Raw genomic sequence first — 71,384 nt, 5'->3', positions numbered from 1 at the left:
TAGCTGAAAACGGCTTTGGCGCTGAAGTGGTTTCTGAATGTGGAGTTGGTGGCATGTGAAACCCGCCTGTGGAGCCTTCGTTTGTGTGGGATGCTCACCAAGCTGCATTTCAGGACAATGCACTCAAACGGCATTAAGCATAGTGTGTGTACTCGTAGTTTGCTTGAGAGCTGCTGTCAGCCTGATGGTGTGTGAAGTCAGTGAGCCAAATGGAGTTGTGTTGCCACAAGAACCACTCGGCTGATTCTTCTTCAATATGCAATTCAGCAACATGCAGTGTTGCTTGATGGAATTAGCTCTTACAGCAACATTTGCGTCTAGCGCCTTTGTATTTAGGGCTAGCTGAAAACGGCTTTGGCACTGAAGTGGTTTCTGAATGTGGAGTTGGTGGCATGTGAAACCCGCCTGTGGAGCCTTCGTTTGTGTGGAATGCTCACCAAGCTGCATTTCAGGACAATGCACTCAAACGGCATTAAGCATAGTGTGTGAACTCGTAGTTTGCTTGAGAGCTGCCTGTCAGCCTGATGGTGTGTGAAGTCAGTGAGCCAAATGGAGTTAGTTGTGCTGCCACAAGAACCACTCGGCTGATTCTTCTTCAATATGCAATTCAGCAACATGCAGTGTTGCTTGATGGAATTAGCTCTTACAGCAATATTTGTGTCTAGGGCCTTTGTATTTAGGGCTAGCTGAAAACGGCTTTGGCGCTGAAGTGGTTTCTGAATGTGGAGTTGGTGGCATGTGAAACCCGGCTGTGGAGCCTTCGTTTGTGTGGGATGCTCACCAAGCTGCATTTCAGGACAATGCACTCAAACGGCATTAAGCATACTTTGCGAAATCTGAGTTTGCTTGAGAGCTGCTGTCAGCCTAATAGTGTGTGAAGTCAGTGAGCCAAATGGAGTTGTGCTGCCACAAGAACCACTCGGCTGATTCTTCTTCAATATGCAATTCAGCAACATGCAGTGTTGCATGATGGAATTAGCTCTTACAGCAACATTTGCGTCTAGGGCCTTTGTATTTAGGGCTAGCTGAAAACGGTTTTGGCGCTGAAGTGGATTCTGAATGTGGAGTTTTTGGCATGTGAAACCCGCCTGTGGAGCCTTCATTTGTGTGGGATGCTCACCAAGCTGCATTTCAGGACAATGCACTCAAACGGCATTAAGCATACTTTGCGAAATCTGAGTTTGCTTGAGAGCTGCCTGTCAGCCTGATGGTGTGTGAAGTCAGTGAGCCAAATGGAGTTGTGCTGCCACAAGAACCACTCAGCTGATTCTTCTTCAATATGCAATTCAGCAACGTGCAGTGTTGCTTGATGGAATTAGCACTTACAGCAATATTTGTGTCTAGGGCCTTTGTATTTAGGGCTAGCTGAAAACGGCTTTGGCGCTGAAGTGGTTTCTGAATGTGGAGTTGGTGGCATGTGAAACCCGGCTGTGGAGCCTTCGTTTGTGTGGGATGCTCACCAAGCTGCATTTCAGGACAATGCACTCAAACGGCATTAAGCATAGTGTGTGAACTCGTAGTTTGCTTGAGAGCTGCCTGTCAGCCTGATGGTGTGTGAAGTCAGTGAGCCAAATGGAGTTGTGCTGCCACAAGAACCACTTGGCTGATTCTTCTTAAATATGCAATTCAGCAACATGCAGTGTTGCTTGATGGAATTAGCTCTTACAGCAACATTTGCGTCTAGGGCCTTTGTATTTAGGGCTACCTGAAAACAGCTTTGGCGCTGAAGTGGTTTCTGAATGTGGAGTTGGTGGCATGTGAAACCCGGCTGTGGAGCCTTCGTTTGTGTGGGATGCTCACCAAGCTGCATTTCAGGACAATGCTCTCAAACGGCATTAAGCATAGTGTGTGTACTCGTAGTTTGCTTGAGAGCTGCCTGTCAGCCTGATGGTGTGTGAAGTCAGTGAGCCAAATGGAGTTGTGCTGCCACAAGAACCACTCGGCTGATTCTTCTTCAATATGCAATTCAGCAACATGCAGTGTTGCTTGATGGAATTAGCTCTTACAGCAACATTTGCGTCTAGCGCCTTTGTATTTAGGGCTAGCTGAAAACGGCTTTGGCGCTGAAGTGGTTTCTGAATGTGGAGTTGGTGGCATGTGAAACCCGCCTGTGGAGCCTTCGTTTGTGTGGGATGCTCACCAAGCTGCATTTCAGGACAATGCACTCAAACGGCATTAAGCATACTTTGCGAAATCTGAGTTTGCTTGAGAGCTGCTGTCAGCCTGATGGTGTGTGAAGTCAGTGAGCCAAATGGAGTTGTACTGCCACAAGAACCACTCGGCTGATTCTTCTTCAATATGCAATTCAGCAACATGCAGTGTTGCTTGATGGAATTAGCTCTTACAGCAACATTTGCGTCCAGCGCCTTTGTATTTAGGGCTAGCTGAAAACGGCTTTGGCGCTGAAGTGGTTTATGAATGTGCAATTCTTGGCATGTGAAACCCGGCAGTGGAGCCTTCGTTTGTGTGGGATGCTCACCAAGCTGCATTTCAGGACAATGCACTCAAACGGCATTAAGCATAGTGTGTGAACTCGTAGTTTGCTTGAGAGCTGCCTGTCAGCCTGATGGTGTGTGAAGTCAGTGAGCCAAATGGAGTTGTGCTGCCACAAGAACCACTCGGCTGATTCTTCTTCAATATGCAATTCAGCAACATGCAGTGTTGCTTGGTGGAATTAGCTCTTACAGCAACATTTGTGTCTAGCGCCTTTGTATTTATGGCTAGCTAAAAACGGCTTTGGCGCTGAAGTGGTTTCTGAATGTGGAGTTGGTAGCATGTGAAACCCGCCTGTGGAGCCTTCGTTTGTTTGGGAAGCTCACCAAGCTGCATTTCAGGACAATGCACTCAAACGGCATTAAGCATAGTGTGTGAACTCGTAGTTTGCTTGAGAGCTGCCTGTCAGCCTGATGGTGTGTGAAGTCAGTGAGCCAAATGGAGTTGTGCTGCCACAAGAACCACTTGGCTGATTCTTCTTCAATATGCAATTCAGCAACATGCAGTGTTGCTTGATGGAATTAGCTCTTACAGCAACATTTGCGTCTAACGCCTTTGTATTTAGGGCTACCTGAAAACAGCTTTGGCGCTGAAGTGGTTTCTGAATGTGGAGTTGGTGGCATGTGAAACCCGCCTGTGGAGCCTTCGTTTGTGTGGGATGCTCACCAAGCTGCATTTCAGGACAATGCACTCAAACGGCATTAAGCATAGTGTGTGTACTCGTAGTTTGCTTGAGAACTGCCTGTCAGCCTGATGGTGTGTGAAGTCAGTGAGCCAAATGGAGTTGTGCTGAAACAAGAACCACTCGGCTGATTCTTCTTCAATATGCAATTCAGCAACATGCAGTGTTGCTTGATGGAATTAGCTCTTACAGCAACATTTGCGTCTAGAGCCTTTGTATTTAGGGCTAGCTGAAAACGGCTTTGGTGCTGAAGTGGTTTCTGAATGTGGAGTTGGTGGCATGTGAAACCCGGCTGTGGAGCCTTCGTTTGTGTGGGATGCTCACCAAGCTGCATTTCAGGACAATGCACTCAAACGGCATTAAGCATAGTGTGTGAACTCGTAGTTTGCTTGAGAGCTGCCTGTCAGCCTGATGGTGTGTGAAGTCAGTGAGCCAAATGGAGTTGTGCTGCCACAAGAACCACTCGGCGGATTCTTCTTCAATATGCAATTCAGCAACATGCAGTGTTGCTTGATGGAATTAGCTCTTACAGCAACATTTGCGTCTAGCGCCTTTGTATTTAGGGCTAGCTGAAAACGGCTTTGGCGCTGAAGTGGTTTCTGAATGTGGAGTTCTTGGCATGTGAAACCCGGCTGTGGAGCCTTCGTTTGTGTGGGATGCTCACCAAGCTGCATTTCAGGACAATGCACTCAAACGGCATTAAGCATAGTGTGTGAACTCGTAGTTTGCTTGAGAGCTGCCTGTCAGCCTGATGGTGTGTGAAGTCAGTGATCCAAATGGAGTTGTGCTGCCACAAGAACCACTCGGCTGATTCTTCTTCAATATGCAATTCAGCAACATGCAGTGTTGCTTGGTGGAATTAGCTCTTACAGCAACATTTGTGTCTAGCGCCTTTGTATTTATGGCTAGCTAAAAACGGCTTTGGCGCTGAAGTGGTTTCTGAATGTGGAGTTGGTAGCATGTGAAACCCGCCTGTGGAGCCTTCGTTTGTTTGGGAAGCTCACCAAGCTGCATTTCAGGACAATGCACTCAAACGGCATTAAGCATAGTGTGTGAACTCGTAGTTTGCTTGAGAGCTGCTGTCAGCCTACTGGGGTGTGAAGTCATTGAGGCAAATGGAGTTGTGCTGCCACAAGAACCACTCAGCTGATTCTTCTTCAATATGCAATTCAGCAACATGCAGTGTTGCTTGGTGGAATTAGCTCTTACAGCAACATTTGTGTCTAGCGCCTTTGTATTTAGGGCTAGCTGAAAACGGCTTTGGCACTGAAGTGGTTTCTGATTGTGGAGTTGGTGGCATGTGAAACCCGGCTGTGGAGCCTTCGTTTGTGTGGGATGCTCACCAAGCTGCATTTCAGGACAATGCACTCAAACGGCATTAAGCATAGTGTGTGTACTCGTAGTTTGCTTGAGAGCTGCCTGTCAGCCTGATGGTGTGTGAAGTCAGTGAGCCAAATGGAGTTGTGCTGCCACAAGAACCACTCGGCTGATTCTTCTTCAATATGCAATTCAGCAACATGCAGTGTTGCTTGATGGAATTAGCTCTTACAGCAACATTTGCGTCTAGCGCCTTTGTATTTAGGGCTAGCTGAAAACGGCTTTGGCGCTGAAGTGGTTTCTGAATGTGGAGTTGGTGGCATGTGAAACCCGCCTGTGGAGCCTTCGTTTGTGTGGGATGCTCACCAAGCTGCATTTCAGGACAATGCACTCAAACGGCATTAAGCATAGTGTGTGAACTCGTAGTTTGCTTGAGAGCTGCCTGTCAGCCTGATGGTGTGTGAAGTCAGTGAGCCAAATGGAGTTGTGCTGCCACAAGAACCACTTGGCTGATTCTTCTTCAATATGCAATTCAGCAACATGCAGTGTTGCTTGATGGAATTAGCTCTTACAGCAACATTTGCGTCTAGAGCCTTTGTATTTAGGGCTAGCTGAAAACGGCTTTGGCGCTGAAGTGGTTTCTGAATGTGGAGTTGGTGGCATGTGAAACCCGGCTGTGGAGCCTTCGTTTGTGTGGGATGCTCACCAAGCTGCATTTCAGGACAATGCACTCAAACGGCATTAAGCATAGTGTGTGTACTCGTAGTTTGCTTGAGAGCTGCCTGTCAGCCTCATGGTTTGTGAAGTCAGTGAGCCAAATGGAGTTGTGCTGCCACAAGAACCACTCGGCTGATTCTTCTTCAATATGCAATTCAGCAACATGCAGTGTTGCTTGATGGAATTAGCTCTTACAGCAACATTTGCGTCTAGGGCCTTTGTATTTATGGCTAGCTGAAAACGGCTTTGGCGCTGAAGTGGTTTCTGAATGTGGAGTTGGTGACATGTGAAACCCGCCTGTGGAGCCTTCGTTTGTGTGGGATGCTCACCAAGCTGCATTTCAGGACAATGCACTCAAACGGCATTAAGCATAGTGTGTGAACTCGTAGTTTGCTTGAGAGCTGCCTGTCAGCCTGATGGTGTGTGAAGCCAGTGAGCCAAATGGAGTTGTGCTGCTACAAGAACCACTCGGCTGATTCTTCTTCAATATGCAATTCAGCAACATGCAGTGTTGCTTGATGGAATTAGCTCTTACAGCAACATTTGCGTCTAGCGCCTTTGTATTTAGGGCTAGCTGAAAACGGCTTTGGCGCTGAAGTGGTTTCTGAATGTGGAGTTGTTGGCATGTGAAACCCGCCTGTGGAGCCTTCGTTTGTGTGGGATGCTCACCAAGCTGCATTTCAGGACAATGCACTCAAACGGCATTAAGCATAGTGTGTGAACTCGTAGTTTGCTTGAGAGCTGCCTGTCAGCCTGATGGTGTGTGAAGTCAGTGAGCCAAATGGAGTTGTGCTGCCACAAGAACCACTCGGCTGATTCTTCTTCAATATGCAATTCAGCAACATGCAGTGTTGCTTGATGGAATTAGCTCTTACAGCAACATTTGCGTCTAGCGCCTTTGTATTTAGGGCTAGCTGAAAACGGCTTTGGCGCTGAAGTGGTTTCTGAATGTGGAGTTGGTGGCATGTGAAACCTGCCTGTGGAGCCTTCGTTTGTGTGGCATGCTCACCAAGCTGCATTTCAGGACAATGCACTCAAACGGCATTAAGCATAGTGTGTGAACTCGTAGTTTGCTTGAGAGCTGCCTGTCAGCCTGATGGTGTGTGAAGTCAGTGAGCCAAATGGAGTTGTGCTGCCACAAGAACCACTCGGCTGATTCTTCTTCAATATGCAATTCAGCAACATGCAGTGTTGCTTGATGCAATTAGCTCTTACAGCAACATTTGCGTCTAGGGCCTTTGTATTTAGGGCTAGCTGAAAACGGCTTTCTCGCTGAAGTGGTTTCTGAATGTGGAGTTGGTGGCATGTGAAACCCGGCTGTGGAGCCTTCGTTTGTGTGGGATGCTCACCAAGCTGCATTTCAGGACAATGCACTCAAACGGCATTAAGCATAGTGTGTGTACTCGTAGTTTGCTTGAGAACTGCCTGTCAGCCTGATGGTGTGTGAAGTCAGTGAGCCAAATGGAGTTGTGCTGCCACAAGAACCTTTCGGCTGATTCTTCTTCAATATGCAATTCAGCAACATGCAGTGTTGCTTGATGGAATTAGCTCTTACAGCAACATTTGCGTCTAGCGCCTTTGTATTTATGGCTAGCTGAAAACGGCTTTGGCACTGAAGTGGTTTCTGAATGTGGAGTTGGTGGCATGTGAAACCCGCCTGTGGAGCCTTCGTTTGTGTGGGATGCTCACCAAGCTGCATTTCAGGACAATGCACTCAAATGGCATTAAGCATAGTGTGTGAACTCATAGTTTGCTTGAGAGCTGCCTGTCAGCCTGATGGTGTGTGAAGTCAGTGAGCCAAATGGAGTTGTGCTGCCACAAGAACCACTCTGCTGATTCTTCTTCAATATGCAATTCAGCAACATGCACTGTTGCTTGATGGAATTAGCTCTTACAGCAACATTTGCGTCTAGCGCCTTTGTATTTAGGGCTAGCTGAAAACGGCTTTGGCACTGAAGTGGTTTCTGAATGTGGAGTTGGTGGCATGTGAAACCCGGCTGTGGAGCCTTCGTTTGTGTGGGATGCTCACCAAGCTGCATTTCAGGACAATGCACTCAAACGGCATTAAGCATAGTGTGTGAACTCGTAGTTTGCTTGAGAGCTGCCTGTCAGCCTGATGGTGTGTGAAGTCAGTGAGCCAAATGGAGTTGTGCTGCCACAAGAACCACTCGGCTGATTCTTCTTCAATATGCAATTCAGCAACATGCAGTGTTGCTTGGTGGAATTAGCTCTTACAGCAACATTTGCGTCTAGCGCCTTTGTATTTATGGCTAGCTAAAAACGGCTTTGGCGCTGAAGTGGTTTCTGAATGTGGAGTTGGTGGCATGTGAAACCCGGCTGTGGAGGCTTCGTTTGTGTGGGATGCTCACCAAGCTGCATTTCAGGACAATGCACTCAAACGGCATTAAGCATAGTGTGTGTACTCGTAGTTTGCTTGAGAGCTGCCTGTCAGCCTGATGGTGTGTGAAGTCAGTGAGCCAAATGGAGTTGTGCTGCCACAAGAACCACTCGGCTGATTCTTCTTCAATATGCAATTCAGCAACATGCAGTGTTGCTTGATGGAATTAGCTCTTACAGCAACATTTGCGTCTAGGGCCTTTGTATTTAGGGCTAGCTAAAAACGGCTTTGGCGCTGAAGTGGTTTCTGAATGTGGAGTTGGTGACATGTGAAACCCGCCTGTGGAGCCTTCGTTTGTGTGGGATGCTCACCAAGCTGCAATTCAGGACAATGCACTCAAACGGCATTAAGCATAGTGTGTGAACTCGTAGTTTGCTTGAGAGCTGCCTGTCAGCCTGATGGTGTGTGAAGCCAGTGAGCCAAAAGGAGTTGTGCTGCTACAAGAACCACTCGGCTGATTCTTCTTCAATATGCAATTCATCAACATGCAGTGTTGCTTGATGGAATTAGCTCTTACAGCAACATTTGCGTCTAGCGCCTTTGTATTTAGGGCTAGCTGAAAACGGCTTTGGCGCTGAAGTGGTTTCTGAATGTGGAGTTGGTGGCATGTGAAACCCGCCTGTGGAGCCCTTCGTTTGTGTGGGATGCTCACCAAGCTGCATTTCAGGACAATGCACTCAAACGGCATTAAGCATAGTGTGTGAACTCGTAGTTTGCTTGAGAGCTGCTGTCAGCCTGATGGTGTGTGAAGTCAGTGAGCCAAATGGAGTTGTGCTGCCACAAGAACCACTCGGCTGATTCTTCTTCAATATGCAATTCAGCAACATGCAGTGTTGCATGATGGAATTAGCTCTTACAGCAATATTTGTGTCAAGGGCCTTTGTATTTATGGCTAGCTGAAAACGGCTTTGGCGCTGAAGTGGTTTCTGAATGTGGAGTTGGTGGCATGTGAAACCCGCCTGTGGAGCCTTCGTTTGTGTGGGATGCTCACCAACCTGCATTTCAGGACAATGCACTCAAACGGCATTAAGCATACTTTGCGAAATCTGAGTTTGCTTGAGAGCTGCCTGTCAGCCTGATGGTGTGTGAAGTCAGTGAGCCAAATGGAGTTGTGCTGCCACAAGAACCACTCGGCTGATTCTTCTTCAATATGCAATTCAGCAACATGCAGTGTTGCTTGATGGAATTAGCTCTTACAGCAACATTTGCGTCTAGGGCCTTTGTATTTAGGGCTAGCTGAAAACGGCTTTGGCGCTGAAGTGGTTTCTGAATGTGGAGTTCTTGGCATGTGAAACCCGGCTGTGGAGCCTTCGTTTGTGTGGGATGCTCACCAAGCTGCATTTCAGGACAATGCACTCAAATGGCATTAAGCATAGTGTGTGAACTCGTAGTTTGCTTGAGAGCTGCCTGTCAGCCTGATGGTGTGTGAAGTCAGTGAGCCAAATGGAGTTGTGCTGCCACAAGAACCACTCGGCTGATTCTTCTTCAATATGCAATTCAGCAACATGCAGTGTTGCTTGATGGAATTAGCTCTTACAGCAACATTTGTGTCTAGCGCCTTTGTATTTAGGGCTAGCTAAAAACGGCTTTGGCGCTGAAGTGGTTTCTGGATGTGGAGTTGGTAGCATGTGAAACCCGCCTGTGGAGCCTTCGTTTGTTTGGGAAGCTCACCAAGCTCCATTTCAGGACAATGCACTCAAACGGCATTAAGCATAGTGTGTGAACTCGTAGTTTGCTTGAGAGCTGCCTGTCAGCCTACTGGTGTGTGAAGTCATTGAGCCAAATGGAGTTGTGCTGCCACAAGAACCACTCGGCTGATTCTTCTTCAATATGCAATTCAGCAACATGCAGTGTTGCTTGGTGGAATTAGCTCTTACAGCAACATTTGTGTCTAGCGCTTTTGTATTTATGGCTAGCTGAAAACGGCTTTGGCGCTGAAGTGGTTTCTGAATGTGGAGTTGGTGGCATGTGAAACCGGCTTGTGGAGCCTTCGTTTGTGTGGGATGCTCACCAAGCTGCATTTCAGGACAATGCACTCAAACGGCATTAAGCATAGTGTGTGAACTCGTTGTTTGCTTGAGAGCTGCTGTCAGCCTGATGGTGTGTGAAGTCAGTGAGCCAAATGGAGTTGTGCTGCCACAAGAACCACTCGGCTGATTCTTCTTCAATATGCAATTCAGCAACATGCAGTGTTGCTTGATGGAATTAGCTCTTACAGCAACATTTGCGTCTAGGGCCTTTGTATTTATGGCTAGCTGAAAACGGCTTTGGCGCTGAAGTGGTTTCTGAATGTGCAGTTGGTGACATGTGAAACCCGCCTGTGGAGCCTTCGTTTGTGTGGGATGCTCACCAAGCTGCATTTCAGGACAATGCACTCAAACGGCATTAAGCATAGTGTGTGAACTCGTAGTTTGCTTGAGAGCTGCCTGTCAGCCTGATGGTGTGTGAAGTCAGTGAGCCAAATGGAGTTGTGCTGCTATAAGAACCACTCGGCTGATTCTTCTTCAATATGCAATTCAGCAACATGCAGTGTTGCTTGATGGAATTAGCTCTTACAGCAACATTTGCGTCTAGAGCCTTTGTATTTAGGGCTAGCTGAAAACGGCTTTGGCGCTGAAGTGGTTTCTGAATGTGGAGTTGGTGGCATGTGAAACCTGCCTGTGGAGCCTTCGTTTGTTTGGGAAGCTCACCAAGCTGCATTTCAGGACAATGCACTCAAACGGCATTAAGCATAGTGTGTGAACTCGTAGTTTGCTTGAGAGCTGCCTGTCAGCCTGATGGTGTGTGAAGTCAGTGAGCCAAATGGAGTTGTGCTGCCACATGAACCACTCGGCTGATTCTTCTTCAATATGCAATTCAGCAACATGCAGTGTTGCTTGATGCAATTAGCTCTTACAGCAACATTTGCGTCTAGCGCCTTTGTATTTAGGGCTAGCTGAAAACGGCTTTGGCGCTGAAGTGGTTTCTGAATGTGCAGTTGGTGTCATGTGAAACCCGCCTGTGGAGCCTTCGTTTGTGTGGGATGCTCACCAAGCTGCATTTCAGGACAATGCTCTCAAACGGCATTAAGCATAGTGTGTGAACTCGTAGTTTGCTTGAGAGCTGCCTGTCAGCCTGATGGTGTGTGAAGTCAGTGAGCCAAATGGAGTTGTGCTGCCACAAGAACCACTCGGCTGATTCTTCTTCAATATGCAATTCAGCAACATGCAGTGTTGCTTGATGGAATTAGCTCTTACAGCAACCTTTGCGTCTAGGGCCTTTGTATTTAGGGCTAGCTGAAAACGGCTTTGGCGCTGAAGTGGTTTCTGAATGTGGAGTTGGTGGCATGTGAAACCTGCCTGTGGAGCCTTCGTTTGTGTGGCATGCTCACCAAGCTGCATTTCAGGACAATGCACTCAAACGGCATTAAGCATAGTGTGTGAACTCGTAGTTTGCTTGAGAGCTGCCTGTCAGCCTGATGGTGTGTGAAGTCAGTGAGCCAAATGGAGTTGTGCTGCCACAAGAACCGTTCGGCTGATTCTTCTTCAATATGCAATTCATCAACATGCAGTGTTGCTTGATGGAATTAGCTCTTACAGCAACATTTGCGTCTAGCGCCTTTGTATTTAGGGCTAGCTGAAAACGGCTTTGGCGCTGAAGTGGTTTCTGAATGTGGAGTTGGTGACATGTGAAACCCGCCTGTGGAGGCTTCGTTTGTGTGGGATGCTCACCAAGCTGCATTTCAGGACAATGCACTCAAACGGCATTAAGCATAGTGTGTGAACTCGTAGTTTGCTTGAGAGCTGCCTGTCAGCCTAATGGTGTGTGAAGTCAGTGAGCCAAATGGAGTTGTGCTGCCACAAGAACCACTCGGCTGATTCTTCTTCAATATGCAATTCAGCAACATGCAGTGTTGCTTGATGGAATTAGCTCTTACAGCAACATTTGCGTCTAGAGCCTTTGTATGTAGGGCTAGCTGAAAACGGCTTTGGCGCTGAAGTGGTTTCTGAGTGTGGAGTTGTTGGCATGTGAAACCCGCCTGTGGAGCCTTCGTTTGTGTGGGATGCTCACCAAGCTGCATTTCAGGACAATGCACTCAAACGGCATTAAGCATAGTGTGTGAACTCGTAGTTTGGTTGAGAGCTGCCTGTCAGCCTGATGGTGTGTGAAGTCAGTGAGCCAAATGGAGTTGTGCTGCCACAAGAACCACTCGGCTGATTCTTCTTCAATATGCAATTCAGCAACATGCAGTGTTGCTTGATGGAATTAGTTCTTACAGCAACATTTGCGTCTAGGGCCTTTGTATTTAGGGCTAGCTGAAAACGGCTTTGGCGCTGAAGTGGCTTCTGAATGTGGAGTTGTTGGCATGTGAAACCCGCCTGTTTAGACTTCGTTTGTTTGAGATGCTCACCAAGCTGCATTTCAGGACAATGCACTCAAACGGCATTAAGCATACTTTGCGAAATCTGAGTTTGCTTGAGAGCTGCTGTCAGCCTGATGGTGTGTGAAGTCAGTGAGCCAAATGGAGTTGTGCTGCCACAAGAACCACTCGGCTGATTCTTCTTCAATATGCAATTCAGCAACATGCAGTGTTGCTTGATGGAATTAGCTCTTACAGCAACATTTGCATCTAGCGCCTTTGTATTTAGGGCTAGCTGAAAACGGCTTTGGCGCTGAAGTGGTTTCTGAATGTGGAGCTGGTGGCATGTGAAACCCGGCTGTGGAGCCTTCATTTGTTTGAGATGCTCACCAAGCTGCATTTCAGGACAATGCACTCAAACGGCATTAAGCATAGTGTGTGTACTCGTAGTTTGCTTGAGAGCTGCCTGTCAGCCTGATGGTGTGTGAAGTCAGTGAGCCAAATGGAGTTGTGCTGCCACAAGAACCACTCGGCTGATTCTTCTTCAATATGCAATTCAGCAAATGCAGTGTTGCTTGATGGAATTAGCTCTTACAGCAACATTTGCATCTAGCGCCTTTGTATTTAGGGCTAGCTGAAAACGGCTTTGGCGCTGAAGTGGTTTCTGAATGTGGATTTGGTGGCATGTGAAACCCGGCTGTGGAGCCTTCGTTTGTTTGAGATGCTCACCAAGCTGCATTTCAGGACAATGCACTCAAACGGCATTAAGCATAGTGTGTGAACTCGTAGTTTGCTTGAGAGCTGCCTCTCAGCCTGATGGTGTGTGAAGTCAGTGAGCCAAATGGAGTTGTGCTGCCACAAGAACCACTCGGCTGATTCTTCTTCAATATGCAATTCAGCAACATACAGTGTTGCTTGATGGAATTAGCTCTTACAGCAACCTTTGCATCTAGCGCCTTTGTATTTAGGGCTAGCTGAAAACGGCTTTGGCGCTGAAGTGGTTTCTGAATGTGGAGTTGGTGACATGTGAAACCCGCCTGTGGAGCCTTCGTTTGTGTGGGATGCTCACTAAGCTGCATTTCAGGACAATGCACTCAAACGGCATTAAGCATAGTGTGTGAACTCGTAGTTTGCTTGAGAGCTGCCTGTCAGCCTGATGGTGTGTGAAGTCAGTGAGCCAAATGGAGTTGTGCTGCCACAAGAACCACTCGGCTGATTCTTCTTCAATATGCAATTCATCAACATGCAGTGTTGCTTGATGGAATTAGCTCTTACAGCAACATTTGCGTCTAGAGCCTTTGTATGTAGGGCTAGCTGAAAACGGCTTTGGCGCTGAAGTGGTTTCTGAATGTGGAGTTGGTGGCATGTGAAACCTGGCTGTTGAGCCTTCGTTTGTGTGGAATGCTCACCAAGCTGCATTTCAGGACAATGCACTCAAACGGCATTAAGCATAGTGTGTGAACTCGTAGTTTGCTTGAGAGCTGCCTGTCAGCCTGATGGTGTGTGAAGTCAGTGAGCCAAATGGAGTTGTGCTGCCACAAGAACCACTCGGCTGATTCTTCTTCAATATGCAATTCAGCAACATGCAGTGTTGCTTGATGGAATTAGCTCTTACAGCAACCTTTGTGTCTAGGGCCTTTGTATTTAGGGCTAGCTGAAAACGGCTTTGGCGCTGAAGTGGTTTCTGAATGTGGATTTGGTGGCATGTGAAACCCGGCTGTGGAGCCTTCGTTTGTTTGAGATGCTCACCAAGCTGCATTTCAGGACAATGCACTCAAACGGCATTAAGCATAGTGTGTGAACTCGTAGTTTGCTTGAGAGCTGCCTGTCAGCCTGATGGTGTGTGAAGTCAGTGAGCCAAATGGAGTTGTGCTGCCACAAGAACCACTCGGCTGATTCTTCTTCAATATGCAATTCAGCAACATGCAGTGTTGCTTGATGGAATTAGCTCTTACAGCAACATTTGCATCTAGCGCCTTTGTATTTAGGGCTAGCTGAAAACGGCTTTGGCGCTGAAGTGGTTTCTGAATGTGGAGCTGGTGGCATGTGAAACACGCCTGTGGAGCCTTCATTTGTTTGAGATGCTCACCAAGATGCATTTCAGGACAATGCACTCAAACGGCATTAAGCATAGTGTGTGTACTCATAGTTTGCTTGAGAGCTGCCTGTCAGCCTGATGGTGTGTGAAGTCAGTGAGCCAAATGGAGTTGTGCTGCCACAAGAACCACTTGGCTGATTCTTCTTCAATATGCAATTCAGCAACATGCAGTGTTGCTTGATGGAATTAGCTCTTACAGCAACAGTTGCGTCTAGGGCCTTTGTATTTAGGGCTAGCTGAAAACGGCTTTGGCGTTGAAGTGGTTTCTGAATGTGGAGTTGTTGGCATGTGAAACCCGGCTGTGGAGCCTTCGTTTGAGATGCTCACCAAGCTGCATTTCAGGACAATGCACTCAAACGGCATTAAGCATAGTGTGTGAACTCGTAGTTTGCTTGAGAGCTGCCTGTCAGCCTGATGGTGTGTGAAGTCAGTGAGCCAAATGGAGTTGTGCTGCCACAAGAACCACTCGGCTGATTCTTCTTCAATATGCAATTCAGCAACATGCAGTGTTGCTTGATGGAATTAGCTCTTACAGCAACATTTGCGTCTAGGGCCTTTGTATTTAGGGCTAGCTGAAAACGGCTTTGGCGCTGAAGTGGTTTCTGAATGTGGAGCTGGTGGCATGTGAAACCCGCCTGTGGAGTCTTCATTTGTTTGAGATGCTCACCAAGCTGCATTTCAGGACAATGCACTCAAACGGCATTAAGCATAGTGTGTGAACAGGTAGTTTGCTTGAGAGCTGCCTGTCAGCCTGATGGTGTGTGAAGTCAGTGAGCCAAATGGAGTTGTGCTGCCACAAGAACCACTCGGCTGATTCTTCTTCAATATGCAATTCAGCAACATGCAGTGTTGCTTGATGGAATTAGTTCTTACAGCAACATTTGCGTCTAGGTCCTTTGTATTTATGGCTAGCTGAAAACGGCTTTGGCGCTGAAGTGGTTTCTGAATGTGGAGTTGTTGGCATGTGAAACCCGCCTGTGTATACTTCGTTTGTTTGAGATGCTCACCAAGCTGCATTTCAGGACAATGCACTCAAACGGCATTAAGCATACTTTGCGAAATCTGAGTTTGCTTGCGAGCTGCCTGTCAGCCTGATGGTGTGTGAAGTCAGTGAGCCAAATGGAGTTGTGCTGCCACAAGAACCACTCGGCTGATTCTTCTTCAATATGCAATTCAGCAACATGCAGTGTTGCTTGATGGAATTAGCTCTTACAGCAACATTTGCATCTAGCGCCTTTGTATTTAGGGCTAGCTGAAAACGGCTTTGGCGCTGAAGTGGTTTCTGAATGTGGAGCTGGTGGCATGTGAAACACGCCTGTGGAGCCTTCATTTGTTTGAGATGCTCACCAAGCTGCATTTCAGGACAATGCACTCAAACGGCATTAAGCATAGTGTGTGTACTCGTAGTTTGCTTGAGAGCTGCCTGTCAGCCTGATGGTGTGTGAAGTCAGTGAGCCAAATGGAGTTGTGCTGCCACAAGAACCACTTGGCTGATTCTTCTTCAATATGCAATTCAGCAACATGCAGTGTTGCTTGATGGAATTAGCTCTTACAGCAACAGTTGCGTCTAGGGCCTTTGTATTTATGGCTAGCTGAAAACGGCTTTGGCACTGAAGTGGTTTCTGAATGTGGAGTTGTTGGCATGTGAAACCCGCCTGTGGAGCCTTCGTTTGAGATGCTCACCAAGCTGCATTTCAGGACAATGCACTCAAACGGCATTAAGCATAGTGTGTGAACAGGTAGTTTGCTTGAGAGCTGCTGTCAGCCTGATGGTGTGTGAAGTCAGTGAGCCAAATGGAGTTGTGCTGCCACAAGAACCACTTGGCTGATTCTTCTTCAATATGCAATTCAGCAACATGCAGTGTTGCTTGATGGAATTAGCTCTTACAGCAACCTTTGTGTCTAGGGCCTTTGTATTTAGGGCTAGCTGAAAACGGCTTTGGCGCTGAAGTGGTTTCTGAATGTGGATTTGGTGGCATGTGAAACCCGGCTGTGGAGCCTTCGTTTGTTTGAGATGCTCACCAAGCTGCATTTCAGGACAATGCACTCAAACGGCATTAAGCATGGTGTGTGAACTCGTAGTTTGCTTGAGAGCTGCCTGTCAGCCTGATGGTGTGTGAAGTCAGTGAGCCAAATGGAGTTGTGCTGCCACAAGAACCACTCGGCTGATTCTTCTTCAATATGCAATTCAGCAACATGCAGTGTTGCTTGATGGAATTAGCTCTTACAGCAACCTTTGTGTCTAGCGCCTTTGTATTTAGGGCTAGCTGAAAACGGCTTTGGCGCTGAAGTGGTTTCTGAATGTGGAGTTAGTGGCATGTGAAACCCGCCTGTGGAGCCTTCGTTTGTTTGAGATGCTCACCAAGCTGCATTTCAGGACAATGCACTCAAACAGCATTAAGCATAGTGTGTGAACTCGTAGTTTGCTTGAGAGCTGCCTGTCAGCCTGATGGTGTGTGAAGTCAGTGAGCCAAATGGAGTTGTGCTGCCACAAGAACCACTCGGCTGATTCTTCTTCAATATGCAATTCAGCAACATGCAGTGTTGCTTGATGGAATTAGCTCTTACAGCAACATTTGCGTCTAGGGCCTTTGTATTTAGGGCTAGCTGAAAACGGCTTTGGCGCTGAAGTGGTTTCTGAGTGTGTAGTTGTTGGCATGTGAAACCCGCCTGTGGAGCCTTCGTTTGTGTGGGATGCTCACCAAGCTGCATTTCAGGACAATGCACTCAAACGGCATTAAGCATAGTGTGTGAACTCGTAGTTTGCTTGAGAGCTGCCTGTCAGCCTGATGGTGTGTGAAGTCAGTGAGCCAAATGGAGTTGTGCTGCCACAAGAACCACTCGGCTGATTCTTCTTCAATATGCAATTCAGCAACATGCAGTGTTGCTTGATGGAATTAGCTCTTACAGCAACATTTGCGTCTAGGGCCTTTGTATTTAGGGCTAGCTGAAAACGGCTTTGGCGCTGAAGTGGTTTCTGAATGTGGAGCTGGTGGCATGTGAAACCCGCCTGTGGAGTCTTCATTTGTTTGAGATGCTCACCAAGCTGCATTTCAGGACAATGCACTCAAACGGCATTAAGCATAGTGTGTGAACAGGTAGTTTGCTTGAGAGCTGCCTGTCAGCCTGATGGTGTGTGAAGTCAGTGAGCCAAATGGAGTTGTGCTGCCACAAGAACCACTCGGCTGATTCTTCTTCAATATGCAATTCAGCAACATGCAGTGTTGCTTGATGGAATTAGTTCTTACAGCAACATTTGCCTCTAGGTCCTTTGTATTTATGGCTAGCTGAAAACGGCTTTGGCGCTGAAGTGGTTTCTGAATGTGGGGTTGTTGGCATGTGAAACCCGCCTGTGGATACTTCGTTTGTTTGAGATGCTCACCAAGCTGCATTTCAGGACAATGCACTCAAACGGCATTAAGCCTACTTTGCGAAATCTGAGTTTGCTTGCGAGCTGCTGTCAGCCTGATGGTGTGTGAAGTCAGTGAGCCAAATGGAGTTGTGCTGCCACAAGAACCACTCGGCTGATTCTTCTTCAATATGCAATTCAGCAACATGCAGTGTTGCTTGATGGAATTAGCTCTTACAGCAACATTTGCGTCTAGCGCCTTTGTATTTAGGGCTAGCTGAAAACGGCTTTGGCGCTGAAGTGGTTTCTGAATGTGGAGTTGGGGGCATGTGAAACCCGCCTGTGGAGCCTTCATTTGTTTGAGATGCTCACCAAGCTGCTTTTCAGGACAATGCACTCAAACGGCATTAAGCATACTTTGCGAAATCTGAGTTTGCTTGAGAGCTGCTGTCAGCGTGATGGTGTGTGAAGTCAGTGAGCCAAATGGAGTTGTGCTGCCACAAGAACCACTCGGCTGATTCTTCTTCAATATGCAATTCAGCAACATGCAGTGTTGCTTGATGGAATTAGCTCTTACAGCAACCTTTGTGTCTAGGGCCTTTGTATTTAGGGCTAGCTGAAAACGGCTTTGGCGCTGAAGTGGTTTCTGAATGTGGAGTTGGTGGCATGTGAAACCCGGCTGTGGAGCCTTCGTTTGTTTGAGATGCTCACCAAGCTGCATTTCAGGACAATGCACTCAAACGGCATTAAGCATAGTGTGTGAACTCGTAGTTTGCTTGAGAGCTGCCTGTCAGCCTGATGGTGTGTGAAGTCAGTGAGCCAAATGGAGTTGTGCTGCCACAAGAACCACTCGGCTGATTCTTCTTCAATATGCAATTCAGCAACATGCAGTGTTGCTTGATGGAATTAGCTCTTACAGCAACCTTTGTGTCTAGCGCCTTTGTATTTAGGGCTAGCTGAAAACGGCTTTGGCGCTGAAGTGGTTTCTGAATGTGGAGTTAGTGGCATGTGAAACCCGCCTGTGGAGCCTTCGTTTGTTTGAGATGCTCACCAGGCTGCATTTCAGGACAATGCACTCAAACAGCATTAAGCATAGTGTGTGAACTCGTAGTTTGCTTGAGAGCTGCTGTCAGCCTGATGGTGTGTGAAGTCAGTGAGCCAAATGGAGTTGTGCTGCCACAAGCACCACTCGGCTGATTCTTCTTCAATATGCAATTCAGCAACATGCAGTGTTGCTTGATGGAATTAGCTCTTACAGCAACATTTGCGTCTAGCGCCTTTGTATTTAGGGCTAGCTGAAAACGGCTTTGGCACTGAAGTGGTTTCTGAATGTGGAGTTGTTGGCATGTGAAACCCGCCTGTGGAGCCTTCGTTTGTTTGAGTTGCTCACCAAGCTGCATTTCAGGACCATGCACTCAAACGGCATTAAGCATACTTTGCGAAATCTGAGTTTGCTTGAGAGCTGCTGTCAGCGTGATGGTGTGTGAAGTCAGTGAGCCAAATGGAGTTGTGCTGCCACAAGAACCACTCGGCTGATTCTTCTTCAATATGCAATTCAGCAACATGCAGTGTTGCTTGATGGAATTAGCTCTTACAGCAACATTTGCGTCTTGGGCCTTTGTATTTAGGGCTAGCTGAAAACGGCTTTGGCGCTGAAGTGGTTTCTGAATGTGGAGTTGTTGGCATGTGAAACCCGCCTGTAGAGCCTTCAATTGTTTGAGATGCTCACCAAGCTGCATTTCAGGACAATGCACTCAAACGGCATTAAGCATACATTGTGAAATCTGAGTTTGCTTGAGAGCTGCCTGTCAGCCTAATGGTGTGTGAAGTCAGTGAGCCAAATGGAGTTGTGCTGCCACAAGAACCACTCGGCTGATTCTTCTTCAATATGCAATTCATCAACATGCAGTGTTGCTTGATGGAATTAGCTCTTATAGCAACATTTGCGTCTAGAGCCTTTGTATGTAGGGCTAGCTGAAAACGGCTTTGGCTCTGAAGTGGTTTCTGAATGTGGAGTTGGTGGCATGTGAAACCCGGCTGTTGAGCCTTCGTTTGTTTGGAATGCTCACCAAGCTGCATTTCAGGACAATGCACTCAAACGGCATTAAGCATAGTGTGTGAACTCGTAGTTTGCTTGAGAGCTGCCTGTCAGCCTAATGGTGTGTGAAGTCAGTGAGCCAAATGGAGTTGTGCTGCCACAAGAACCACTTGGCTGATTCTTCTTCAATATGCAATTCAGCAACATGCAGTGTTGCTTGATCCAATTAGCTCTTACAGCAACATTTGTGTCTAGGGCCTTTGTATTTAGGGCTAGCTGAAAATGGCTTTGGTGCTGAAGTGGTTTCTGAATGTGGAGTTGGTGGCATGTGAAACCCGGCTGTGGAGCCTTCGTTTGTTTGAGATGCTCACCAAGCTGCATTTCAGGACAATGCACTCAAACGGCATTAAGCATAGTGTGTGAACTCGTAGTTTGCTTGAGAGCTGCCTGTCAGCCTGATGGTGTGTGAAGTCAGTGAGCCAAATGGAGTTGTGCTGCCACAAGAACCACTCGGCTGATTCTTCTTCAATATGCAATTCAGCAACATGCAGTGTTGCTTGATGGAATTAGCTCTTACAGCAACCTTTGTGTCTAGGGCCTTTGTATTTAGGGCTAGCTGAAAACGGCTTTGGCGCTGAAGTGGTTTCTGAATGTGGAGTTAGTGGCATGTGAAACCCGCCTGTGGAGCCTTCGTTTGTTTGAGATGCTCACCAAGCTGCATTTCAGGACAATGCACTCAAACAGCATTAAGCATAGTGTGTGAACTCGTAGTTTGCTTGAGAGCTGCCTGTCAGCCTGATGGTGTGTGAAGTCAGTGAGCCAAATGGAGTTGTGCTGCCACAAGAACCACTCGGCTGATTCTTCTTCAATATGCAATTCAGCAACATGCAGTGTTGCTTGATGGAATTAGCTCTTACAGCAACATTTGCGTCTAGGGCCTTTGTATGTATGGCTAGCTGAAAACGGCTTTGGCGCTGAAGTGGTTTCTGAATGTGGAGTTGTTGGCATGTGAAACCCGCCTGTGGAGGCTTCGTTTGTGTGGGATGCTCACCAAGCTGCATTTCAGGACAATGCACTCAAACGGCATTAAGCATACTTTGCGAAATCTGAGTTTGCTTGAGAGCTGCCTGTCAGCCTGATGGTGTGTGAAGTCAGTGAGCCAAATGGAGTTGTGCTGCCACAAGAACCATCCGGCTGATTCTTCTTCAATATGCAATTCAGCAACATGCAGTGTTGCTTGATGGAATTAGCTCTTACAGCAACATTTGCATCTAGCGCCTTTGTATTTAGGGCTAGCTGAAAACGGCTTTGGCGCTGAAGTGGTTTCTGTATGTGGAGTTGGTGGCATGTGAAACCCGGCTGTGGAGCCTTCGTTTGTGTGGGATGCTCACCAAGCTGCATTTCAGGACCATGCACTCAAACGGCATTAAGCATACTTTGCAAAATCTGAGTTTGCTTGAGAGCTGCTGTCAGCCTAATGGTGTGTGAAGTCAGTGAGCCAAATGGAGTTGTGCTGCCACAAGAACCACTCGGCTGATTCTTCTTCAATATGCAATTCAGCAACATGCAGCGTTGCTTGATGGAATTAGCTCTTACAGCAACATTTGCTTGCAGCGCCTATTTATGTATTTAGGGCTAGCTGAAAACGGCTTTGGCGCTGAAGTGGTTTCTGAATGTGGAGTTGGTGGCATGTGAAACCCGGCTGTGGAGCCTTGGTGTGTGTGGGATGCTCACCAAGCTGCATTTCAGGACAATGCACTCAAACAGCATTAAGCATAGTGTGTGAACTCGTAGTTTGCTTGAGAGCTGCCTGTCAGCCTGATGGTGTGTGAAGTCAGTGAGCCAAATGGAGTTGTGCTGCCACAAGAACCACTCGGCTGATTCTTCTTCAATATGCAATTCAGCAACATGCAGTGTTGCTTGATCGAATTAGCTCTTACAGCAACATTTGCGTCTAGGGCCTTTGTATGTAGGGCTAGCTGAAAACGACTTTGGCGCTGAAGTGGTTTCTGAATGTGGAGCTGGTGGCATGTGAAACCCGCCTGTGGAGCCTTCGTTTGTTTGAGATGCTCACCAAGCTGCATTTCAGGACAATGCACTCAAACGGCATTAAGCATAGTGTGTGAACTCGTAGTTTGCTTGAGAGCTGCCTGTCAGCCTGATGGTGTGTGAAGTCAGTGAGCCAAATGGAGTTGTGCTGCCACAAGAACCACTCGGCTGATTCTTCTTCAATCTGCAATTCAGCAACATGCAGTGTTGCTTGATGGAATTAGCTCTTACAGCAACATTTGCGTCTAGCGCCTTTGTATTTAGGGCTAGCTGAAAACGGCTTTGGCGCTGAAGTGGTTTCTGAATGTGGAGTTGGTGGCATGTGAAACCCGCCTGTGGAGGCTTCGTTTGTGTTGGATGCTCACGAAGCTGCATTTCAGGACAATGCACTCAAACGGCATTAAGCATAGTGTGTGAACTCGTAGTTTGCTTGAGAGCTGCCTGTCAGCCTGATGGTGTGTGAAGTCAGTGAGCCAAATGGAGTTGTGCTGCCACAAGAACCACTCGGCTGATTCTTCTTCAATATGCAATTCAGCAACATGCAGTGTTGCTTGATGGAATTAGCTCTTACAGCAACATTTGCGTCTATAGCCTTTGTATGTAGGGCTACCTGAAAACGACTTTGGCGCTGAAGTGGTTTCTGAATGTGGAGTTGGTGGCATGTGAAACCCGCCTGTGGAGCCTTCGTTTATGTGGGATGCTCACCAAGCTGCTTTTCAGGACAATGCACTCAAACGGCATTAAGCATACTTTGCGAAATCTGAGTTTGCTTGAGAGCTGCTGTCAGCCTGATGGTGTGTGAAGTCAGTGAGCCAAATGGAGTTGTGCTGCCACAAGAACCATCCGGCTGATTCTTCTTCAATATGCAATTCAGCAACATGCAGTGTTGCTTGATGGAATTAGCTCTTACAGCAACATTTGCGTCTAGGGCCTTTGTATTTAGGGCTAGCTGAAAACGGCTTTGGCGCTGAAGTGGTTTCTGAATGTGGAGTTGTTGGCATGTGAAACCCGCCTGTGGAGCCTTCGTTTGTTTGAGATGCTCACCAAGCTGCATTTCAGGACAATGCACTCAAACGGCATTAAGCATAGTGTGTGAACTCGTAGTTTGCTTGAGAGCTGCCTGTCAGCCTGATGGTGTGTGAAGTCAGTGAGCCAAATGGAGTTGTGCTGCCACAAGAACCACTCGGCTGATTCTTCTTCAATATGCAATTCAGCAACATGCAGTGTTGCTTGATGGAATTAGCTCTTACAGCAACCTTTGTGTCTAGGGCCTTTGTATTTAGGGCTAGCTGAAAACGGCTTTGGCGCTGAAGTGGTTTCTGAATGTGGAGATGGTGGCATGTGAAACCCGCCTGTGGAGCCTTCGTTTCTTTCTGATTTTCACCAAGCTGCATTTCAGGACAATGCACTCAAACGGCATTAAGCATAGTGTGTGTACTCATAGTTTGCTTGAGAGCTGCCTGTCAGCCTGATGGTGTGTGAAGCCAGTGAGCCAAATGGAGTTGTGCTGCCACAAGAACCACTCGGCTGATTCTTCTTCAATATGCAATTCAGCAACATGCAGTGTTGCTTGATGGAATTAGCTCTTACAGCAACATTTGCGTCTAGCGCCTTTGTATTTAGGGCTAGCTGAAAACGGCTTTGGCGCTGAAGTGGTTTCTGAATGTGGAGTTTGTGGCATGTGAAACCCGCCTGTGGAGCCTTCGTTTGTGTGGGATGCTCACCAAGCTGCATTTCAGGACAATGCACTCAAACGGCATTAAGCATACTTTGCGAAATCTGAGTTTGCTTGAGAGCTGCCTGTCAGCCTGATGGTGTGTGAAGTCAGTGAGCCAAATGGAGTTGTGCTGCCACAAGAACCATTCGGCTGATTCTCCTTCAATATGCAGTTCAGCAACATGCAGTGTTGCTTCGTGGAATTAGCTCTTACAGCAACATTTGCGTCTAGCGCCTTTGTATTTAGGGCTAGCTGAAAACGGCTTTGGCGCTGAAGTGGTTTCTGAATGTGGAGTTGGTGTCATGTGAAACCCGCCTGTGGAGCCTTCGTTTGTGTGGGATGCTCACCAAGCTGCATTTCAGGACAATGCACTCAAACGGCATTAAGCATAGTGTGTGAACTCGTAGTTTGCTTGAGAGCTGCCTGTCAGCCTGATGGTGTGTGAAGTAGTGAGCCAAATGGAGTTAGTTGTGCTGCTACAAGAACCACTCGGCTGATTCTTCTTCAATATGCAATTCAGCAACATGCAGCATTGCTTGATGGAATTAGCTCTTACAGCAACATTTGCGTCTAGCGCCTATATATTTAGGGCTAGCTGAAAACGGCTTTGGGGCTGAAGTGGTTTCTGAATGTGGAGTTGGTGACATGTGAAACCCGGCTGTGGAGCCTTCGTTTGTGTGGGATGCTCACCAAGCTGCATTTCAGGACAATGCACTCAAACGGCATTAAGCATAGTGTGTGAACTCGTAGTTTGCTTGAGAGCTGCCTGTCAGCCTGATGGTGTGTGAAGTCAGTGAGCCAAATGGAGTTGTGCTGCCACAAGAACCACTCGGCTGATTCTTCTTCAATATGCAATTCAGCAACATGCAGTGTTGCTTGATGCAATTAGCTCTTACAGCAACATTTGCATCTATAGCCTTTGTATGTAGGGCTAACTGAAAACGACTTTGGCGCTGAAGTGGTTTCTGAATGTGGAGTTGGTGTCATGTGAAACCCGCCTGTGGAGCCTTCGTTTGTGTGGGATGCTCACCAAGCTGCATTTCAGGACAATGCACTCAAACAGCATTAAGCATAGTGTGTGAACTCGTAGTTTGCTTGAGAGCTGCTGTCAGCCTGATGGTGTGTGAAGTCAGTGAGCCAAATGGAGTTGTGCTGCCACAAGAACCATCCGGCTGATTCTTCTTCAATATGCAATTCAGCAACATGCAGTGTTGCTTGATGGAATTAGCTCTTACAGCAACATTTGCGTCTAGCGCCTTTGTATTTAGGGCTAGCTGAAAACGGCTTTGGCGCTGAAGTTGTTTCTGAATGTGGAGCTGGTGGCATGTGAAACCCGCCTGTGGAGCCTTCATTTGTTTGAGATGCTCACCAAGCTGCATTTCAGGACAATGCACTCAAACGGCATTAAGCATAGTGTGTGTACTCGTAGTTTGCTTGAGAGCTGCCTGTCAGCCTGATGGTGTGTGAAGTAGTGAGCCAAATGGAGTTGTGCTGCCACAAGAACCACTCGGCTGATTCTTCTTCAATATGCAATTCAGCAACATGCAGTGTTGCTTGATGGAATTAGCTCTTACAGCAACATTTGCGTCTAGGGCCTTTGTATTTATGGCTAGCTGAAAACGGCTTTGGCGCTGAAGTGGTTTCTGAATGTGGAGTTGTTGGCATGTGAAACCCGGCTGTGGAGCCTTCGTTTGAGATGCTCACCAAGCTGCATTTCAGGACAATGCACTCAAACGGCATTAAGCATACTTTGCGATATCTGAGTTTGCTTGAGAGCTGCTGTCAGCGTGATGGTGTGTGAAGTCAGTGAGCCAAATGGAGTTGTGTTGCCACAAGAACCACTCGGCTGATTCTTCTTCATGATGCAATTCAGCAACATGCAGTGTTGCTTGATGGAATTAGCTCTTACAGCAACATTTCCATCTAGCGCCATTGTATTTAGGGCTAGCTGAAAACGGCTTTGGCGCTGAAGTGGTTTCTGAATGTGGAGTTGGTGGCATGTGAAACCTGGCTGTTGAGCCTTCGTTTGTGTGGAATGCTCACCAAGCTGCATTTCAGGACAATGCACTCAAACAGCATTAAGCATACGTTGCGAAATCTGAGTTTGCTTGAGAGCTGCCTGTCAGCCTGATGGTGTGTGAAGTCAGTGAGCCAAATGGAGTTGTGCTGCCACAAGAACCACTCGGCTGATTCTTCTTCAATATGCAATTCAGCAACATGCAGTGTTGCTTGATGGAATTAGCTCTTACAGCAACATTTGCTTGTAGCGCCTATTTATGTATTTAGGGCTAGCTGAAAACGGCTTTGGCGCTGAAGTGGTTTCTGAATGTGGAGTTGGTGGCATGTGAAACCCGCCTGTGGAGCCTTCGTTTGTGTGGGATGCTCACCAAGCTGCATTTCAGGACAATGCACTCAAACGGCATTAAGCATAGTGTGTGAACTCGTAGTTTGCTTGAGAGCTGCCTGTCAGCCTGATGGTGTGTGAAGTCAGTGAGCCAAATGGAGTTGTGCTGCCACAAGAACCATTCGGCTGATTCTTCTTCAATATGCAATTCAGCAACATGCAGTGTTGCTTCGTGGAATTAGCTCTTACAGCAACATTTGCGTCTTGGGCCTTTGTATTTAGGGCTAGCTGAAAATGGCTTTGGCGCTGAAGTGGTTTCTGAATGTGGAGTTGGTGGCATGTGAAACCCGCCTGTGGAGTCTTCGTTTGTGTGGAATGCTCACCAAGCTGCTTTTCAGGACAATGCACTCAAACGGCATTAAGCATACTTTGCGAAATCTGAGTTTGCTTGAGAGCTGCCTGTCAGCCTGATGGTGTGTGAAGTAGTGAGCCAAATGGAGTTAGTTGTGCTGCCACAAGAACCATTCGGCTGATTCTTCTTCAATATGCAATTCAGCAACATGCAGTGTTGCTTGATGGAATTAGCTCTTACAGCAACCTTTGTGTCTAGGGCCTTTGTATTTAGGGCTAGCTGAAAACGGCTTTGGCGCTGAAGTGGTTTCTGAATGTGGAGTTGGTGACATGTGAAACCCGGCTGTGGAGCCTTCGTTTGTGTGGGATGCTCACCAAGCTGCATTTCAGGACAATGCACTCAAACGGCATTAAGCATAGTGTGTGAACTCGTAGTTTGCTTGAGAGCTGCCTGTCAGCCTGATGGAGTGTGAAGCCAGTGAGCCAAATGGAGTTGTGCTGCCACAAGAACCACTCGGCTGATTCTTCTTCAATATGCAATTCAGCAACATGCAGTGTTGCTTGATGGAATTAGCTCTTACAGCAACATTTGCGTCTAGCGCCTTTGTATTTAGGGCTAGCTGAAAACGGCTTTGGCGCTGAAGTAGTTTCTGAATGTGGAGTTGGTGGCATGTGAAACCCGCCTGTGGAGCCTTCGTTTGTGTGGGATGCTCACCAAGCTGCTTTTCAGGACAATGCACTCAAACGGCATTAAGCATACTTTGCTAAATCTGAGTTTGCTTGAGAGCTGCCTGTCAGCCTGATAGTGTGTGAAGTCAGTGAGCCAAATGGAGTTGTGCTGCCACAAGAACCACTCGGCTGATTCTTCTTCAATATGCAATTCAGCAACATGCAGTGTTGCTTGATGGAATTAGCTCTTACAGCATCATTTGTGTCTAGGGCCTTTGTATTTAGGGCTAGCTGAAAACGGCTTTGGCGCTGAAGTGGTTTCTGAATGTGGAGTTGGTGGCATGTGAAACCCGCCTGTGGAGCCTTCGTTTGTGTGGGATGCTCACCAAGCTGCATTTCAGGACAATGCACTCAAACGGCATTAAGCATAGTGTGTGAACTCGTAGTTTGCTTGAGAGCTGCCTGTCAGCCTGATGGTGTGTGAAGTCAGTGAGCCAAATGGAGTTGTGCTGCCACAAGAACCACTCGGCTGATTCTTCTTCAATATGCAATTCAGCAACATGCAGTGTTGCTTGATGGAATTAGCTCTTACAGCAACATTTGCGTCTAGGGCCTTTGTATTTAGGGCTAGCTGAAAACGGCTTTGGCGCTGAAGTGGTTTCTGAATGTGGAGTTGGTGGCATGTGAAACCCGCCTGTGGAGGCTTCGTTTGTGTGGGATGCTCACCAAGCTGCATTTCAGGACAATGCACTCAAACGGCATTAAGCATAGTGTGTGAACTCGTAGTTTGCTTGAGAGCTGCCTGTCAGCCTGATGGTGTGTGAAGTCAGTGAGCCAAATGGAGTTGTGCTGCCACAAGAACCACTCGGCTGATTCTTATTCAATATGCAATTCAGCAACATGCAGTGTTGCTTGATGGAATTAGCTCTTACAGCAACATTTGCGTCTAGAGCCTTTGTATGTAGGGCTAGCTGAAAACGACTTTGGTGCTGAAGTGGTTTCTGAATGTGGAGTTGGTGGCATGTGAAACCCGCCTGTGGAGCCTTCGTTTGTGTGGGATGCTCACCAAGCTGCATTTCAGGACAATGCACTCAAACAGCATTAAGCATAGTGTGTGAACTCGTAGTTTGCTTGAGAGCTGCCTGTCAGCCTGATGGTGTGTGAAGTCAGTGAGCCAAATGGAGTTGTGCTGCCACAAGAACCATTCAGCTGATTCTTCTTCAATATGCAATTCAGCAACATGCAGTGTTGCTTGATGGAATTAGCTCTTACAGCAACCTTTGTCTCTAGGGCCTTTGTATTTATGGGTAGCTGAAAACGGCTTTGGCACTGAAGTGGTTTCTGAATGTGGAGTTGTTGGCATGTGAAACCCGGCTGTGGAGCCTTCGTTTGTGTGGGATGCTCACCAAGCTGCTTTTCAGGACAATGCACTCAAACGGCATTAAGCATACTTTGCTAAATCTGAGTTTGCTTGAGAGCTGCCTGTCAGCCTAATGGTGTGTGAAGTCAGTGAGCCAAATGAAGTTGTGCTGCCACAAGAACCACTTGGCTGATTCTTCTTCAATATGCAATTCAGCAACATGCAGTGTTGCTTGGTGGAATTAGCTCTTACAGCAACATTTGCGTCTAGCGCCTTTGAATTTAGGGCTAGCTGAAAATGGCTTTGGCGCTGAAGTGGTTTCTGAATGTGGAGTTGTTGGCATGTGAAACCCGCCTGTGGAGTCTTCGTTTGTGTGGAATGCTCACCAAGCTGCATTTCAGGACAATGCACTCAAACGGCATTAAGCATACTTTGCGAAATCTGAGTTTGCTTGAGAGCTGCTTGTCAGCCTGATGGTGTGTGAAGTAGTGAGCCAAATGGAGTTAGTTGTGCTGCCACAAGAACCATTCGGCTGATTCTTCTTCAATATGCAATTCAGCAACATGCAGTGTTGCTTGATGGAATTAGCTCTTACAGCATCATTTGTGTCTAGGGCCTTTATATTTAGGGCTAGCTGAAAACGGCTTTGGCGCTGAAGTGGTTTCTGAATGTGGAGTTGGTGGCATGTGAAACCTGGCTGTGGAGCCTTCGTTTGTGTGGGATGCTCACCAAGCTGCATTTCAGGACAATGCACTCAAACGGCATTAAGCATAGTGTGTGAACTCGTAGTTTGCTTGAGAGCTGCCTGTCAGCCTGATGGTGTGTGAAGCCAGTGAGCCAAATGGAGTTGTGCTGCCACAAGAACCACTCGGCTGATTCTTCTTCAATATGCAATTCAGCAACATGCAGTGTTGCTTGATGGAATTAGCTCTTACAGCAACATTTGCGTCTAGGGCCTTTGTATTTATGGCTAACTGAAAACGGCTTTGGCGCTGAAGTAGTTTCTGAATGTGGAGTTGGTGGCATGTGAAACCCGCCTGTGGAGCCTTCGTTTGTGTGGGATGCTCACCAAGCTGCATTTCAGGACAATGCACTCAAACGGCATTAAGCATAGTGTGTGAACTCGTAGTTTGCTTGAGAGCTGCCTGTCAGCTTGATGGTGTGTGAAGTAGTGAGCCAAATGGAGTTAGCTGTGCTGCCACAAGAACCATTCGGCTGATTCTTCTTCAATATGCAATTCAGCAACATGCAGTGTTGCTTGATGGAATTAGCTCTGACAGCAACATTTGCATCTAGCGCCTTTGTATTTATGGGTAGCTGAAAACGGCTTTGGCGCTGAAGTGGTTTCTGAATGTGGAGTTGGTGACATGTGAAACCTGCCTGTGGAGCCTTCGTTTGTGTGGATGCTCACCAAGCTGCTTTTCAGGACATGCACTCAAACGGCATTAAGCATAGTGTGTGAACTCGTAGTTTGCTTGAGAGCTGCCTCTCAGCCTGATGGTGTGTGAAGTCAGTGAGCCAAATGGAGTTGTGCTGCCACAAGAACCACTCGGCTGATTCTTCTTCAATATGCAATTCAGCAACATGCAGTGTTGCATGATGGAATTAGCTCTTACAGCATCATTTGTGTCTAGGGCCTTTGTATTTAGGGCTAGCTGAAAACGGCTTTGGCGCTGAAGTGGTTTCTGAATGTGGAGCTGGTGGCATGTGAAACCCACAGGTGGAGCCTTCATTTGTTTGAGATGCTCACCAAGCTGCATTTCAAGACAATGCACTCAAACGGCATTAAGCATAGTGTGTGAACTCGTAGTTTGCTTGAGAGCTGCCTCTCAGCCTGATGGTGTGTGAAGTCAGTGAGCCAAATGGAGTTGTGCTGCCACAAGAACCACTCGGCTGATTCTTCTTCAATATGCAATTCAGCAACATGCAGTGTTGCTTGATGGAATTAGCTCTTACAGCAACATTTGCGTCTAGGGCCTTTGTCTTTATGGCTAGCTGAAAACGGCTTTGGCGCTGAAGTGGTTTCTGAATGTGGAGTTGGTGGCATGTGAAACCCGCCTGTGGAGCCTTCGTTTCTGTGGGATGCTCACCAAGCTGCATTTCAGGACAATGCACTCAAACGGTATTAAGCATAGTGTGTGAACTCGTAGTTTGCTTGAGAGCTGCCTGTCAGCCTGATGGTGTGTGAAGTCAGTGAGCCAAATGGAGTTGTGCTGCCACAAGAACCATTCGGCTGATTCTTCTTCAATATGCAATTCAGCAACATGCAGTGTTGCTTGATGGAATTAGCTCTTACAGCAACATTTGCATCTAGCGCCTTTGTATTTATGGCTAGCTGAAAACGGCTTTGGCGCTGAAGTGGTTTCTGAATGTGGAGTTGGTGGCATGTGAAACCCGCCTGTGGAGCCTTCGTTTGTGTGGGATGCTCACCAAGCTGCATTTCAGGACAATGCACTCAAACGGCATTAAGCATAGTGTGTGAACTCGTAGTTTGCTTGAGAGCTGCCTGTCAGCCTGATGGTGTGTGAAGTCAGTGAGCCAAATGGAGTTGTGCTGCCACAAGAACCATTCGGCTGATTCTTCTTCAATATGCAATTCAGCAACATGCAGTGTTGCTTGATGGAATTAGCTCTTACAGCAACATTTGCGTCTAGCGCCTTTGAATTTAGGGCTAGCTGAAAATGGCTTTGGCGCTGAAGTGGTTTCTGAATGTGGAGTTGTTGGCATGTGAAACCCGCCTGTGGAGTCTTCGTTTGTGTGGAATGCTCACCAAGCTGCATTTCAGGACAATGCACTCAAACGGCATTAAGCATACTTTGCGAAATCTGAGTTTGCTTGAGAGCTGCTTGTCAGCCTGATGGTGTGTGAAGTAGTGAGCCAAATGGAGTTAGTTGTGCTGCCACAAGAACCATTCGGCTGATTCTTCTTCAATATGCAATTCAGCAACATGCAGTGTTGCTTGATGGAATTAGCTCTTACAGCATCATTTGTGTCTAGGGCCTTTATATTTAGGGCTAGCTGAAAACGGCTTTGGCGCTGAAGTGGTTTCTGAATGTGGAGTTGGTGGCATGTGAAACCCGGCTGTGGAGCCTTCGTTTGTGTGGGATGCTCACCAAGCTGCATTTCAGGACAATGCACTCAAACGGCATTAAGCATAGTGTGTGAACTCGTAGTTTGCTTGAGAGCTGCCTGTCAGCCTGATGGTGTGTGAAGTCAGTGAGCCAAATGGAGTTGTGCTGCCACAAGAACCACTCGGCTGATTCTTCTTCAATATGCAATTCAGCAACATGCAGTGTTGCTTGATGGAATTAGCTCTTACAGCAACATTTGCGTCTAGGGCCTTTGTATTTATGGCTAACTGAAAACGGCTTTGGCGCTGAAGTGGTTTCTGAATGTGCAGTTTGTGGCATGTGAAACCCGCCTGTGGAGCCTTCGTTTGTGTGGGATGCTCACCAAGCTGCATTTCAGGACAATGCACTCAAACGGCATTAAGCATACGTTGCGAAATCTGAGTTTGCTTGAGAGCTGCCTGTCAGCTTGATGGTGTGTGAAGTAGTGAGCCAAATGGAGTTAGCTGTGCTGCCACAAGAACCATTCGGCTGATTCTTCTTCAATATGCAATTCATCAACATGCAGTGTTGCTTGATATAATTAGCTCTTACAGCAACATTTGCATCTAGCGCCTTTGTATTTATGGGTAGCTGAAAACGGCTTTGGCGCTGAAGTGGTTTCTGAATGTGGAGTTGGTGACATGTGAAACCCGCCTGTGGAGCCTTCGTTTGTGTGGGATGCTCACCAAGCTGCTTTTCAGGACAATGCACTCAAACGGCATTAAGCATAGTGTGTGAACTCGTAGTTTGCTTGAGAGCTGCCTGTCAGCCTGATGGTGTGTGAAGTCAGTGAGCCAAATGGAGTTGTGCTGCCACAAGAACCACTCGGCTGATTCTTCTTCAATATGCAATTCAGCAACATGCAGTGTTGCATGATGGAATTAGCTCTTACAGCATCATTTGTGTCTAGGGCCTTTGTATTTAGGGCTAGCTGAAAACGGCTTTGGCGCTGAAGTGGTTTCTGAATGTGGAGTTGGTGGCATGTGAAACCCACAGGTGGAGCCTTCATTTGTTTGAGATGCTCACCAAGCTGCATTTCAAGACAATGCACTCAAACGGCATTAAGCATAGTGTGTGAACTCGTAGTTTGCTTGAGAGCTGCCTCTCAGCCTGATGGTGTGTGAAGTCAGTGAGCCAAATGGAGTTGTGCTGCCACAAGAACCACTCGGCTGATTCTTCTTCAATATGCAATTCAGCAACATGCAGTGTTGCTTGATGGAATTAGCTCTTACAGCAACATTTGCGTCTAGGGCCTTTGTATTTATGGCTAGCTGAAAACGGCTTTGGCGCTGAAGTGGTTTCTGAATGTGGAGTTGGTGGCATGTGAAACCCGCCTGTGGAGCCTTCGTTTCTGTGGGATGCTCACCAAGCTGCATTTCAGGACAATGCACTCAAACGGCATTAAGCATAGTGTGTGAACTCGTAGTTTGCTTGAGAGCTGCCTGTCAGCCTGATGGTGTGTGAAGTCAGTGAGCCAAATGGAGTTGTGCTGCCACAAGAACCATTCGGCTGATTCTTCTTCAATATGCAATTCAGCAACATGCAGTGTTGCTTGATGGAATTAGCTCTTACAGCAACATTTGCATCTAGCGCCTTTGTATTTAGGGCTAGCTGAAAACGGCTTTGGCGCTGAAGTGGTTTCTGAAAGTGGAGTTGGTGGCATGTGAAACCCGCCTGTGGAGCCTTCGTTTGTGTGGCATGCTCACCAAGCTGCATTTCAGGACAATGCACTCAAACGGCATTAAGCATACTTTGCGAAATCTGAGTTTGCTTGAGAGCTGCTGTCAGCGTGATGGTGTGAGAAGTCAGTGAGCCAAATGGAGTTGTGCTGCCACAAGAACCACTCGGCTGATTCTTCTTCAATATGCAATTCAGCAACATGCAGTGCTGCTTGATGGAATTAGCTCTTACAGCAACCTTTGTGTCTAGGGCCTTTGTATTTAGGGCTAGCTGAAAACGGCTTTGGCACTGAAGTGGTTTCTGAATGTGGAGTTGGTGGCATGTGAAACCCGGCTGTGGAGCCTTCGTTTGTTTGAGATGCTCACCAAGCTGCATTTCAGGACAATGCACTCAAACGGCATTAAGCATAGTGTGTGAACTCGTAGTTTGCTTGAGAGCTGCCTGTCAGCCTGATGGTGTGTGAAGTCAGTGAGCCAAATGGAGTTGTGCTGCCACAAGAACCACTCGGCTGATTCTTCTTCAATATGCAATTCATCAACATGCAGTGTTGCTTGATGGAATTAGCTCTTACAGCAACATTTGCATCTAGTGCCTTTGTATTTAGGGCTAGCTGAAAACGGCTTTGGCGCTGAAGTGGTTTCTGAATGTGGAGTTGGTGGCATGGGAACACCCCTGTGGAGCCTTCGTTTGTTTGAGATGCTCACCAAGCTGCATTTCAGGACAATGCACTCAAACGGCATTAAGCATACTTTGCGAAATCTGAGTTTGCTTGAGAGCTGCTGTCAGCGTGATGGTGTGTGAAGTCAGTGAGCTAAATGGAGTTGTGCTGCCACAAGAACCACTCGGCTGATTCTTCTTCAATATGCAATTCAGCAACATGCAGTGTTGCTTGATGGAATTAGCTCTTACAGCAACATTTGCATCTAGCGCCTTTGTATTTAGGGCTAGCTGAAAACGGCTTTGGCGCTGAAGTGGTTTCTGAATGTGGAGTTGGTGGCATGTGAAACCCGGCTGTGGAGCCTTCGTTTGTGTGGGATGCTCACCAAGCTGCATTTCAGGACAATGCACTCAAACGGCATTAAGCATAGTGTGTGAACTCGTAGTTTGCTTGAGAGCTGCCTGTCAGCCTGATGGTGTGTGAAGCCTGTGAGCCAAATGGAGTTGTGCTGCCACAAGAACCACTCGGCTGATTCTTCTTCAATATGCAATTCAGCAACATGCAGTGTTGCTTGATGGAATTAGCTCTTACAGCAACATTTGCGTCTAGGGCCTTTGTATTTATGGCTAACTGAAAACGGCTTTGGCGCTGAAGTGGTTTCTGAATGTGGAGTTTGTGGCATGTGAAACCCGCCTGTGGAGCCTTCGTTTGTGTGGGATGCTCACCAAGCTGCATTTCAGGACAATGCACTCAAACGGTATTAAGCATAGTGTGTGAACTCGTAGTTTGCTTGAGAGCTGCCTGTCAGCTTGATGGTGTGTCGAAGTAGTGAGCCAAATGGAGTTAGCTGTGCTGCCACAAGAACCATTCGGCTGATTCTTCTTCAATATGCAATTCATCAACATGCAGTGTTGCTTGATATAATTAGCTCTTACAGCAACATTTGCATCTAGCGCCTTTGTATTTATGGGTAGCTGAAAACGGCTTTGGCGCTGAAGTGGTTTCTGAATGTGGAGTTGGTGACATGTGAAACCCGCCTGTGGAGCCTTCGTTTGTGTGGGATGCTCACCAAGCTGCTTTTCAGGACAATGCACTCAAACGGCATTAAGCATAGTGTGTGAACTCGTAGTTTGCTTGAGAGCTGCCTGTCAGCCTGATGGTGTGTGAAGTCAGTGAGCCAAATGGAGTTGTGCTGCCACAAGAACCACTCGGCTGATTCTTCTTCAATATGCAATTCAGCAACATGCAGTGTTGCATGATGGAATTAGCTCTTACAGCATCATTTGTGTCTAGGGCCTTTGTATTTAGGGCTAGCTGAAAACGGCTTTGGCGCTGAAGTGGTTTCTGAATGTGGAGCTGGTGGCATGTGAAACCCACAGGTGGAGCCTTCATTTGTTTGAGATGCTCACCAAGCTGCATTTCAAGACAATGCACTCAAACGGCATTAAGCATAGTGTGTGAACTCGTAGTTTGCTTGAGAGCTGCCTCTCAGCCTGATGGTGTGTGAAGTCAGTGAGCCAAATGGAGTTGTGCTGCCACAAGAACCACTCGGCTGATTCTTCTTCAATATGCAATTCAGCAACATGCAGTGTTGCTTGATGGAATTAGCTCTTACAGCAACATTTGCATCTAGCGCCTTTGTATTTAGGGCTAGCTGAAAACGGCTTTGGCGCTGAAGTGGTTTCTGAAAGTGGAGTTGGTGGCATGTGAAACCCGCCTGTGGAGCCTTCGTTTGTGTGGCATGCTCACCAAGCTGCATTTCAGGACAATGCACTCAAACGGCATTAAGCATACTTTGCGAAATCTGAGTTTGCTTGAGAGCTGCTGTCAGCGTGATGGTGTGAGAAGTCAGTGAGCCAAATGGAGTTGTGCTGCCACAAGAACCACTCGGCTGATTCTTCTTCAATATGCAATTCAGCAACATGCAGTGCTGCTTGATGGAATTAGCTCTTACAGCAACCTTTGTGTCTAGGGCCTTTGTATTTAGGGCTAGCTGAAAACGGCTTTGGCACTGAAGTGGTTTCTGAATGTGGAGTTGGTGGCATGTGAAACCCGGCTGTGGAGCCTTCGTTTGTTTGAGATGCTCACCAAGCTGCATTTCAGGACAATGCACTCAAACGGCATTAAGCATAGTGTGTGAACTCGTAGTTTGCTTGAGAGCTGCCTGTCAGCCTGATGGTGTGTGAAGTCAGTGAGCCAAATGGAGTTGTGCTGCCACAAGAACCACTCGGCTGATTCTTCTTCAATATGCAATTCATCAACATGCAGTGTTGCTTGATGGAATTAGCTCTTACAGCAACATTTGCATCTAGTGCCTTTGTATTTAGGGCTAGCTGAAAACGGCTTTGGCGCTGAAGTGGTTTCTGAATGTGGAGTTGGTGGCATGGGAACACCCCTGTGGAGCCTTCGTTTGTTTGAGATGCTCACCAAGCTGCATTTCAGGACAATGCACTCAAACGGCATTAAGCATACTTTGCGAAATCTGAGTTTGCTTGAGAGCTGCTGTCAGCGTGATGGTGTGTGAAGTCAGTGAGCTAAATGGAGTTGTGCTGCCACAAGAACCACTCGGCTGATTCTTCTTCAATATGCAATTCAGCAACATGCCGTGTTGCTTGATGGAATTAGCTCTTACAGCAACATTTGCATCTAGCGCCTTTGTATTTAGGGCTAGCTGAAAACGGCTTTGGCGCTGAAGTGGTTTCTGAATGTGGAGTTGGTGGCATGTGAAACCCGGCTGTGGAGCCTTCGTTTGTGTGGGATGCTCACCAAGCTGCATTTCAGGACAATGCTCTCAAACGGCATTAAGCATAGTGTGTGAACTCGTAGTTTGCTTGAGAGCTGCTGTCAGCCTGATGGTGTGTGAAGTCAGTGACCCAAATGGAGTTGTGCTGCCACAAGAACCACTCGGCTGATTCTTCTTCAATATGCAATTCAGCAACATGCAGTGTTGCTTGATGGAATTAGCTCTAACAGCAACATTTGCGTCTAGAGCCTTTGTATGAAGGGCTAGCTGAAAACGGCTTTGGCGCTGAAGTGGTTTCTGAATGTGGAGTTGGTGGCATGTGAAACCCGGCTGTTGAGCCTTCGTTTGTGTGGAATGCTCACCAAGCTGCACTTCAAAACAATGCACTCAAACGGCATTAAGCATACGTTGCGAAATCGTAGTTTGCTTGAGAGCTGCCTGTCAGCCTGATGGTGTGTGAAGTCAGTGAGCCAAATGGAGTTGTGCTGCCACAAGAAACACTCGGCTGATTCTTCTTCAATATGCAATTCAGCAACATGCAGTGCTGCTTGATGGAATTAGCTCTTACAGCAACCTTTGTGTCTAGGGCCTTTGTATTTAGGGCTAGCTGAAAACGGCTTTGGCGCTGAAGTGGCTTCTGAATGTGGAGTTGTTGGCATGTGAAACCCGCCTGTGGAGCCTTCGTTTGTGTGGGATGCTCACCAAGCTGCATTTCAGGACAATGCACTCAAACGGCATTAAGCATACTTTGCGAAATCTGAGTTTGCTTGAGAGCTGCCTGTCAGCCTGATGGTGTGTGAAGTCAGTGAGCCAAATGGAGTTGTGCTGCCACAAGAACCACTCGGCTGATTCTTCTTCAATATGCAATTCAGCAACATGCAGTGTTGCTTGATGGAATTAGCTCTTACAGCAACATTTGCGCCTAGCGCCTTTGTATTTAGGGCTAGCTGAAAACGGCTTTGGCGCTGAAGTGGTTTCTGAATGTGGAGTTGGTGGCATGTGAAACCCGGCTGTGGAGCCTTCGTTTGTGTGGGATGCTCACCAAGCTGCATTTCAGGACAATGCACTCAAACAGCATTAAGCATACTTTGCGAAATCTGAGTTTGCTTGAGAGCTGCCTGTCAGCATGATGGTGTGTGAAGTCATTGAGCCAAATGGAGTTGTGCTGCCACAAGAACCACTCGGCTGATTCTTCTTCAATATGCAATTCAGCAACATGCAGTGTTGCTTGATGGAATTAGCTCTTACAGCAACATTTGCGTGTAGGGCCTTTGTATTTATGGCTAACTGAAAACGGCTTTGGCGCTGAAGTGGTTTCTGAATGTGGAGTTGGTGGCATGTGAAACCCGCCTGTGGAGCCTTCGTTTGTTTGGGATGCTCACCAAGCTGCATTTCAGGACAATGCACTCAAACGGCATTAAGCATAGTGTGTGAACTCGTAGTTTGCTTGAGAGCTGCCTGTCAGCCTGATGGTGTGTGAAGTCAGTGAGCCAAATGGAGTTGTGCTGCCACAAGAACCACTCGGCTGATTCTTCTTCAATATGCAATTCAGCAACATGCAGTGTTGCTTGATGGAATTAGCTCTTACAGCAACATTTGCGTCTAGCGCCTTTGTATTTAGGGCTAGCTGAAAACGGCTTTGGCGCTGAAGTGGTTTCTGAATGTGGAGTTGGTGGCATGTGAAACCCGGCTGTGGAGCCTTCGTTTGTGTGGGATGCTCACCAAGCTGCATTTCAGGACAATGCACTCAAACAGCATTAAGCATACTTTGCGAAATCTGAGTTTGCTTGAGAGCTGCCTGTCAGCATGATGGTGTGTGAAGTCAGTGAGCCAAATGGAGTTGTGCTGCCACAAGAACCACTCGGCTGATTCTTCTTCAATATGCAATTCAGCAACATGCAGTGTTGCATGATGGAATTAGCTCTTACAGCAACATTTGCGTCTAGGGCCTTTGTATTTAGGGCTAGCTGAAAACGGCTTTGGCGCTGAAGTGGTTTCTGAATGTGGAGTTGTTGGCATGTGAAACCCGGCTGTGGAGCCTTCATTTGTGTGGGATGCTCACCAAGCTGCATTTCAGGACAATGCACTCAAACGGCATTAAGCATACTTTGCGAAATCTGAGTTTGCTTGAGAGCTGCCTGTCAGCATGATGGTGTGTGAAGTCAGTGAGCCAAATGGAGTTGTGCTGCCACAAGAACCACTCGGCTGATTCTTCTTCAATATGCAATTCAGCAACATGCAGTGTTGCTTGATGGAATTAGCTCTTACAGCAACATTTGCGTCTAGGGCCTTTGTATTTATGGCTAACTGAAAACGGCTTTGGCGCTGAAGTGGTTTCTGAATGTGGAGTTGGTGGCATGTGAAACCCGCCTGTGGAGCCTTCGTTTGTTTGGGATGCTCACCAAGCTGCATTTCAGGACAATGCACTCAAACGGCATTAAGCATAGTGTGTGAACTCGTAGTTTGCTTGAGAGCTGCCTGTCAGCCTGATGGTGTGTGAAGTCAGTGAGCCAAATGGAGTTGTGCTGCCACAAGAACCACTCGGCTGATTCTTCTTCAATATGCAATTCAGCAACATACAGTGTTGCTTGATGGAATTAGCTCTTACAGCATCATTTGTGTCTAGGGCCTTTGTATTTAGGGCTAGCTGAAAACGGCTTTGGCGCTGAAGTGGTTTCTGAATGTGGAGTTGGTGACATGTGAAACCCGCCTGTGGAGCCTTCGTTTGTTTGAGATGCTCACCAAGCTGCATTTCAGGACAATGCACTCAAACGGCATTAAGCATACGTTGCGAAATCTGAGTTTGCTTGAGAGCTGCCTGTCAGCCTGATGGTGTGTGAAGTCAGTGAGCCAAATGGAGTTGTGCTGCCACAAGAACCACTCGGCTGATTCTTCTTCAATATGCAATTCAGCAACATGCAGTGTTGCTTGATGGAATTAGCTCTTACAGCAACATTTGCGTCTGGAGCCTTTGTATGCAGGGCTAGCTGAAAACGGCTTTGGCGCTGAAGTGGTTTCTGAATGTGGAGTTGTTGGCATGTGAAACCCGCCTGTGGAGCCTTCAATTGTTTGAGATGCTCACCAAGCTGCATTTCAGGACAATGCACTCAAACGGCATTAAGCATAGTGTGTGAACTCGTAGTTTGCTTGAGAGCTGCCTGTCAGCCTGATGGTGTGTGAAGTCAGTGAGCCAAATGGAGTTGTGCTGCCACAAGAACCATCCGGCTGATTCTTCTTCAATATGCAATTCAGCAACATGCAGTGTTGCTTGATGGAATTAGCTCTTACAGCAACATTTGCGTCTAGGGCCTTTGTATTTAGGGCTAGGTGAAAACGGCTTTGGCGCTGAAGTGGTTTCTGAATGTGGAGTTGTTGGCATGTGAAACCCGTCAGTGGAGCCTTCAATTGTTTGAGATGCTCACCAAGCTGCATTTCAGGACAATGCACTCAAACGGCATTAAGCATACTTTGCGAAATCTGAGTTTGCTTGAGAGCTGCTGTCAGCCTGATGGTGTGTGAAGTCAGTGAGCCAAATGGAGTTGTGCTGCCAAAAGAACCACTCGGCTGATTCTTCTTCAATATGCAATTCAGCAACATGCAGTGCTGCTTGATGGAATTAGCTCTTACAGCAACTTTTGTGTCTAGGGCCTTTGTATTTAGGGCTAGCTGAAAACGGCTTTGGCATGAAGTGGTTTCTGAATGTGGAGTTGGTGACATGTGAAACCCGCCTGTGGAGCCTTCGTTTGTTTGAGATGCTCACCAAGCTGCATTTCATTACAATGCACTCAAACAGCATTAAGCATACTTTTCGAAATGTGAGTTTGCTTGAGAGCTGCTGTCAGCCTGATGGTGTGTGAAGTCAGTGAGCCAAATGGAGTTGTGCTGCCACAAGAACCACTCGGCTGATTCTTCTTCAATATGCAATTCAGCAACATGCAGTGTTGCTTGATGGAATTAGCTCTTACAGCAACATTTGCGTCTAGGGCCTTTGTATTTAGGGCTAGCTGAAAACGGCTTTGGCGCTGAAGTGGTTTCTGAATGTGGAGTTGTTGGCATGTGAAACCCGCCTGTGGAGCCTTCGTTTGTGTGGGATGCTCACCAAGCTGCATTTCAGGACAATGCACTCAAACGGCATTAAGCATAGTGTGTGAACTCGTAGTTTGCTTGAGAGCTGCCAGTCAGCCTGATGGTGTGTGAAGTCAGTGAGCCAAATGGAGTTGTGCTGCCACAAGAACCACTCGGCTGATTCTTCTTCAATATGCAATTCAGCAACATGCAGTGTTGCTTGATGGAATTAGCTCTTACAGCAACATTTGCATCTAGGGCCTTTGTATTTAGGGCTAGCTGAAAACGGCTTTGGCGCTGAAGTGGTTTCTGAATGTGGAGTTGTTGGCATGTGAAACCCGCCAGTGGAGCCTTCAATTGTTTGAGATGCTCACCAAGCTGCATTTCAGGACAATGCACTCAAACGGCATTAAGCATACGTTGCGAAATCTGAGTTTGCTTGAGAGCTGCCTGTCAGCCTGATGGTGTGTGAAGTCAGTGAGCCAAATGGAGTTGTGCTGCCACAAGAACCACTCGGCTGATTCTTCTTCAATATGCAATTCAGCAACATGCAATGCTGCTTGATGGAATTAGCTCTTACAGCAACCTTTGTGTCTAGGGCCTTTGTATTTAGGGCTAGCTGAAAACGGCTTTGGCGCTGAAGTGGTTTCTGAATGTGGAGTTGGTGACATGTGAAACCCGGCTGTGGAGCCTTCGTTTGTTTGAGATGCTCACCAAGCTGCATTTCAGGACAATGCGCTCAAACGGCATTAAGCATACTTTGCGAAATCTGAGTTTGCTTGAGAGCTGCTGTCAGCCTGATGGTGTGTGAAGTCAGTGAGCCAAATGGAGTTGTGCTGCCACAAGGACCACTCGGCTGATTCTTCTTCAATATGCAATTCAGCAACATGCAGCATTGCTTGATGGAATTAGCTCTTACAGCAACATTTGCGTCTAGAGCCTTTGTATGTAGGGCTAGCTGAAAACGGCTTTGGCGCTGAAGTGGTTTCTGAATGTGGAGTTGGTGGCATGTGAAACCCGCCTGTGGAGCCTTCGTTTGTGTGGGATGCTCACCAAGCTGCATTTCAGGACAATGCACTCAAACGGCATTAAGCATAGTGTGTGAACTCGTAGTTTGCTTGAGAGCTGCCTGTCAGCCTGATGGTGTGAGAAGTCAGTGAGCCAAATGGAGTTGTGCTGCCACAAGAACCACTCGGCTGATTCTTCTTCAATATGCAATTCAGCAACATGCAGTGTTGCTTGATGGAATTAGCTCTTACAGCAACATTTGCGTCTAGGGCCTTTGTATTTAGGGCTAGCTGAAAACGGCTTTGGCGCTGAAGTGGTTTCTGAATGTGGAGTTGGTGGCATGTGAAACCCGGCTGTTGAGCCTTCGTTTGTTTGAGATGCTCACCAAGCTGCATTTCAGGACAATGCACTCAAACGGCATTAAGCATACTTTGCGAAATCTGAGTTTACTTGAGAGCTGCTGTCAGCCTGATGGTGTGTGAAGTCAGTGAGCCAAATGGAGTTTTGCTGCCACAAGAACCACTCGGCTGATTCTTCTTCAATATGCAATTCAGCAACATGCAGTGCTGCTTGATGGAATTAGCTCTTACAGCAACATTTGTGTCTAGAGCCTTTGTATGTAGGGCTAGCTGAAAACGGCTTTGGCGCTGAAGTGGTTTCTGAATGTGGAGTTGTTGGCATGTGAAACCCGGCTGTGGAGCCTTCAATTGTTTCAGATGCTCACCAAGCTGCATTTCAGGACAATGCACTCAAACGGCATTAAGCATAGTGTGTGAACTCGTAGTTTGCTTGAGAGCTGCCTGTCAGCCTGATGGTGTGAGAAGTCAGTGAGCCAAATGGAGTTGTGCTGCCACAAGAACCACTCGGCTGATTCTTCTTCAATATGCAATTCAGCAACATGCAGTGTTGCTTGATGGAATTAGCTCTTACAGCAACATTTGCGTCTAGGGCCTTTGTATTTAGGGCTAGCTGAAAACGGCTTTGGCGCTGAAGTGGTTTCTGAATGTGGAGTTGTTGGCATGTGAAACCCGCCAGTGGAGCCTTCAATTGTTTGAGATGCTCACCAAGCTGCATTTCAGGACAATGCACTCAAACGGCATTAAGCATAGTGTGTGAACTCGTAGTTTGCTTGAGAGCTGCCTGTCAGCCTGATGGTGTGAGAAGTCAGTGAGCCAAATGGAGTTGTGCTGCCAGAAGAACCATCCGGCTGATTCTTCTTCAATATGCAATTCAGCAACATGCAGTGTTGCTTGATGGAATTAGCTCTTACAGCAACATTTGCGTCTAGGGCCTTTGTATTTAGGGCTAGGTGAAAACGGCTTTGGCGCTGAAGTGGTTTCTGAATGTGGAGTTGTTGGCATGTGAAACCCGTCAGTGGAGCCTTCAATTGTTTGAGATGCTCACCAAGCTGCATTTCAGGACAATGCACTCAAACGGCATTAAGAACACTTTGCGAAATGTGAGTTTGCTTGAGAGCTGCTGTCAGCCTGATGGTGTGTGAAGTCAGTGAGCCAAATGGAGTTGTGCTGCCACAAGAACCACTCGGCTGATTCTTCTTCAATATGCAATTCAGCAACATGCAGTGTTGCTTGATGGAATTAGCTCTTACAGCAACATTTGCGTCTAGGGCCTTTGTATTTAGGGCTAGCTGAAAACGGCTTTGGCGCTGAAGTGGTTTCTGAATGTGGAGTTGTTGGCATGTGAAACCCGCCTGTGGAGCCTTCGTTTGTGTGGGATGCTCACCAAGCTGCATTTCAGGACAATGCACTCAAACGGCATTAAGCATAGTGTGTGAACTCGTAGTTTGCTTGAGAGCTGCCTGTCAGCCTGATGGTGTGTGAAGTCAGTGAGCCAAATGGAGTTGTGCTGCCACAAGAAGCACTCGGCTGATTCTTCTTCAATATGCAATTCAGCAACATGCAGTGTTGCTTGATGGAATTAGCTCTTACAGCAACATTTGCATCTAGGGCCTTTGTATTTAGGGCTAGCTGAAAACGGCTTTGGCGCTGAAGTGGTTTCTGAATGTGGAGTTGTTGGCATGTGAAACCCGCCAGTGGAGCCTTCAATTGTTTGAGATGCTCACCAAGCTGCATTTCAGGACAATGCACTCAAACGGCATTAAGCATACGTTGCGAAATCTGAGTTTGCTTGAGAGCTGCCTGTCAGCCTGATGGTGTGTGAAGTCAGTGAGCCAAATGGAGTTGTGCTGCCACAAGAACCACTCGGCTGATTCTTCTTCAATATGCAATTCAGCAACATGCAGCATTGCTTGATGGAATTAGCTCTTACAGCAACATTTGTGTCTAGGGCCTTTGTATTTAGGGCTAGCTGAAAATGGCTTTGGCGCTGAAGTGGTTTCTGAATGTGGAGTTGGTGACATGTGAAACCCGGCTGTGGAGCCTTCGTTTGTTTGAGATGCTCACCAAGCTGCATTACAGGACAATGCGCTCAAACGGCATTAAGCATACTTTGCGAAATCTGAGTTTGCTTGAGAGCTGCTGTCAGCCTGATGGTGTGTGAAGTCAGTGAGCCAAATGGAGTTGTGCTGCCACAAGGACCACTCGGCTGATTCTTCTTCAATATGCAATTCAGGAACATGCAGCATTGCTTGATGGAATTAGCTCTTACAGCAACATTTGCGTCTAGCGCCTATTTATTTAGGGCTAGCTGAAAACGGCTTTGGCGCTGAAGTGGTTTCTGAATGTGGAGTTGGTGGCATGTGAAACCCGCCTGTGGAGCCTTCGTTTGTGTGGGATGCTCACCAAACTGCATTTCAGGACAATGCACTCAAACAGCATTAAGCATAGTGTGTGAACTCGTAGTTTGCTTGAGAGCTGCCTGTCAGCCTGATGGTGTGTGAAGTCAGTGAGCCAAATGGAGTTGTGCTGCCACAAGAACCACTCGGCTGATTCTTCTTCAATATGCAATTCAGCAACATGCAGTGTTGCTTAATGGAATTAGCTCTTACAGCAACATTTGCGTCTAGAGCCTTTGTATGTAGGGCTAGCTGAAAACGGCTTTGGCGCTGAAGTGGTTTCTGAATGTGGAGTTGGTGGCATGTGAAACCCGCCTGTTGAGCCTTCGTTTGTTTGAGATGCTCACCAAGCTGCATTTCAGGACAATGCACTCAAACGGCATTAAGCATAGTGTGTGAACTCGTAGTTTGCTTGAGAGCTGCCTGTCAGCCTGATGGTGTGTGAAGTCAGTGAGCCAAATGGAGTTGTGCTGCCACAAGAACCATCCGGCTGATTCTTCTTCAATATGCAATTCAGCAACATGCAGTGTTGCTTGATGGAATTAGCTCTTACAGCAACATTTGCGTCTAGCGCCTTTGTATTTAGGGCTAGCTGAAAACGGCTTTGGCGCTGAAGTGGTTTCTGAATGTGGAGTTGGTGGCATGTGAAACCCGCCTGTGGAGCCTTCAATTGTTTGAGATGCTCACCAAACTGCATTTCAGGACAATGCACTCAAACGGCATTAAGCATAGTGTGTGAACTCGTAGTTTGCTTGAGAGCTGCCTGTCAGCCTGATGGTGTGAGAAGTCAGTGAGCCAAATGGAGTTGTGCTGCCACAAGAACCACTCGGCTGATTCTTCTTCAATATGCAATTCAGCAACATGCAGTGTTGCTTGATGGAATTAGCTCTTACAGCAACATTTGTGTCTAGGGCCTTTGTATTTAGGGCTAGCTGAAAACGGCTTTGGCGCTGAAGTGGTTTCTGAATGTGGAGTTGTTGGCATGTGAAACCCGTCATTGGAGCCTTCAATTGTTTCAGATGCTCACCAAGCTGCATTTCAGGACAATGCACTCAAACGGCATTAAGCATACTTTGCGAAATCTGAGTTTGCTTGAGAGCTGCTGTCAGCCTGATGGTGTGTGAAGTCAGTGAGCCAAATGGAGTTTTGCTGCCACAAGAACCACTCGGCTGATTCTTCTTCAATATGCAATTCAGCAACATGCAGTGCTGCTTGATGGAATTAGCTCTTACAGCAACCTTTGTGTCTAGGTCCTTTGTATTTAGGGCTAGCTGAAAACGGCTTTGGCGCTGAAGTGGTTTCTGATTGTGGAGTTGGTGGCATGTGAAACCCGGCTGTTGAGCCTTCGTTTGTTTGAGATGCTCACCAAGCTGCATTTCAGGACAATGCACTCAAACGGCATTAAGCATACTTTGCGAAATCTGAGTTTGCTTGAGAGCTGCTGTCAGCCTGATGGTGTGTGAAGTCAGTGAGCCAAATGGAGTTTTGCTGCCACAAGAACCACTCGGCTGATTCTTCTTCAATATGCAATTCAGCAACATGAAGTGCTGCTTGATGGAATTAGCTCTTACAGCAACCTTTGTGTCTAGGGCCTTTGTATTTAGGGCTAGCTGAAAACGGCTTTGGCGCTGAAGTGGTTTCTGATTGTGGAGTTGGTGGCATGTGAAACCCGGCTGTTGAGCCTTCGTTTGTTTGAGATGCTCACTAAGCTGCATTTCAGGACAATGCACTCAAACGGCATTAAGCATACGTTGCGAAATCTGAGTTTGCTTGAGAGCTGCCTGTCAGCCTGATGGTGTGTGAAGTCAGTGAGCCAAATGGAGTTGTGCTGCCACAAGAACCACTCGGCTGATTCTTCTTCAATATGCAATTCAGCAACATGCAGTGTTGCTTGATGGAATTAGCTCTTACAGCAACATTTGTGTCTAGAGCCTTTGTATGTAGGGCTACCTGAAAACGGCTTTGGCGCTGAAGTGGTTTCTGAATGTGGAGTTGTTGGCATGTGAAACCCGGCTGTGGAGCCTTCAATTGTTTCAGATGCTCACCAAGCTGCATTTCAGGACAATGCACTCAAACGGCATTAAGCATAGTGTGTGAACTCGTAGTTTGCTTGAGAGCTGCCTGTCAGCCTGATGGTGTGAGAAGTCAGTGAGCCAAATGGAGTTGTGCTGCCACAAGAACCACTCGGCTGATTCTTCTTCAATATGCAATTCAGCAACATGCAGTGTTGCTTGATGGAATTAGCTCTTACAGCAACATTTGCGTCTAGGGCCTTTGTATTTAGGGCTAGCTGAAAACGGCTTTGGCGCTGAAGTGGTTTCTGAATGTGGAGTTGTTGGCATGTGAAACCCGTCAGTGGAGCCTTCAATTGTTTGAGATGCTCACCAAGCTGCATTTCAGGACAATGCACGCAAACGGCATTAAGCATACTTTGCGAAATCTGAGTTTGCTTGAGAGCTGCTGTCAGCCTGATGGTGTGTGAAGTCAGTGAGCCAAATTGAGTTGTGCTGCCACAAGAACCACTCGGCTGATTCTTCTTCAATATGCAATTCAGCAACATGCAGTGCTGCTTGATGGAATTAGCTCTTACAGCAACTTTTGTGTCTAGGGCCTTTGTATTTAGGGCTAGCTGAAAACGGCTTTGGCATGAAGTGGTTTCTGAATGTGGAGTTGGTGACATGTGAAACCCGCCTGTGGAGCCTTCGTTTGTTTGAGATGCTCACCAAGCTGCATTTCAGGACAATGCACTCAAACAGCATTAAGCATACTTTGCGAAATTTGAGTTTGCTTGAGAGCTGTTGTCAGCCTGATGGTGTGTGAAGTCAGTGAGCCAAATGGAGTTGTGCTGCCACAAGAACCACTCGGCTGATTCTTCTTCAATATGCAATTCAGCAACATGCAGCATTGCTTGATGGAATTAGCTCTTACAGCAACCTTTGTGTCTAGGGCCTTTGTACTTAGGGCTAGCTGAAAACGGCTTTGGCGCTGAAGTGGTTTCTGAATGTGGAGTTGGTGACATGTGAAACCCGCCTGTGGAGCCTTCGTTTGTTTGAGATGCTCACCAAGCTGCATTTCAGGACAATGCGCTCAAACGGCATTAAGCATACTTTGCGAAATCTGAGTTTGCTTGAGAGCTGCTGTCAGCCTGATGGTGTGTGAAGTCAGTGAGCCAAATGGAGTTGTGCTGCCACAAGGACCACTCGGCTGATTCTTCTTCAATATGCAATTCAGCAACATGCAGCATTGCTTGATGGAATTAGCTCTTACAGCAACATTTGCGTCTAGCGCCTATTTATTTAGGGCTAGCTGAAAACGGCTTTGGCGCTGAAGTGGTTTCTGAAAGTGGAGCTGGTGGCATGTGAAACCCGCCTGTGGAGCCATCGTTTGTGTGGGATGCTCACCAAGCTGCATTTCAGGACAATGCACTCAAACAGCATTAAGCATAGTGTGTGAACTCGTAGTTTGCTTGAGAGCTGCCTGTCAGCCTGATGGTGTGTGAAGTCAGTGAGCCAAATGGAGTTGTGCTGCCACAAGAACCACTCGGCTGATTCTTCTTCAATATGCAATTCAGCAACATGCAGTGTTGCTTGATGGAATTGGCTCTTACAGCAACATTTGCGTCTAGAGCCTTTGTATGTAGGGCTAGCTGAAAACGGCTTTCTCGCTGAACATTTTCTGAATGTGGAGTTGGTGGCATGTGAAACCCGCCTGTGGAGCCTTCGTTTGTGTGGGATGCTCACCAAGCTGCATTTCAGGACAATGCACTCAAACGGCATTAAGCATAGTGTGTGAACTCGTAGTTTGCTTGAGAGCTGCCTGTCAGCCTGATGGTGTGTGAAGTCAGTGAGCCAAATGGAGTTGTGCTGCCACAAGAACCATCCGGCTGATTCTTCTCCAATATGCAATTCAGCAACATGCAGTGTTGCTTGATGGAATTAGCTCTTACAGCAACATTTGCGTCTAGCGCCTTTGTATTTAGGGCTAGCTGAAAACGGCTTTGGCGCTGAAGTGGTTTCTGAATGTGGAGTTGGTGGCATGTGAAACCCGCCTGTGGAGCCTTCAATTGTTTGAGATGCTCACCAAACTGCATTTCAGGACAATGCACTCAAACGGCATTAAGCATAGTGTGTGAACTCGTAGTTTGCTTGAGAGCTGCCTGTCAGCCTGATGGTGTGAGAAGTCAGTGAGCCAAATGGAGTTGTGCTGCCACAAGAACCACTCGGCTGATTCTTCTTCAATATGCAATTCAGCAACATGCAGTGTTGCTTGATGGAATTAGCTCTTACAGCAACATTTGTGTCTAGGGCCTTTGTATTTAGGGCTAGCTGAAAACGGCTTTGGCGCTGAAGTGGTTTCTGAATGTGGAGTTGTTGGCATGTGAAACCCGTCATTGGAGCCTTCAATTGTTTCAGATGCTCACCAAGCTGCATTTCAGGACAATGCACTCAAACGGCATTAAGCATACTTTGCGAAATCTGAGTTTGCTTGAGAGCTGCTGTCAGCCTGATGGTGTGTGAAGTCAGTGAGCCAAATGGAGTTTTGCTGCCACAAGAACCACTCGGCTGATTCTTCTTCAATATGCAATTCAGCAACATGCAGTGCTGCTTGATGGAATTAGCTCTTACAGCAACCTTTGTGTCTAGGTCCTTTGTATTTAGGGCTAGCTGAAAACGGCTTTGGCGCTGAAGTGGTTTCTGATTGTGGAGTTGGTGGCATGTGAAACCCGGCTGTTGAGCCTTCGTTTGTTTGAGATGCTCACCAAGCTGCATTTCAGGACAATGCACTCAAACGGCATTAAGCATACTTTGCGAAATCTGAGTTTGCTTGAGAGCTGCTGTCAGCCTGATGGTGTGTGAAGTCAGTGAGCCAAATGGAGTTTTGCTGCCACAAGAACCACTCGGCTGATTCTTCTTCAATATGCAATTCAGCAACATGAAGTGCTGCTTGATGGAATTAGCTCTTACAGCAACCTTTGTGTCTAGGGCCTTTGTATTTAGGGCTAGCTGAAAACGGCTTTGGCGCTGAAGTGGTTTCTGATTGTGGAGTTGGTGGCATGTGAAACCCGGCTGTTGAGCCTTCGTTTGTTTGAGATGCTCACTAAGCTGCATTTCAGGACAATGCACTCAAACGGCATTAAGCATACGTTGCGAAATCTGAGTTTGCTTGAGAGCTGCCTGTCAGCCTGATGGTGTGTGAAGTCAGTGAGCCAAATGGAGTTGTGCTGCCACAAGAACCACTCGGCTGATTCTTCTTCAATATGCAATTCAGCAACATGCAGTGTTGCTTGATGGAATTAGCTCTTACAGCAACATTTGTGTCTAGAGCCTTTGTATGTAGGGCTACCTGAAAACGGCTTTGGCGCTGAAGTGGTTTCTGAATGTGGAGTTGTTGGCATGTGAAACCCGGCTGTGGAGCCTTCAATTGTTTCAGATGCTCACCAAGCTGCATTTCAGGACAATGCACTCAAACGGCATTAAGCATAGTGTGTGAACTCGTAGTTTGCTTGAGAGCTGCCTGTCAGCCTGATGGTGTGAGAAGTCAGTGAGCCAAATGGAGTTGTGCTGCCACAAGAACCACTCGGCTGATTCTTCTTCAATATGCAATTCAGCAACATGCAGTGTTGCTTGATGGAATTAGCTCTTACAGCAACATTTGCGTCTAGGGCCTTTGTATTTAGGGCTAGCTGAAAACGGCTTTGGCGCTGAAGTGGTTTCTGAATGTGGAGTTGTTGGCATGTGAAACCCGTCAGTGGAGCCTTCAATTGTTTGAGATGCTCACCAAGCTGCATTTCAGGACAATGCACGCAAACGGCATTAAGCATACTTTGCGAAATCTGAGTTTGCTTGAGAGCTGCTGTCAGCCTGATGGTGTGTGAAGTCAGTGAGCCAAATTGAGTTGTGCTGCCACAAGAACCACTCGGCTGATTCTTCTTCAATATGCAATTCAGCAACATGCAGTGCTGCTTGATGGAATTAGCTCTTACAGCAACTTTTGTGTCTAGGGCCTTTGTATTTAGGGCTAGCTGAAAACGGCTTTGGCATGAAGTGGTTTCTGAATGTGGAGTTGGTGACATGTGAAACCCGCCTGTGGAGCCTTCGTTTGTTTGAGATGCTCACCAAGCTGCATTTCAGGACAATGCACTCAAACAGCATTAAGCATACTTTGCGAAATTTGAGTTTGCTTGAGAGCTGTTGTCAGCCTGATGGTGTGTGAAGTCAGTGAGCCAAATGGAGTTGTGCTGCCACAAGAACCACTCGGCTGATTCTTCTTCAATATGCAATTCAGCAACATGCAGCATTGCTTGATGGAATTAGCTCTTACAGCAACCTTTGTGTCTAGGGCCTTTGTACTTAGGGCTAGCTGAAAACGGCTTTGGCGCTGAAGTGGTTTCTGAATGTGGAGTTGGTGACATGTGAAACCCGCCTGTGGAGCCTTCGTTTGTTTGAGATGCTCACCAAGCTGCATTTCAGGACAATGCGCTCAAACGGCATTAAGCATACTTTGCGAAATCTGAGTTTGCTTGAGAGCTGCTGTCAGCCTGATGGTGTGTGAAGTCAGTGAGCCAAATGGAGTTGTGCTGCCACAAGGACCACTCGGCTGATTCTTCTTCAATATGCAATTCAGCAACATGCAGCATTGCTTGATGGAATTAGCTCTTACAGCAACATTTGCGTCTAGCGCCTATTTATTTAGGGCTAGCTGAAAACGGCTTTGGCGCTGAAGTGGTTTCTGAAAGTGGAGCTGGTGGCATGTGAAACCCGCCTGTGGAGCCATCGTTTGTGTGGGATGCTCACCAAGCTGCATTTCAGGACAATGCACTCAAACAGCATTAAGCATAGTGTGTGAACTCGTAGTTTGCTTGAGAGCTGCCTGTCAGCCTGATGGTGTGTGAAGTCAGTGAGCCAAATGGAGTTGTGCTGCCACAAGAACCACTCGGCTGATTCTTCTTCAATATGCAATTCAGCAACATGCAGTGTTGCTTGATGGAATTGGCTCTTACAGCAACATTTGCGTCTAGAGCCTTTGTATGTAGGGCTAGCTGAAAACGGCTTTCTCGCTGAACATTTTCTGAATGTGGAGTTGGTGGCATGTGAAACCCGCCTGTGGAGCCTTCGTTTGTGTGGGATGCTCACCAAGCTGCATTTCAGGACAATGCACTCAAACGGCATTAAGCATAGTGTGTGAACTCGTAGTTTGCTTGAGAGCTGCCTGTCAGCCTGATGGTGTGTGAAGTCAGTGAGCCAAATGGAGTTGTGCTGCCACAAGAACCATCCGGCTGATTCTTCTCCAATATGCAATTCAGCAACATGCAGTGTTGCTTGATGGAATTAGCTCGTACAGCAACATTTGTGTCTAGGGCCTTTGTATTTAGGGCTAGCTGAAAACGGCTTTGGCGCTGAAGTGGTTTCTGAATGTGGAGTTGGTGGCATGTGAAACCCGCCTGTGGAGCCTTCAATTGTTTGAGATGCTCACCAAGCTGCATTTCAGGACAATGCACTCAAACGGCATTAAGCATAGTGTGTGAACTCGTAGTTTGCTTGAGAGCTGCTTGTCAGCCTGATGGTGTGAGAAGTCAGTGAGCCAAATGGAGTTGTGCTGCCACAAGAACCACTCGGCTGATTCTTCTTCAATATGCAATTCAGCAACATGCAGTGTTGCTTGATGGAATTAGCTCTTACAGCAACATTTGCGTCTAGGGCCTTTGTATTTATGGCTAGCTGAAAACGGCTTTGGCGCTGAAGTGGTTTCTGAATGTGGAGTTGTTGGCATGTGACACCCGTCAGTGTAGCCTTCAATTGTTTGAGATGCTCACCAAGCTGCATTTCAGGACAATGCACTCAAACGGCATTAAGCATACTTTGCGAAATCTGAGTTTGCTTGAGAGCTGCCTGTCAGCCTGATGGTGTGTGAAGTCAGTGAGCCAAATGGAGTTTTGCTGCCACAAGAACCACTCGGCTGATTCTTCTTCAATATGCAATTCAGCAACATGCAGTGCTGCTTGATGGAATTAGCTCTTACAGCAACCTTTGTGTCTAGGGCCTTTGTATTTAAGGCTAGCTGAAAACGGCTTTGGCGCTGAAGTGGTTTCTGATTGTGGAGTTGGTGGCATGTGAAACCCGGCTGTTGAGCCTTCGTTTGTTTGAGATGCTCACCAAGCTGCATTTCAGGACAATGCACTCAAACGGCATTAAGCATACGTTGCGAAATCTGAGTTTGCTTGAGAGCTGCCTGTCAGCCTGATGGTGTGTGAAGTCAGTGAGCCAAATGGAGTTGTGCTGCCACAAGAACCACTCGGCTGATTCTTCTTCAATATGCAATTCAGCAACATGCAGTGTTGCTTGATGGAATTAGCTCTTACAGCAACATTTGCGTCTAGAGCCTTTGTATGTAGGGCTAGCTGAAAACGGCTTTGGCGCTGAAGTGGTTTCTGAATGTGGAGTTGTTGGCATGTGAAACCCGCCTGTGGAGCCTTCAATTGTTTGAGATGCTCACCAAGCTGCATTTCAGGACAATGCGCTCAAACGGCATTAAGCATAGTGTGTGAACTCGTAGTTTGCTTGAGAGCTGCCTGTCAGCCTGATGGTGTGAGAAGTCAGTGAGCCAAATGGAGTTGTGCTGCCACAAGAACCACTCGGCTGATTCTTCTTCAATATGCAATTCAGCAACATGCAGTGTTGCTTGATGGAATTAGCTCTTACAGCAACATTTGCGTCTAGGGCCTTTGTATTTAGGGCTAGCTGAAAACGGCTTTGGCGCTGAAGTGGTTTCTGATTGTGGAGTTGTTGGCATGTGAAACCCGTCAGTGGAGCCTTCAATTGTTTGAGATGCTCACCAAGCTGCATTTCAGGACAATGCACTCAAACGGCATTAAGCATACTTTGCGAAATCTGAGTTTGCTTGAGAGCTGCCTGTCAGCCTGATGGTGTGTGAAGTCAGTGAGCCAAATGGAGTTGTGCTGCCACAAGAACCACTCGGCTGATTCTTCTTCAATATGCAATTCAGCAACATGCAGTGCTGCTTGATGGAATTAGCTCTTACAGCAACTTTTGTGTCTAGGGCCTTTGTATTTAGGGCTAGCTGAAAACGGCTTTGGCATGAAGTGGTTTCTGAATGTGGAGTTGGTGACATGTGAAACCCGCCTGTGGAGCCTTCGTTTGTTTGAGATGCTCACCAAGCTGCATTTCAGGACAATGCACTCAAACAGCATTAAGAATACTTTGCGAAATTTGAGTTTGCTTGAGAGCTGCTGTCAGCCTGATGGTGTGTGAAGTCAGTGAGCCAAATGGAGTTGTGCTGCCACAAGAACCACTCGGCTGATTCTTCTTCAATATGCAATTCAGCAACATGCAGTGTTGCTTGATGGAATTAGCTCTTACAGCAACATTTGCGTCTAGGGCCTTTGTATTTATGGCTAGCTGAAAACGGCTTTGGCGCTGAAGTGGTTTCTGATTGTGGAGTTGTTGGCATGTGAAACCCGCCTGTGGAGCCTTCGTTTGTGTGGGATGCTCACCAAGCTGCATTTCAGGACAATGCACTCAAACGGCATTAAGCATACGTTGCGAAATCTGAGTTTGCTTGAGAGCTGCCTGTCAGCCTGATGGTGTGTGAAGCCAGTGAGCCAAATGGAGTTGTGCTGCCACAAGAACCACTCGGCTGATTCTTCTTCAATATGCAATTCAGCAACATGCAATGCTGCTTGATGGAATTAGCTCTTACAGCAACCTTTGTGTCTAGGGCCTTTGTATTTAGGGCTAGCTGAAAACGGCTTTGGCGCTGAAGTGGTTTCTGAATGTGGAGTTGGTGACATGTGAAACCCGCCTGTGGAGCCTTCGTTTGTTTGAGATGCTCACCAAGCTGCATTTCAGGACAATGCACTCAAACGGCATTAAGCATACTTTGCGAAATCTGAGTTTGCTTGAGAGCTGCTGTCAGCCTGATGGTGTGTGAAGTCAGTGAGCCAAATGGAGTTGTGCTGCCACAAGAACCACTCGGCTGATTCTTCTTCAATATGCAATTCAGAAACATGCAGTGCTGCTTGATGGAATTAGCTCTTACAGCAACATTTGTGTCTAGGGCCTTTGTATTTAGGGCTAGCTGAAAACGGCTTTGGCGCTGAAGTGGTTTCTGAATGTGGAGTTGGTGACATGTGAAACCCGCCTGTGGAGCCTTCGTTTGTTTGAGATGCTCACCAAGCTGCATTTCAGGACAATGCGCTCAAACGGCATTAAGCATACTTTGCGAAATCTGAGTTTGCTTGAGAGCTGCTGTCAGCCTGATGGTGTGTGAAGTCAGTGAGCCAAATGGAGTTGTGCTGCCACAAGAACCACTCGGCTGATTCTTCTTCAATATGCAATTCAGCAACATGCAGCATTGCTTGATGGAATTAGCTCTTACAGCAACATTTGCGTGTAGCGCCTATTTATTTAGGGCTAGCTGAAAACGGCTTTGGCGCTGAAGTGGTTTCTGAATGTGGAGTTGGTGGCATGTAAAACCCGCCTGTGGAGCCTTCGTTTGTGTGGGATGCTCACCAAGCTGCATTTCAGGACAATGCACTCAAACGGCATTAAGCATAGTGTGTGAACTCGTAGTTTGCTTGAGAGCTGCCTGTCAGCCTGATGGTGTGTGAAGTCAGTGAGCCAAATGGAGTTGTGCTGCCACAAGAACCACTCGGCTGATTCTTCTTCAATATGCAATTCAGCAACATGCAGTGTTGCTTGATGGAATTAGCTCTTACAGCAACATTTGCGTCTAGGTCCTTTGTATTTAGGGCTAGCTGAAAACGGCTTTGGCGCTGAATTGGTTTCTGAATGTGGAGTTGTTGGCATGTGAAACCCACCTGTGGAGCCTTCGTTTGTGTGGGATGCTCACCAAGCTGCATTTCAGGACAATGCACTCAAACGGCATTAAGCATAGTGTGTGAACTCGTAGTTTGCTTGAGAGCTGCCTGTCAGCCTGATGGTGTGTGAAGCCAGTGAGCCAAATGGAGTTGTGCTGCCACAAGAACCACTCGGCTGATTCTTCTTCAATATGCAATTCAGCAACATGCAGTGTTGCTTGATGGAATTAGCTCTTACAGCAACATTTGCGTCTAGGTCCTTTGTATTTAGGGCTAGCTGAAAACGGCTTTGGCGCTGAAGTGGTTTCTGAATGTGGAGTTGGTGACATGTGAAACCCGCCTGTGGAGCCTTCGTTTGTTTGAGATGCTCACCAAGCTGCATTTCAGGACAATGCACTCAAACGGCATTAATCATACGTTGCGAAATCTGAGTTTGCTTGAGAGCTGCCTGTCAGCCTGATGGTGTGTGAAGTCAGTGAGCCAAATGGAGTTGTGCTGCCACAAGAACCACTCGGCTGATTCTTCTTCAATATGCAATTCAGCAACATGCAGTGTTGCTTGATGGAATTAGCTCTTACAGCAACATTTGCGTCTAGAGCCTTTGTATGTAGGGCTAGCTGAAAACGGCTTTGGCGCTGAAGTGGTTTCTGAATGTGGAGTTGTTGGCATGTGAAACCCGGCTGTGGAGCCTTCGTTTGTGTGGGATGCTCACCAAGCTGCATTTCAGGACAATGCACTCAAACGGCATTAAGCATACTTTGCGAAATCTGAGTTTGCTTGAGAGCTGCCTGTCAGCCTGATGGTGTGTGAAGTCAGTGAGCCAAATGGAGTTGTGCTGCCACAAGAACCACTCGGCTGATTCTTCTTCAATATGCAATTCAGCAACATGCAGTGTTGCTTGATGGAATTATCTCTTACAGCAACATTTGCGTCTAGCGCCTATTTATTTAGGGCTAGCTGAAAACGGCTTTGGCGCTGAAGTGGTTTCTGAATGTGGAGTTGGTGGCATGTGAAACCCGCCTGTGGAGCCTTCGTTTGTGTGGGATGCTCACCAAACTGCATTTCAGGACAATGCACTCAAACAGCATTAAGCGTAGAGTGTGAACTCGTAGTTTGCTTGAGAGCTGCCTCTCAGCCTGATGGTGTGTGAAGTCAGTGAGCCAAATGGAGTTGTGCTGCCACAAGAACCACTCGGCTGATTCTTCTTCAATATGCAATTCAGCAACATGCAGTGTTGCTTGATGGAATTAGCTCTTACAGCAACATTTGCGTCTAGAGCCTTTGTAGGTAGGGCTAGCTGAAAACGGCTTTGGCGCTGAAGTGGTTTCTGAATGTGGAGTTGGTGGCATGTGAAACCCGCCTGTGGAGCCTTCGTTTGTGTGGGATGCTCACCAAGCTGCATTTCAGGACAATGCACTCAAACGGCATTAAGCATAGTGTGTGAACTCGTAGTTTACTTGAGAGCTGCCTGTCAGCCTGATGGTGTGTGAAGTCAGTGAGCCAAATGGAGTTGTGCTGCCACAAGAACCACTCGGCTGATTCTTCTTCAATATGCAATTCAGCAAAATGCAGTGCTGCTTGATGGAATTAGCTCTTACAGCAACCTTTGTTTCTAGAGCCTTTGTATTTAGGGCTAGCTGAAAACGGCTTTGGCGCTGAAGTGGTTTCTGAATGTGGAGTTGGTGGCATGTGAAACCCGGCTGCTGAGCCTTCGTTTGTTTGAGATGCTCACCAAGCTGCATTTCAGGACAATGCACTCAAACGGCATTAAGCATACGTTGCGAAATCTGAGTTTGCTTGAGAGCTGCCTGTCAGCCTGATGGTGTGTAAAGCCAGTGAAGCAAATGGAGTTGTGCTGCAACAAGAAGCACTCGGCTGATTCTTCTTCAATATGCAGTCAGCAACATGCAGTGCTGCTTGATGGAATTAGCCCTTACAGCAACATTTGCGTCTAGAGCCTTTGTATTTAGGGCTAGCTGAAAACGACGTTGGCACTGAAGTGGTTTCTGAATGTGGAGTTGGAGGCATGTGAAACCCGCCTGTGGAGCCTTCGTTTGTGTGGGATGCTCACCAAGCTGCATTTCAGGACAATGCACTCAAACGGCATTAAGCATACTTTGCGAAAACTGAGTTTGCTTGAGAGCTGCCTGTCAGCCTGATGGTGTGTGAAGTCAGTGAGCCAAATGGAGTTGTGCTGCCACAAGAACCACTCGGCTGATTCTTCTTCAATATGCAATTCAGCAACATGCAGTGTTGCTTGATGGAATTAGCTCTTACAGCAACATTTGTGACTGGCGCCTTTGTATTTAGGGCTAGCTGAAAACGGCTTTGGCACTGAAGTGGTTTCTGAATGTGGAGTTGGTGGTAAGTGAAACCCGGCTATGGAGCCTTCGTTTGTGTGGGATGCTCACCAAGCTGCATTTCAGGACAATGCACTCAAAAGGTATTAAGCATAGTGTGCGAAATCTGAGTTTGCTTGAGAGCTGCCTGTCAGCCTGATGGTGTGTGAAGTCAGTGAGCCAAATGGAGTTGTGCTGCCACAAGAACCACTCAGCTGATTCTACTTCAATATGCAATTCAGCAACATGCAGTGTTGCCTGATGGAATTAGCTCTTACAGCAACATTTGTGTCTAGCGCCTTTGTATTTATGGCTAGCTGAAAACGGCTTTGGCGCTGAAGCGGTTTCTTAATGTGGAGCTGGTGGCATGTGAAAATCACCTGTGGAGCCTTCATTTGTGTGGGATGCTCACCAAGCTGCATTTCAGGACAATGCACTCAAACGGCATTAAGCATATTTGCGAAATCTGAGTTTGCTTGAGAGCTGCCTTTCAGCCTGATGGTGTGTGAAGTCAGTGAGCCAAATGGAGTTGTGCTGCCACAAGAACCACTCGGCTGATTCTTCTTCAATATGCAATTCAGCAACATGCCCTGTTGCTTGATGGAATTAGCTCTTACAGCAACATTTGCGTTAGCGCCTTTGTATTTAGGGCTAGCTGACAACGGCTTTGGCGCTGAAGTGGTTTCTGAATGTGGAGTTGGTGGCATGTGAAACCCGCCTGTGGAGCCTTCGTTTGTGTGGGATGCTCACCAAGCTGCATTTCAGGACAATGCACTCAAACGGCATTAAGCATCATGCTGACAGGCAGCCGAGTGGTTCTTGTGGCAGCACAACTCCATTTTGCTCACTGACTTCACACACCATCAGGCTGACAGGCAGCTCTCAAGCAAACTACCTGTTCACACACTATGCTTAATGCCGTTTGAGTGCATTGTCCTGAAATGCAGCTTGGTGAGCATCCCACACAAACGAAGGCTCCACAGGCGCATTTCACATGCCACCAGCTCCAAATTCAGAAACCACCTCAGCGCCAAAGCCGTTTTATCTAGTCCTAAATACAAAGGCTCTAGACTCAAATGTTGTTGTAACAGCTAATCCCATCAAGCAACACTGCATGTTGCTGAATTGCATATTGAAGAAGAATCAGCCGAGTGGTTCTTGTGGCAGCACAACTCCATTTGGCTCACTGACTTCACACACCATCAGGCTGACAGGCAGCTCTCAAGCAAACTCAGATTTTGCAAAGTATGCTTAATGCCGTTTGAGTGCATTGTCCTGAAATGCAGCTTGGTGAGCATCCCACACAAACGAAGGCTCCACAGGCGCATTTCACATGCCACCAGCTCCAAATTCAGAAACCACTTCAGCGCCAAAGCCGTTTTATCTAGTCCTAAATACAAAGGCTCTAGACTCAAATGTTGTTGTAACAGCTAATTCCATCAAGCAACACGGCATGTTGCTGAATTGCATATTGAAGAAGAAGCAGCCGAGTGGTTCTTGTGGCAGCACAACTCCATTTGGCTCACTGACTTCACACACCATCAGGCTGACAGGCAGCTCTCAAGCAAACTCAGATTTTGCAAAGTATGCTTAATGCCGTTTGAGTGCATTGTCCTGAAATGCAGCTTGGTGAGCATCCCACACAAACGAAGGCTCCACAACCAGGTTTCACATGCCACCAACTCCCATTCAGAAACCACTTCAGCGCCAAAGCCGTTTTCAGCTAGCCCTAAATACAAAGGCTCTAGACGTAAATGTTCCTGTAAGAGCTAATTCCATCAAGCAACACTGCATGTTGCTGAATTGATATTCAAGAAGAATCAGCCGAGTGGTTCTTGTGGCAGCACAACTCCATTGGCTCACTGACTTCACACACCATCAGGCTGACAGACAGCTCTCAAGCAAATGAACGTGAAATTGGCTGCCTTTCAAAGGAGCAGCTAGAGCATTGCTTTGAGTACAAGCACAATAAGCACTGTTTCACTATAATGTGCTCTATGGCTATTTCGCACTTTGGGACAAAACTGGATTTTCGTGCGAAACGACTTTCATCGTGAAGCTGTTTCTCAGGTGAGAAACCAGAAAGAGTTGGTTTCACACAAACGCGACTCTGCCCTGTCATCGGGAACATCAGTTTCATCCATATGCTGAGTTGCGTCACTCTAGCTAACATGTACTTAGTGCTGCAACTGGAGCCAGAGGCTTGGTTTATAAGCGTGGCTGAAAATGGCTTTGGAGCTGAAGTTCTCTCTGCAGCTGGAATTGGCTACCTTTCAAAGGAGCAGCTAGAGCATTGCTTTGACTAGAATCACAATAAGCTCCGTCTCACTATAATGTGTTCTATGGCTATTTCGCACGTTCGGATAAAGTGGTTTTTTGTGCGAAATGGGTTAAATCGTGAAGCTATTTCGCAGGTGAGACACCTGAAACATGTTGATTTCACACAAATGCCATGCTGACCTGTCATCTTGAGAATAAGCTTCATCCACATGCTGAGTTGCGTCACTCTAGCTAACATGTACTTAGTGCTGCAACTGGAGCCAGAGGCTTGGTTTATAAGCATAGCTGAAAATGGCTTTGGAGCTGAAGCTCTCTCTGAACGTGGAGTTGTCTGCCTTTCAAAGGAGCAGCTACAGAATTGCTTTGAGTACAAGCACAGTATGCTCTGTTTCACTCTAATGTGTTCTATGGCTATTTAGCACATTGGGACAAAACTGGTTTATAGTGCGAAACGGGTAAGTGTGAAGCTGTTTCTCAAATGAGACTTCAATGAAGTTGGTTTCAAACAAACGCAAAGCTCCCCGTCTTCCCTTAGTATAAGCTTCATGCACATGCGGAGTTGCGTGACTCTAGCTAACATGTACTTAGTGCTGCAACTGAAGCCAGAGGCTTGGTTTATAAGAGTAGCTGAGAATGGCTTTGGCGCTGAAGTTCTCTCTGAACATGGAGTTGTCTGCCTTTCAAAGGAGCAGCTAGAGCATTGCTTTGAGTAGAAGCACAATAAGCTCTGTTTCACTATAATGTATTCTATGGCTATTTCGCACGTTGGGACACAACTGGTTTTTTGTGCAAAACGGGTTTCATTGTGAAGCTGTTTCTCAGGTGAGACACCTAAAAGAGTTGGTTTCAAACAAACGTCATGCTGCCCTGTCATCCAGAGCATCACTTTCATCCACATGCTGAGTTGCATCACTCTAGCTAACATGTACTTTGTGCTGCAACTGGAGCCAGAGGCTTGGTCTATACGCGTAGCTGAAAATGGCTTTGGCGCTGAAGTTCTCTCGGAACGTGGAGTTGGCGGCCTTTCAAAGGAGCAGCTAGAGCATTGCTTTGACTAGAATCACAATAAGCTCTGTTTCACTCTAATGTGTTCTATGGCTATTTCGCACTTTAGGACAAAACTGGATTTTCTTGCCAAACGGGTTTCATCGTGAAGCTGTTTCTCAGAAGAGACTTCAATGAAGTTGGTTTTAAATTACCGTGATTCTGCCCAGTCTTCCGGATATTAAGCTTCATCGACATGCTGCGTTTTGGCACTGTAGCTAACATGTACTTAGTGCTGCAACTGGAGCCAGTTGCTTGGTTTCAAAGGTACCTGAAAATGGCTTTGGCTCTGAAGTTCTCTCTGAACGTGGAGTTGTCTGCCTTTCAAAGGAGCAGCTAGAGCATTGCTTTGACTAGAAGCAAAATAAGCTCTGTTTCACTATAATGTGCTCTATGGCTATTTCGCACTTTGGGACAAAACTGGATTTTCGTGCGAAACGGGTTTCATCGTGAAGCTGTTTCTCAGATGAGACTTCAATGAAGTTGGTTACAAACAAACGCCATGCTGCCCATTCACCCGGAGTATAAGCTTCTTCCACATGCTGAGTTGTGTCACTCTAGTTAACATGTAATTAGTGCTTCAACTGGAGCCAGAGACTTGGTTTATAAGCGTAGCTGAAAATGGCTTTGGCGCTGAAGTTCTCCCTGAACGTGGAGTTGACTGCCTTAAAAAGGAGCAGCTAGAGCATTGCTTTGAGTACAAGCACAATAAGCTCTGTTTCACTGCAATGTGTTCTATAGCTATTTCGCACTTTGGGACAAAACTGGATTTTCGTGCGAAACGGGTTTCATCGTGAAGCTGTTTCTCAGGTGAGACTTCAATGAAGTTGGTTTCACACAAACGCAACGCTGCACAGTCAACCTGAGTATAAGCTTCATCCACATGCTGCGTTTTTGCTCTGTAGCTAACATGTACTTAGTGCTGCAACTGGAGCCAGAGGCTTGGTTTCAAGGGTAGCTGAGAATGGCTTTTGCGCTGAAGTTCTCTCTGAACATAGAGTTGGCTGCCTTTCAAAGGAGCAGCTAGAGCATTGCTTTGAGTAGAAGCACAATAAGCTCTGTCTCACTATAATGTGTTCTATGGCTATTTCGCATATTGGAACAAAACTGTTTTTTCGTGCAAAACGGGTTTAATCATGAAGCTGTTTCTCAGGAGAGACACCTCAAAGGAGTTGGTTTCACACAAACGCGATGCTGACCTGTCATCTTGAGAATAAGCTTCATCCACATGCTGAGTTGCGTCACTCTAGCTAACATGTACTTAGTGCTGCAACTGGAGCCAGAGGCTTGGTTTATAAGGGTAGCTGAAAATGGCTTTGGCGCTGAAGTTCTCTCTGAACGTGGAGTTGTCTGCCTTTCAAAGGAGCAGCTAGAGCATTGCTTTGAGTAGAAGCACAATAAGCTCTGTCTCACTATAATGTGTTCTATATCTATTTTGCACAATGGGACAAAACTGGTTTTTTGTGCGAAACTTGTTTAATCATGAAGCTGTTTCTGAGATGAGACTTAAATGAAGTTTGTTTCACACAAACGCCATGCTGACCTGTCATCTTGAGAATAAGCTTCATCCACATGCTGAGTTGCGTCACTCTAGCTAACATGTACTTTGTGCTGCAACTGGAGCCAGAGGCTTGGTTTATAAGCGTAGCTGAAAGTGGATTTGGCGCTTAAGATCTCTCTGAACGTGGAGTTGGCCTGCCTTTCAAAGGAGCAGCTAGAGCATTGCTTTGAGTACAAGCACAATAAGCTCTGTTTCACTATAATGCAATCTATGGCTATTTCGCACTTTGGGACAAAACTGGATTTTCGTGCGAAACTGGTTTCATTGTGAAGCTGTTTCTCAGATGAGACTTCAATGAAGTTGGTTACAAACAAACGCCATGCTGCCCATTCACCCGGAGTATAAGCTTCTTCCACATGCTGAGTTGTGTCACTCTAGTTAACATGTAATCAGTGCTTCAACTGGAGCCAGAGACTTGGTTTATAAGCATGCCTGAAAATGGCTTTGGCGCTGAAGTTCTCTCTGAACCTGGAATTGGCTACATTTCAAAGGAGCAGTTAGAGCATTGCTTTGAGTAGAAGCACAATAAGCTCTGTTTCACTATAATGCAATCTATGGCTATATCGCACAATGGGACAAAACTGGATTTTTCTGCTGCGGGTTCGTACTTGTAAAGCTGTTTCTCACTTCTGAAAGGAGTTGGTTTCACACAAACGCGATGCTACCCTGTCATCAGGAGCATCCGTTTCATCCACATGCTGAGTTGCGTCACTCTAGCTAACATGTACTTTGTGCTGCGACTGGAGCCAATGGCTTGGTCTATACGCATAGCTGAAAATGGCTTTGGCGCTGAAATTCTCTCTGAACGTGGATTTGGCTGCCTTTCAAAGGAGCAGCTAGAGCATTGCTTTGAGTACAAGCACAATAAGCTCTGTTTCACTGCAATGTGTTCTATAGCTATTTCGCACTTTGGGACACAACTGGATTTTCGTGCCAAACGGGTATAATCGTGAAGCTGTTTCTCAGATGAGACTTCAATGAAGTTGGTTTCACACAAACGCCATGCTGACCTGTCATCTTGAGAATAAGCTTCATCCACATGCTGAGTTGCGTCACTCTAGCTAACATGTACTTAGTGCTGCAACTGGAGCCAGAGGCTTGGTTTAATAATGTAGCTGAAAATGGCTTTGGCGCTGAAGTTCTCTCTGAACGTGGTTTTGTCTGCCTTTCAAAGGAGCAGCTAGAGCATTGCTTTGACTAGAAGCACAATAAGCTCTGTTTCACTCTAATGTGTTCTATGGCTATTTCGCACATTGGGACAAAACTGGATTTTCGTGCGAAACGGGTTTCATCGTGAAGCTGTTTCTCAGAAGAGACTTCAATGAAGTTGGTTTCAAACAGACGCCATGCTGCCCAGTCACCCGGAGTATAAGCTTCTTCCACATGCTGAGTTGTGTCACTCTAGTTAACATGTAATTAGTGCTTCAACTGGAGCCAGAGACTTGGTTTATAAGCATAGCTGAAAATGGCTTTTGCGGTGAAGTTCTCTCTGAACCTGGAATTGGCTACATTTCAAAGGAGCAGTTAGAGCATTGCTTTGACTAGAAGCACAATAAGCTCTGTTTCACTATAATGCAATCTATGGCTATATCGCACAATGCGACAAAACTGGATTTTTGTGCTGCGGGTTCGTACTTGTAAAGTTGTTTCTCACTTCTGAAAGGAGTTGGTTTCACACAAATGCGACGCTGCCCAGTCTTCCTGAGTATAAGCTTCATCCACATGCTGAGTTGCGTCACTCTAGCTAACATGTACTTTGTGCTGCAACTGGAGCCAATGGCTTGCTCTATACGCATAGCTGAAAATGGCTTTGGCGCTGAAGTTCTCTCTGAACGTGGAGTTGGCTGCCTTTCAAAGGAGCAGCTAGAGCATTGCTTTGAGTATAAGCACAATAAGCTCTGTTTCACTGCAATGTGTTCTATGGCTATTTCGCACTTTGGGACACAACTGGATTTTCGTGCCAAACGGGTATAATCGTGAAGCTGTTTCTCAGAAGAGACTTCAATGAAGTTGGTTTCACACAAACGCCATGCTGTCCTGTCATCTTGAGAATAAGCTTCATCCACATGCTGAGTTGCGTCACTCTAGCTAACATGTACTTAGTGCTGCAACTGGAGCCAGAGGCTTGGTTTAATAATGTAGCTGAAAATGGCTTTGGCGCTGAAGTTCTCTCTGAACGTGGTTTTGTCTGCCTTTCAAAGGGCAGCTAGAGCATTGCTTTGAGTAGAAGCACAATAAGCTCTGTTTCACTCTAATGTGTTCTATGGCTATTTCGCACTTTGGGACAAAACTGGATTTTCGTGCGAAACGGGTTTCATCGTGAAGCTGTTTCTCAGAAGAGACTTCAATGAAGTTGGTTTCAAACAGACGCCATGCTGCCCAGTCACCCGGAGTATAAGCTTCTTCCACATGCTGAGTTGTGTCACTCTAGTTAACATGTAATTAGTGCTTCAACTGGAGCCAGAGACTTGGTTTATAAGCATAGCTGAAAATGGCTTTTGCGCTGAAGTTCTCTCTGAACCTGGAATTGGCTACATTTCAAAGGAGCAGCTACAGCATTGCTTTGACTAGAATCACAATAAGCTCTGTTTCATTATAATGCAATCTATGGCTATATCGCACAATGGGACAAAACTGGATTTTTGTGCTGCGGGTTCGTAATTGTGAACCTGTATCTCACTTCTGAAAGAGAGTTGGTTTCACACAAACGCGATGCTGCCCTGTCATCAGGAGCATCCGTTTCATCCACATGCTGAGTTGCGTCACTCTAGCTAACATGTACTTTGTGCTGCAACTGGAGCCAGATGCTTATTTCAAAGGTACCTGAAAATGGCTTTGGCGCTGAAGTTCTCTCTGAACGTGGAGTTGGCTGCCTTTCAAAGGAGCAGCTAGAGCATTGCTTTGAGTACAAGCACAGTAAGCTCTGTTTCACTCTAATGTGTTCTATGGCTATTTCGCACATTGGGACAAAACAGGTTCATAGTGCGAAACGGGTTTATTCGTGAAGCTGTTCTCAAGTGAGACTTCAATGAAGTTGGTTTCAAACAAACGCGACGCTCCCCGTCTTCCAGAGTATAAGCTTCATCCACATGCTGATTTGCGTCACTCTAGCTAACATGTACTTAGTGCTGCAACTGGAGCCAGAGGCTTGGTTTATAAGCCTGGCTGAAAATGGCTTTGGCGCTGAAGTTCAAACTGAACCTGGAATTGGCTACCTTTGAAAGGAGCAGCTACACCATTGCTTTGATTAGAAGTACAATAAGCTCTGTTTCACTATAATGCAATCTATGGCTATTTCGCACAATGGGACAAAACTGGATTTTTGTGCTAAGCGTTCGTAATTGTGAAGCTGTTTCTCACACCTCAAAGGAGTTGGTTTCACACAAACGCCATGCTGCCCTGTCATCCAGAGCATCAGTTTCATCCACATGCTGAGTTGCGTCACTCTAGCTAACATGGACCTTGTGCTGCAACTGGAGCCAGAGGCTTGGTTTATAAGCGTAGCTGAAAATGGCTTTGGCGCTGAAGTTCTCTCTGAACGTGGAGTTGACTGCCTTTCAAAGGAGCAGCTAGAGCTTTGCTATTTGTAAAAGACTCAATCAGCTCTTTAAGTGCAATGCATTCTATAGCCATTATGCACAGTATGACAAAACTGGTTTTTCGTGTCAAACGGGTTTAATGGTGAAGCTGTTTCTCAGGTGAGACTTCAATGAAGTTGGTTACAAACAAACGCCAAGCTGACCTGTCATCCGAAGCATCAGTTTCATCCACATGCTGAGTTGCGTCACTCTAACTAACATGTACTTAGTGCTGCAACTGGAGCCAGAGGCTTGGTTTATAAGCGTGGCTGAAAATGGCTTTGGCGCTGAAGTTCTCACTGAACGTGGAGTTGGCTGCCTTTCAAAGGAGCAGCTAGAGCATTGCTTTGAGTAGAAGCACAATAATCTCTGTTTCACTATAATGCAATCTATGGCTATTTCGCACAATGGGACAAAACTGGATTTTTGTGCTACGGCTTCGTAATGGTGAAGCTGTTTCTCACTTCTGAAAGGAGTTGGTTTCACACAAACGCGACGCTACCCTGTCATCAGGAGCATCCGTTTCATCCACATGCTGAGTTGTGTCACTCTAGCTAACATGTACTTAGTGCTGCGACTGGAGCCAGAGAATTGGTTTATAAGTGTAGCTGAGAATGGCTTTGGTGCTGAAGTTCTCTCTGAACGTGGAGTTGACTGCCTTTCAAAGGAGCAGCTAGAGCATTGCTTTGAGTACAAGCACAATAAGCTCTGTTTCACGATAATGTGCTCTATGGCTATTTCACACATTGGGACAAAACTGGTTTTTCGTGCGAAATGGGTTTATTCGTGAAGCTGTTTCTCAGATGAGACTTCAATGAAGTTGGTTTCACACAAACGCCATGCTGACCTGTCATCTTGAGAATAAGCTTCATCCACATGCTGCGTTGCGTCACTCTAGCTAACATGTACTTTGTGCTGCAACTGGAGCCAGAGGCTTGGTTTATAAGCGTAGCTGAAAATGGCTTTGGCGCTGAAGTTCTCCCTGAACGTGGAGTTTACTGCCTTTCAAAGGAGCAGCTAGAGCATTGCTTTGAGTACAAGCACAATAAGCTCTGTTTCACTGCAATGTGTTCTATGGCTATTTCGCACTTTGGGACAAAACTGGATTTTCGTGCCAAACGGGTTTAATCGTGAAGCTGTTTCTCAGGTGAGACTTCAATGATGTTGGTTTCACACAAACGCGACTCTGCCCAGTCAACCTGAGTATAAGCTTCATCCACATGCTGCGTTTTTGCTCTGTAGCTAACATGTACTTAGTGCTGCAACTGGAGCCAGAGGCTTGGTTTCAAGGGTAGCTGAGAATGGCTTTGGCGCTGAAGTTCTCTCTGAACGTGGAGTTGGCTGCCTTTCAAAGGAGCAGCTAGAGCATTGCTTTGAGTAGAAGCACAATAAGCTCTGTCTCACTATAATGTGTTCTATGGCTATTTCGCACATTGGAACAAAACTGGTTTTTCGTGCAAAACGGGTTTAATCATGAAGTTGTTTCTCAGGAGAGACACCTCAAAGGAGTTGGTTTCACACAAACGCGATGCTGACCTGTCATCTTGAGAATAAGCTTCATCCACATGCTGAGTTGCGTCACTCTAGCTAACATGTACTTGTGCTGCAACTGGAGCCAGAGGCTTGGTTTATAAGCGTAGCTGAAAATGGCTTTGGCGCTGAAGTTCTCTCTGAACGTGGAGTTGTCTGCCTTTCAAAGGAGCAGCTAGAGCATTGCTTTGAGTAGAAGCACAATAAGCTCTGTCTCACTATAATGTGTTCTATGGCTATTTCGCACATTGGGACAAAACAGGTTCATAGTGCGAAACATGTTTAATCATGAAGCTGTTTCTGAGATGAGACTTAAATGAAGTTTGTTTCACACAAACGCCATGCTGACCTGTCATCTTGAGAATCAGCTTCATCCACATGCTGAGTTGCGTCACTCTAGCTAACATGTACTTAGTGCTGCAACTGGAGCCAGAGGCTTGGTTTATAAGCGTACCTGAAAATGGATTTGGCGCTTAAGATCTCTCTGAACGTGGAGTTGGCCTGCCTTTTAAAGGAGCAGCTAGAGCATTGCTTTGAGTACAAGCACAATAAGCTCTGTTTCACTATAATGCAATCTATGGCTATTTCGCACAATGGAACAAAACTGGATTTTTGTGCTACACGTTCGTAATTGTGAAGCTGTTTCTCACTTCTGAAAGGAGTTGGTTTCACACAAACGCCATGCTGCCCAGTCAACCGGAGTATAAGCTTCATCCACATGCGGAGCTGCGTCACTGTAGCTAACATGTTCTTAGTGCTGCAACTGGAGCCAGAGGCTTGGTTTATAAGCGTAGCTGAGAATGGCTTTGGCGCTGAAGTTCTTTCTGAACGTGGAGTTGTCTGCCTTTCAAAGGAGCAGCTAGAGCATTGTTTTGAATAGAAGCACAATAAGCTCTGTTTCACTATAATGTATTCTATGGCTATTTCGCACGTTGGGACAAAACTGGTTTTTCGTGCGAAACGGGTTTCATCGTGAAGCTGTTTCTTAGGTGAGACACCTAAAAGAGTTGATTTCAAACAAACGCCATGCTGCCCTGTCATCAAGAGCATCACTTTCATCCACATGCTGAGTTGCGTCACTCTAGCTAACATGTACTTTGTGCCGCAACTGAAGCCAGAGGCTTGGTCTATACGCGTAGCTGAAAATGGCTTTGGCGCTGAAGTTCTCTCTGAACGTGGAGTTGTCTGCCTTTCAAAGGAGCAGCTAGAGCATTGCTTTGAGTAGAAGCACAATAAGCTCTGTTTCACTCTAATGTGCTCAATGGCTATTTAGCATATTGGGACAAAACTGGATTTTCGTGCCAAACGTGTTTAATCGTGATTCTGTTTCTCAGATGAGACTTCAATGAAGTTGGTTTCACACAAACGCGACGCTGCCCAGTCTTCCTGAGTATAAGCTTCATCCCCATGCTGAGTTGCGTCACTCTAGCTAACATGGACTTAGTACTGCAACTGGAGCCAGAGGCTTGGTTTGAAGGGTAGCTGAAAATGGCTTTGGCGCTGAAGTTCTCTGTGAACGTGGAGTTGACTGCCTTTCAAAGGAGCAGCTAGAGCATTGCTTTGAGTAGAAGCACAATAAGCTCTGTCTCACTATAATGTGTTCTATGGCTATTTCTCACAATGGGACAAAACTGGATTTTCGTGCGAAACTTGTTTAATCGTGAAGCTGTTTCTCAGATGAGACTTCAATGAAGTTGGTTTCACACAAACGCGACGCTGCCCAGTCAACCGGAGTATAAGCTTCATCCACATGCTGAGTTGTGTCACTCTAGCTAACATGTACTTAGTGCTGCAACTGGAGCCAGAGGCTTGGTTTATAAGCGTAGCTAAAAATGGCTTTGGCGCTGAAGTTCTTTCTGAACGTGGAGTTGTCTGCCTTTCAAAGGAGCAGCTACACCATTGCTTTGACTAGAATTACAATAAGCTCTGTTTCACTATAATGCAATCTATGGCTATTTCGCACAATGGGACAAAACTGGATTTTTGTGCTAAGCGTTCGTAATTGTGAAGCTGTTTCTCACACCTCAAAGGAGTTGGTTTCACATAAAAGCGATGTTGCCCTGTCATCAGGAGCATCCGTTTCATCCACATGCTGAGTTGTGTCACTCTAGCTAACATGTACTTAGTGCTGCAACTGGAGCCAGAGGCTTGGTTTATAAGCGTAGCTGAAAATGGCTTTGGCGCTGAAGTTCTCTCTGAATGTGGAGTTGGCCTGCCTTTCAAAGGAGCAGCTAGAGCATTGCTTTGAGTACAAGCACAATAAGCTCTGTCTCACTATAATGTGTTCTATGGCTATTTCGCACATTGGGACAAAACTGGTTTTTCGTGCAAAACGGGTTAAATCGTGAAGCTGTTTCTCAGATGAGACTTCAATGAAGTTGGTTTCAAACAAACGTGGCGCTGACCAGTCACCCGAGTATAAACTTCTTCCACATGCGGAGCTGCGTCACTCTAGCTAACATGTAATTAGTGCTGCAACTGGAGTCAGAGGCTTGGTTTATAAGCGTGGCTGAAAATGGCTTTGGCGTTGAAGTTCTTTCTGAACGTGGAGTTGTCTGCCTTTCAAAGGAGCAGATAGAGCATTGCTTTGAGTAGAATCACAATAAGCTCTGTTTCACTATAATGCAATCTATGGCTATTTCGCACAATGGTACAAAACTCGATTTTTGTGCTACACGTTGGTAATTGTGAAGTTGTTTCTCACTTCTGAAAGGAGTTGGTTTCAAACAAACGCGATGCTGCCCTGTCATCAGGAGCATCCGTTTCATCCACATGCTGAGTTGCGTCACTCTAGCTAACATGTACTTAGTGCTGCAACTGGAGCCAGAGGCTTGTTTTCAAGGGTAGCTGAAAATGGCTTTGGCGCTGAAGTTCTCTCTGACTGTGGAGTTGACTGCCTTTCAAAGGAGCAGGTAGAGCATTGCTTTGAGTGCAATCACAATAAGCACTGTTTCACTATAATGTATTCTATGGCTATTTCGCACTTTGGGACACAACTGGTTTTTGTGCTAAGCGATTATAATTGTGAAGCTGTTTCTTACGTGAAGCACCTCCAAGGAGTTGGTTTCACATAAGCACCACTCTGCTCTGTCATCCGGAGCATTAGCTTCTTCCACATACTGCGCTGCCTCACTCTAGATAACATGTACTTAGTGCTGCAACTGGAGCCAGAGGCTTGGTTTATAAGCGTAGCTGAAAATGGCTTTGGCGCTGAAGTTCTCTCTGCATCTGGAATTGGCTGCCTTTCAAAGGAGCAGCTAGAGCATTGCTTTGAGTAGAAGCACAATAAGCTCTGTCTCACTATAATGTGTTCTATGGTTATTTCGCACATTGGGACAAAACTGGTTTTTCGTGCGAAACGGGTTTCATCGTGAAGCTGTTTCTCAGGCGAGACACCTGAAAGGAGTTGGTTTCACACAAACGCCATGCTGACCTTTCATCTTGAGAATAAGCTTCATCCACATGCTGAGTTGCGTCACTGTAGCTAACATGTACTTAGTGCTGCAACTGGAGCCAGAGGCTTGGTTTCAAGGGTAGCTGAAAATGGCTTTGGCGTTGAAGTTCTCTCTCAACGTGGAGTTGGCTGCCTTTCAAAGGAGCAGCTAGAGCATTGCTTTGAGTACAAGCACAATAAGCTCTGTTTCACTATAATGTGTTCTATGGCTATTTCGCACATTGGGACAAAACTGGTTTTTCGTGCAAAACGGGATTAAGTGTGAAGTTGTTTCTCAGATGAGACTTCAATGAAGTTGCTTTCAAAAAAACGCGACGCTCCCCGTCTTCCGGAGTATAAGCTTCATTCACATGCTGAGTTGTGTCACTCTAGCTAACATGTACTTAGTGCTGCAACTGGAGCCAGAGGCTTGGTTTATAAGCGTAGCTGAAAATGGCTTTGGCGCTGAAGTTCTCTCTGAACCTGGAATTGGCTACATTTCAAAGGAGCAGCTAGAGCATTGCTTTGAGTAGAAGCACAATAAGCTCTGTTTTACTATAATGTATTCTATGGCTATTTCGCACACTGGGACAAAACTGGTTTTTCGTGTGAAACGGGTTTCATCGTGAAGCTGTTTCTCAGGTGAGACACCTAAAACAGTAGGTTACAAACAAACGAGACTCTGCTCTGTCATCGGTAGCATCAGTTTCATCCACATGCTGAGTTGTGTCACTCTAGCTAACATGTACTTAGTGCTGCAACTGGAGCCAGAGGCTTGGTTTATAAGCGTGGCTGAAAATGGCTTTGGCGCTGAAGTTCTCTCTGAACGTGGAGTTGTCTGC

The sequence above is a fragment of the Ochotona princeps genome, chromosome 3 (assembly GCF_030435755.1).
Source record: "Ochotona princeps isolate mOchPri1 chromosome 3, mOchPri1.hap1, whole genome shotgun sequence".
NCBI classification, from domain to species: Eukaryota; Metazoa; Chordata; class Mammalia; order Lagomorpha; family Ochotonidae; genus Ochotona; species Ochotona princeps.
The sequence above is the reverse complement of the archived record's forward strand: the minus strand, read 5'-3'. Positions refer to the sequence as shown.